Raw genomic sequence first — 63,323 nt, 5'->3', positions numbered from 1 at the left:
ATTACAAGAATACGATTGAAAAATTCTTCAATAGTTTCAGTTTCTTTCATTTTAATGCAATCAAATTCGGATCTGACAGCCTGTAACCTTATCATCTTTACCTTATCTTCTCCTTGATAGGTAGATCGTAGAATATCCCAAGCCGCCTTTGCAGAAGTAGCTGTTGAAATTCTCTCAAAAATAAATTCATCAACAACTTGATAAATGAAGAAGAAAGCCTTTTTGTCTTTCTTACGATTTTCTCTTAACTCAACAAGTTGTTGATTTGTGAGCTCACTCTGATTCTCAACTTTAGTGTATCCTCTTTCAACAATATCCCACAATTCTTGAGAGCCATATAACACTTTCATTTTAATACTCCATTGATTAAAATTCTTTCCGTTGAACCTTGGAAGTTGGGGTTGCAACATGTTACCATTTGAAGCCATATCTAACTTGAGCTCTGATACCACTTGTTGGAAACGTAATAGGCCCTTACAATACAAATCAAGAAACAAGAGAAGAAGATTGTTATTTTATTCACACAATTGAGAAGAAAGAACTTGAATAATATTTCTTAAACTTGAATTTCTTACTTTCTTTCTTATTTACAAATGAGAAACCTTACACATATTTATACTAGTAGAAAAGTATATTAAAAGTCATTAACAATAAATATCAATACATGTGACTATTCATATATCAATGTATTTAGTGATTAACTATTCCATGTATCTCACCTATTCAAGCATATTTAATAATGCAAATTCATGTATTAAGTTTAGATTAATTTAGCTTCAACAAATACTTCTATGTTAATTAACAAATGTTTGATGTGAAATCACCACTAGATTTTAAGCTGAAGTAGATAAATTATGGGTATATTTTGAATATTCCTCCTCTTCCTATTCTGATATTAATTGGATTTACAAAGCCCACTATGTGAATTGTTAATATTGATCGGTTGGGGGAGAAAATTACATAATCAGTAACTTCTGCTTTCGTACAATGTTAATTTGTTATTAGTACCAAATGCTTTAGCTAATTGGTTGTTAGCCATTGTATTTTCAACTGTTGAGGGTTTTGAGGAGTTGCAGATTATTATGATTTCTCTTACTTTGAGAAATGTATCTTGATTTCTTCATTGATTTATGCTAGAGGGTTTCTTTTATTTAGTTTGTGTGGATGTATTTCCTTTTTGTGAAGTTATGTTATTAAGTTTGCTACTGATCCTTCTCCGATCCAAATGGCCTTCTTCCAACATGAAGAGAGCATTCCACGAGCATACTGATACAATTACAATGCCCATAGTCACCTTTAAATTAATTAATTGTATGAATTTTCTATCTATTGTACTTTTCTCGATGGTTTGAGAGATTAGAGTTGCATTACGATATGTCAAAATATATTTGCCAGACTGTTATTTGGCTTTGATCTTATAATTGTTGTTTCAAATATTCAATTTCAGTGACTTTTGTGCTTTATTCCCATAGTCGTAAAGTCGTGTTATATATCTGAATTTTATTTCTCACATTTGCATTAGATATGGAGTTGCATGGTAGTCAAATGTGTTGAAAGGGGTCATAATTTTCTTTCTCAAACTATTTGCAGTTGGAGCTAAAATTGATGAGGAAAGAATTGTGAGCTTCTGCTATCTAATGTTAAGGGTAAGGACGTTGTACAGCTCATTGCATCCGGAAGAGAAAAGCTAGCATCTGTTTCTTCAAGTGGAGGTGTTGCTATGGCAGTTGCTGTTGGAGGAGGTGGTGGTGGTGCAGCTCCTTCTGCTCCAGCTAAAGTAAAGAAAGAGGAGAAGGTTAAAGAGAAGGAAGAATCAGACGATGTAAGCTTCCTTCGTTTCTTGGAATTAAATTTTAAACAGTTGAAGTTCTCGCACTTAAATATATTAAAGAAAATACAAATGACTATCCACCTTATAAAACACTGAATGTTTGCTTGAAAAACTGAAACATCTTACAGAATGAACAACCGTTTATTTATTTTGTGATGTTTTTAGCCTATAAACATTACTTCCCTTTGTTTTTTTTTAAATGAACTGCTCATGATTGATAATCACGAAAGAAAATTACTTCCCTATGACATCGGAGATATATTTTTCTCTGATATAATCTTATTCACAATTCATATATAGTCGTTGAATGATTCAGGATGCTACACTTTTACCTAAATAGAAGGCATTCCAGACACTTACCTTAGGTTTGGTTTTGTTTCTTTGCTCGGTGGCATTGCAAGTAGTTGAGATTTTCTATTTGATTGCTGGTTTTTTGTTTCCTTATTTCTTGTTGGTTTTGGTTCCTTATACTAGTGCAGAATTGGTGGCATTTCCCTGCTTGGTTTCTTCTCTTGTTTGGAATGAGTATGTTCAATTATTTCAATTATATGATTTATACTTTGGTATGTAAGGTATAATTGTTTTCTCCCTTTAGCTCAATTGATTTAAGTTCCTTATGAAGCTGAGATACCGATACTAGTTATGATAATGTTTGTTGCTCTACTAATGTTATGATATTGTTTTCAAAGGGAATCTGAAATGCAACGAATGTACGCAAGACATTCGCAGACAAGGGAAGAGGTAGAGACGTTGTATGAAGAAGATGAATACAAGCATGATGACACATTATGTGGGGCATGCAAGATGAATTTTGGATTTGATGTGAGATCTATGAGAAATAGTTTCATGTGAAATTTGTTGTATGAAGAAATGCTTCAATTTATTAGTTTTCTTATGATGTATTGAGTTTTCTAAAACAGGGTAGTTTTTTGTTTAGGTTTGTTCTCAAATGATTTTTTTTCCTTTATAAACAAAATTATAATACATAGAACATAACATATATTATTCAATGAGATATTATATGTATAGTTCTATGGCAATTCTTCTATTAATAATGTGATTATGAAATGTTAATGAGGCCAAATGGTTTTAAAATAGCTAGTAAAACGTTTTGATAACGCTTTTCAAACGCAAAAGAAAAAAAAACGCTATAAAATGTATTTTATAGCGTTTTTCCAATGTTATTGAAAACGCTATTGAAACATTTTATAGTGCTTTTCCAATGCAATAAAAAATGCTATCAAAATGTTTCGATAGCATTTTCTCTCACGTTATAAAAAGCATTTATAGCATCATATTTGTGCTATCAATGGAGACATACTATAGTGTTTTGCATAACGGCAAAAAAAACGCTATGAAAAGTCATGGACTTTCAATAACACCGGCAACGACAACATTTTGAAAATGCTATTGAAAATCAACGATAGCGTTTGTTTGATGCTATCGTAACTGATATTTCTTGTAGTAGTGCATGTGTTCCCGAAAAATATTGTATTCCATGATCGTAGCAAGCATATTGGTACAAGATTTAACTACATCAAAAATTGCATTTTAAGGAAAGAGCTTCAAGTTGAATATGTGAAGACTGAAGATTAAATAGCAGATATTTTCGTAAAGTCACTCAAAGTTGATGTGCTTAACAGGTTAAGAACTTTGTTTGGTTGTTTTCTTAAAAACAAAATATGTTTAAGGAGGAATATTGAAAACTAATTAAACATGCTTTAAGTAGATTAAAATTATTCTAGATGAATTAATGAGAATGTTGAGAAAGTTAATGTGAGTGTTAATTAAGTATATTAAATTGATAGGACTTGGTAAAGTGTCAAATTTGTTAAGAGTTCAATACCTTAATAAAATATTAAAGGGGTCTTTTCAAAAATATAACAAACCGGTAAAATATTTACACTGTATAGAACAATTCTAAACACGGAAAAAACCCTATGTTAACATAATTATCCCACCTATTTTATTTTAGTTTATTCATTTATTTAAGAATTTCTTAAGGGATTGGTTAAGATCCTCCCTTAAAAGATGGGCCCACAAGTGGTTAAGATTTTGTCTTATATATTGATAACTTTCTAAGGAAGATGGCGTGCTAGTAAGAACCAAGAATATATACCAGTTACGATAAGTTCTTCTTTGAGGTTTCTTGGTAGAAAAAAGAAGAAAATTTCCAATCAATTAGAGTTAAAGTTGAATACATCACAGATTAGTGCAACAATTAAGGGGGAGATTTTTTCTACCCTCGAACTAGTTATGATTATTATGTTATTTCATTATTAAGTTCTGTTGAAATAGTCCTAGGACAGTACGGTAACAATAGTGTAGAAGTGTTGGTCCTCCAGTCATAACGATGTATTCAACATTTATTATATTCGTGATTAATACAATCTTCTATCTCGCCCCAGATGTAGATGCATATTCATCGAACTGAGCTATCAAATGTTGATGTGCTGTCTGTTTCTTTTCATGTTACTATAGTGTTGCACTCTCGACACAACTATGGTTACAACTGTTATATATCACTAAAACTGTTCATATTTCAATTGGTATCAGAGCGAGTTTACACTCGATCATCATGGACGGAATTCGTGAAGGAAACTCAACGACTAGGCCACCTCTTCTGGATGGAGGAAACTATGGATACTGAAAATCACGCATGATTGCATTTCTCATGTCGCTGGACATGAGAAGTTGAAAAGCTATCATTTCAGGATGGGAGCACGCTACTGAGAAGGATGAATTCGGGAAGGTTACGCGAAAGTCTGAATTAAAGTGGATGAGTGAAGAAGATGATGCAGCTGTTGGTAACTCTCGTGCGTTAAATACGCTATTCAATGTGGTTGATCAAAACATATTCAAATTAATCAACACCTACAAGTTTGCCAAAGCAGCATGGGAGATACTGGAGGTAGCCTATGAAGGGACATCGAAAGTAAAAATGTCGAGAATGCAAATTCTGACTTCACATTTTAAGGCACTTAAGATGGAAGAAGATGAGACGATTGCTGAATTCATTGTTCGAGTACTGAACATTGCCAATGAATTGTATACGCTAGGAGAAAAGATTTCTGACTCAAAACTTGTTCGAAAAGTCCTAAGATCGCTACCTTCCAGATTTAATATAAAGATCACTACAATAGAAGAAGCTAATGACTTGTCAAAGATGAAACTGGATGAATTGTTCGGGTCATTACGAACCTTTGAATTACACTTGGGAGACGGCGAAAGTAGAAGGAAAATTGGTCTGGCTCTAACCTTAGTAAAAGAAAAACTGGCAAAAGAGTGCAAAGTGTCTCAAAATGAAGACTCTCTAGCTAAATCCATGGTGTTACTGACAAAGCAAGTCGCAAAACTCAAGAGTCAGTTTCACAAACATATTGGTAGTCAACGCAACAATCGTGAAGCCAACTCAGCAATTCGGCCTAGAATATCTAGCTCTTTCTTATCGGGACTGTATAGACAGAAAGATGATGAGTGAGGAGAGAAGGATTATGGAACGTCAAAATTTGAGAAGAATGGTAAAGGAATCAGATGCCATGAGTGTGAAGGGTTTGGACACATCCAAATCGAATGCGCAACCTATCTCAAACATAAAAAGAAGAGCCTTGTAGTTACGCTTTCAGATGAAGAAGACTATTCAGAAAGCAATGATGAAGAAGTTGAAATGACATTAATCAGTATCACAACAATAAACGAAGAAGGAGTGGAAAATTTGATCTCCCAAGCACCTGACCAGCAAGCAACAATGTCAAATGAATCTCTCAACGAAGCACATTGAAAAGAAAGTGGGAGGAAGATCAAGCTATAATCGTGCATCAACAAGAAAGGATATTGTTAAAGATTTTGTTTAAAAAATATTATAAGATTATTCTTTTAAAAGATAAGATAATTAAAGGATAAAAAGATTTTGTCTAAAAGATATTATGAGATTATTCTTTTAAAAGATAAGATAATTAAAGGATAAAAAGATTCTCCTTTATTTTAGGAATCTTGCTAATTATCTTTAAGAAATAAGATTTATACATATAGATCTTATATGTATAAATAGGGCTTTCAAAGATAGGATATGTATGCGGAAAAATATTAAAAAGATTATTCACGGCTGAAGGTTAACGAAGAACTAATTACAAAAGCTGCAAGAACGAAAAGGCAGTATGATCTTATGTCTATAAGATCAGCATGTTGATCTAAGTTGATATTGTTGATGAGTAATGAAAAGAACGAGACAGTGGTTTGCATGATCACAATAATCTTTAGAAGTATATAAAGATATCGTCGAAGACATTCACTCATGCATTCAGGGGGAGCCTAAAGTCTGAAGCTAATATGCATGTTATATAGCCATATAGTTGAACAGAGTACATATATTGTATCGATGTATATTGACTAAAGTGAATCTTAATAAAATTACTCATCAGGGTTGTGCGCAGCTCCCTAGACGTAGGCAACATTGGCCCAACTGGGTTACAGAACCTAAAACTTAGGCTCTGATACCAACTGTAACGACCCAACCTTCCGGACTAAGCTGAGGTCACTACCAAATACCAAAACTCGACCATTCAACATAAAATTTAAAACGGACCAGTTACGATTCATTAAAGCATTAGAAACCTTACGAAAAGACAGTTTCGGGCCCTATTTTAAATCAAATAAAAAAAAAGTCTCAAATAAAAACTCAAGTCGTCAGTTCAAAATCACAAGTCAAATATTCTGACAAAATACATAGCGGAAGCGATAAGAAAACCAGACGCGTCCATATGGCCTTCACGCGTCCTTCCTGCCTCTCGTCGGTCTGCCCCTCGCTGTGCCCTTATCTGAAAAGTTAAAGAAGAGAAAAGGGTGAGTATAAACATACCCAGTAAGGGACCCACTACTGGGCCTGTTAGGGGACAACAGTTAACTTCCTATTCGGGGGTACCCTACATAACAATCTAGTGGTCCCGTAGAACGCACATATCAGTCTAGTGCTCCCGAAGGATGCACATAACAGTCTAGTGCTCCCGAAGGATGCACACATCAGTCTAGTGCTTCCGAAGGATGCACACATCAGTCTAGTGCTCCTGAAGGATGCACGTATCAGTCTAGTGCTCCCGAAGGATGCACACATCAGTCTAGTGCTCCCGAAGGATGCACCTATCAGTAAGGCACACTACCCCATAGATGAAGCTAACCGTTACCCCTCAGTCCATACTGAACCGTCTACATCAGTCACACCCCAACGACATTCATATTACAGTTCCGCCATAGGCTTTGTCAATCAGAAGTATAGGTTCAAACAACTACACCCTCAGTTGCTATACACATCACCAATTCGCACACCATTAGGGAAAACCCTAGACCCAATCAACTAACCAACCAAAACCGGACTCACTGTCCTTCCCCGTCCAAACTCCATGATCAACATCCAGACCAATGATTACTACGTACTGAACTGTAACTTCAAGGTCCATCAACATAAAATCCCAATCTACAATTAGCAGTCACAGTACCTTTACAACAGACAAAATATAATAACAGTGCTTAACAGTCAACACACATACAATTATTCAGTACAGTCACTAACGTGTAATCCCCTGTGGATTACTACGTTTTCAGCCTCGATCCGAGGTCCAGTAGTAGGAAAACCCTTACCTGATACTCGGTTATGCCCCTCGATCGAGTCCACACTCAACGGATCAACCTAAATGAAAACACAAAGGTTTTAGTTGATGACTCTAGTAGAAGTCGTTTTGAAAGGTCCGAAACGACACCCGTTGACTTACCCAAGGAAAGGAAAGTTATCTCCAAACAAGCCTGCCGCGAGATCCGAGAACTTAAGCGTCAACTCCTTACTACCTTCAAGGGAGAAAAGTAGGGCCATATCTTATTCCAACATTCAAACTCGAATCGGATGTGGTAACATTAGGGAATTCATCAAAACAAACCTTACCGAAGACTCACCGTGACCCGAAGTGGAGGGAGGAAGGCTTAGGTGGCTCGGCTCGGCTCGGCTCACTCTCGGCTCGGCTCGGCTTGGCCTCGGCTCACAACTCGGCTCAGTTCGGCTCGGCTCGGCTCAACTCGGCTCGGCTCGGTCTTCGGCTTGTCTCGGCTCGCGGCTCGGCTCGCGGCTTGACTCGGCTTGGTCTTCGGCTTGCCCCGGCTCGCGGCTCGCGGCTTGGCTCGGATCGCTACTCGGCTCGGCTGGATTTGCTTGCGGCTCGCGGCTCGGCTGGAAATGGTCTCGGGTCGGGTCAGCTTGGAAATGGGTTCTCGGGTCGGCTTCACTTCACGGCTCGTGTATCCCTTCCCCCTTCCGGCGACGACGGCGCTCCCCTCTGTGTTCTGTCGGCGTCGGAAACACGAGATGATGACAGAGAGGATGCCGGCGGTGGCAGAAACGAAGAGAGAGAGGGGGAGAAACGTCGGCTGTGGGTGGACGGCAGGCGGCGCGACTTGCGGATGGTGGCTGCGGCGAACGTCCGGCGAAGCTAAGAACACCGACGGAGATGGAGAGGATGGGTGATGGAGACGCGTGCGGAAGAGAAGACGGAGAGACGCGGCGGCTTGTGAAACGTTGAAGACGGTGAAGGAGAGGAAGAAGATGAGGCGGTGGATGGCGGCGTCGGGAGAAAACGGAAATGGATGGGCGCGCGCGAGGGTTTCCTTCTTCTCTTCTTTTTTTTTTTAAAATATATATATATATATATATATATATATATATATATATATATATATATATATATATATATATATATATATTAGGTTAAGGAATTTTAATAACATTTTTAAAATAATAATAATAATAAATAAAATATTATTAAATGTGTATATATATATATTAATTTTTAATAATTCTAATTAATAATAATAATATACCAAATATTATTATATATATATATATATATATATATATATATATATATGTATTAACCTTTATCTAGTTAATTAATAATAATAATAAGATTAATAAAAATCAATAAGAGAAAATATTAATATTAATTTATATATATAAAGATTATAATAACAATAAGAATAATAATATAGTTTCTATCATATTATTATCATACAAAATTACAACCATAAATTCCCGAATTTCAAAATAAATCCTAAATTTAAAATTCCCAAAAAATTAAATAAGGTGGTAAAAGTTTAAAGTTTGGGGCGTTACAATTATTTTCTTTTCCTTTTCCTTTTAGAATATATATATAAAATACCAAAAAATATACATATATCTTTATTCCCATTATCTTTCCTAAATAAATGCCTTAATCTTAGGCATTTATAACCATTAATAATAATAATAATACTTCTTTATTATTATTATTTTTCTCTCACCAAAATCTACAATAAATATATATTTATTTAAACCATTATTCTCTCTTATAAATATATATCTTTTTCGTCCAATCAAAATCAATCATCTCTCTCTTCATGGATTATTTTCTTTTCCAAATAAATATAATTATATTCCATAATATAATTAACTATACTTTTCCAAATTATTAATTAAATATATATATATATATATATATATATATATCCATATATATATACTCAATTAATTACAATTCCACCAAAACTAACTTTTCCCTCCAAAATCTCAAATTAACTTAAGTCCTCAATTAATTTAATCAATCAAATCTTTTCCAATAAATCACTTATAACTTCCAACATGAATTATCTTAACTCAACCATAACAACTTCACTCCATAAACAATATTTATCTTTCTACATAATAATTAATTATCTTCCACAATAACTAATTATTATTTATCTTTTTTCAAAATAATTAATTATCTTCCACAATAATTAATTATCATTTACCTTTCTTCCAAAATAATTAATTATCTTCCACAATAATTAATTATTATTTATCTTTCTCCAAAAATAATTATTAATTATCTTCCACAATAATTAATTATTATTTATCTTTCTCCAAAATAATTATTAATTATCTTCCACAATAATTAATTATTATTTATCTTTCTCCAAAATAATTATCCTTTTACAAATAATTATATTTTCCCAAAATATAATTATTTTACTTTTTCTCCCTTACCAAATATCTTTTCTCCAAAATACAATTACCTTTTCCTTAAATAATTATATTTTAACAAATATAATTATCTTTTCCTTTAACATAATAATTATATATATATAACTTTCAACATGAATTATCTTAACACAACCATAACAACTTCACTCCAGAATCAATATTTATCTTTCTACAGAATAATTAATTATTTTGCACAATAATTAATTATTATTTATCTTTCTCCAAAGTAATTAATTACCTTCCACAATAATTAATTATTGTTTATCTTTCTCCAAAGTAATTAATTATTCTTTTACAAATAATTATATTTTCCCAAAATATAATTATTTTACTTTTTCTCCTTTAATAAATATCCTTTCCCCAAAATACAACTATCTTTTCCTTAAATAATTATATTTCAACAAATATAATTATCTTTTCCTTTAACATAATAATTATATATATATTTCCACATATACATATAATTATTGAATCTCTAACAAACTTTCCACCCGACAATTTAATTAAATAACATCCATAATTATTTAATTAAATTCAACTCCAACAACACTAAAAATCCACAACTTTACTTAATCCTCTTAACCTACCATTTAAACAAAAACTTAACAAACACCACATGCCAAAACCTCTAATTAATTAAATATTCATCCAAGAAATATTTAATTAATTTCAATTCCCACCTAAATCAAATAATTCTCATTAAATGGATTCAAAATAACGCCCAATAAATTATCTTAATTTTTGGGGCGTTACACGGACTGTCCCGCTGGAAAGAAAATCAAGTCTTCACATAAGTCCACAAATAGGCCCTCTACTACACGCACTCTGGAACTTCTTCACATAGATCTCATGGGATCAATGCAAACAGAAAGCCTGGGGGGAAAAAGGTATGCAATGGTATGTGTAGATGACTTCTCTCGATATACTTGGGTAAAATTTATTCATGATAAAACTGAAACTTTCAAAGTATGTCTAACCTTGTGCTAACAACTTTAAAGATGAAAGAATACATGTATCATTCACATCAGAAGTATAGAAAGGGAGGAAGTCAAATGTAAAGTACCTCCACTTCATATGAACTATAGAAAGGGAGGAAGCCATGTAATGTACTTTCACATTTTTGGCAGCACTTAGTTTATCTTAAGTGATAGGGACCATCACCGAAAGTGGGACTTAAAGTCAGATAGAGGAATATTCCTTAGCTACTTGACCAATAGCCGCACCCATAGAGTCTACAATCAACGCACTAGGACAGTTATGGAATCTATCAATGTTATTGAAGATGATCACGGTAAAACACCTAAAAGAAGTGTTGATAATGAAGATGGACTTCTTTGGGTTCCCAATTCTCAGAAAATAAGTACTGCAGGATCTAAACATTCTTCCCTAACAAAAGATAACTCGCCCTCTCACTCAAATGCAGATAGTGTGACCATTCTTGTAGAGATCACATCAGTTGATAATCCTGAAGCTTGTGAATCCTCAGTTTTTGACTGTCAGCAGACGAACGAGCCCTCTACTAAACTACCTGATACTACTAACACAACTGGATCTTCAGTACAGAAGTTGGTGCCTCCCACACATATAGCCAAAAACCATCCCCAAGCTCTATAATTGGAGATGTCCGCAGTGGTGTTACCACTTGAAAGAAGGAATGAAAAGATTACGTCAAAATGGTTGCCAATGTGTGCTACACATCCTCCATGGAACCCACAACAGTTACTACTGCTCTTATTGATGAACATTGGATCTTAGCTATACAGGAGGAACTATTACAATTTGAGAGAAATCATGTATGGGATTTTGTGCCTAAACCATCACACGCGAATATAATTGGGACTAAATGGATCTTCAAGACCAAAACTGATGAACAAGGGAGAGTTATTTGAAACAAAGCTAGGCTGGTTGCTAAGGGATATTCACAAATTGAAGGTCTAGATTTTGGTGAGACATTTGCACCTGTAGCTAGATTTGAAGCCATTTAGTTACTTTTGAGTTTTGCATGCTTTCAAAGGTTCAAACTCTTTCAGATGGACGTGAAGAGTTCTTTTTTGAATGGATATTTGTCTGAAGAAGTGTACGTTGCTCAGCCAAAAGGATTCATTGATCCAATACATGGTGATCATGTGTACAAGCTACGTAAGGCGTTGTATGGTCTTAAACAAGCCCCCAGAGCCTGGTATGAGAGACTCTCCACATATCTATCACAACAAAGATACCTGCGAGGAGGTGTAGATCAAACGATGTTCATTTATTGATAAGACACTGAGTTTCTGATTGTTCAGATTTACGTGGATGACATTATATTTAGAAGAACATCTTTAGATTATGTTGAGAAGTTTGTACGTCAGATGAAGGGAGAATTTGAAATGACCATGGTTGGTGAGCTGACATTCTTTTTGGGATTTCAAATTCGTCAAGAAGAAACAGGCATTTTCTTTTCTCAGGAGAAATATGCAAAAAATCTCATCTCAAAGTTTGGAATGGATAAAGCCAAACCCAAACGGACACCAACGACTACTCATCTGAAAATGACAAAGGATACCACTGGAGAAAAGGTTGATTCAAGCCTACATCGAAGTATCATTAGGAGTCTATTGTACCTCACAACCAGTAGGCCAGACATTGCCTTTGCAGTAGGCGTATGTGCTCGCTACCAGGCTGATCCTCGAACGTCTCATCTTCACAGCACTAAACGCATACTAAAATACATAACAAGTACGTTTAAGTATGGTCTCTGGTATACGTTTGATACAACCGGAGTTCTTGTAGGGTACTGTTATGAAGACTGGGCTGGATACTCGGATGATCGAAAGAGCACATCTACAGGATGTTTTTTTTTTCTAAAGAATAACATAGCTACTTAGTTTAGCAAGAAATAGAACAGTGTGTCATTATCAACTACTAAAGTAGAATACATTGCTGCTGGGAGTGGCTGCTTGCAACTTCTCTGGATGAAACAAATGTTAGAAAAATATGGTGTAACACAAATCATCCATGGTTCTCTACTGTCATAACATGAGTGTAATAAGTATCTCAAAAAATCCAGTTCAACATAGTTGCACCAAGCACATCGACATCCATCATCACTTTATCCGAAAATTAGTTGAAGATAAGATTATATGTTTAGAACATGATTGGAGTTCTCTGTAACTAGCTGATATCTTTACCAAGCTGTTGGATGTGTCTACATTTGAAGGGTTACAGGCCGCTGTTGGAGTTTGTCAACGTCCAGCATAGCAATCCATAAGGCACGGACTCGTCGGGTCTCAAGGCCCAAGGTGTATGGTTTAGGCCATCACCTTTAATCCAGGCTCATTTAAGTTAACTGTCACTCACGTTTTAAATTTAAATTTGACTTTTCATATTTTGGGATCTTCTCTGGTTCATTGGGATTTATCTCTACAGAATTCATTCCTGCTCAGCTATATTTATGTTAGATTTTGCATCATGGTCGACACGCGGTTTAAATCATATCAGTCAAGTGCTTTGTCTTCTACTCATTCTCCCTCTGCAACCAATGTTTTCAATTCCATGGCTCCTTCACCATCGAAAACTACGACCACCACGAAGGGTAAACGCTACAAGTGTATTCCAACAAGACATCTATTCAAGAAAATTCATTGGTCAATGGCAGCGATTGATAATGATCAGCACAGTCTGTTGACAAGTCCTGTTCGTAGTACACATGCAGGATGATCTCCTGACCTAGTGTCCCATGTTACTAGAAAAAAAGTGGTCTCTAAGGTCTCTCCACCGCGTACCTCCCATCCGTCTGCATCCTCTTCTGTGTCGGGATCTAGTGTGTCAGTTGAGACAGTGGTGTTAGATTCAGATTCTTCAGATGGTAATGACAATGTTGTTCTGTCGACACTTTTTGTCATAAGGCTGGGCATTGAACTGATCTATCTCTCGTTTCTCCTAAACCAACTCAGATTTCGTGCTCTCCATCTCGGGTTGCTTCACCATCTAAGGATGTTCTCTCTCGGACTACGGACCATGGTAAGTCTCCAACTACTCAATCGTTTCCTGTTTCCCCACAAGCCTCTTTTTCAACTAATGATGAAGAAGCAAGTGATGATACTAACGAAGATTACGTTCCTATACCTGAGGAAACTCCTACACCAGAGGAAACCACAACCTCTGCTGAAGATCATGTTTCATCCCCTAAAAATCGAATGCTAGAACCTCAGTCGACTGAAGGACTTGGTGAATCCTCCATTTCGATGTTGCCTCCTGAGCATGTAGGTTCCTCCCCTTAACCACATCGTCCCTCTGCCAGAGGATAATGCATAGTATTAACCAAGGCTGGTCGTCGAAAGATACCTCCCAACGTACCCTCTGTACCGATAGATGGTTTGTTCTTTCATTCTAAGGAATGAGCACACAAGTAAAAGTATGTTGTTAAAAGACACATTGCTGATGAGGCAAATATTTCTGATCAGTATTATCCTTACCCTGCCATTCTTGACTTAATCTGCAATGTTGGTCTACTTCATACTGTATCTGAGGTGGGTCCCTTCTATCCTCGACTTATCTGCGAACTGGTTGTTAATCTACCTTCTGATTTTAATGATCTGAGTACTGAGGAATTTTACAAGGTGCATATCCGAGGCGTCTGTTATAATGTCTCTCCTGAATTACTTAATCAATTCCTGGACATTACACTACCGACTAACTATGCTATTTTGTACTCCACCCCCGAGTGTCTAGCTGAAGAACTTACTGAAGGAACAGTACCTGTCTGGCCAGTTGATGGACAACTTCCTATTGCATCTTTGACTGTCAAATATGCAATTCTCTATCAGATTGGTATCTCCAACCGGATTCCCTCTACTCATGCATCTATTATCTCTACTACTCTGGGTCACTTTGTTTATCTTGTGGGCACCAGAGTCAAGGTGAATGTTGGCAAATTTATCTTTAATCACTTACTACGCCATGTTGATACGTTTGCGATCCATATTCCCATCTGCTTTCCAAGGCTTCTGAGTGGCTTTATTTTGTCTCAACAACCGACTATTCTGACCCCGCTTGACACTGTTGGCACTACTCCACGCATTATTCCAGTAAGTATGCGATTGTTTCAAGGCTTCCATATTCCAGATGTTGCTGCTAAATTTGAAAGTGCGCCTGGAGGGACCAGGGCTGCTATTGCTACGTATCCTACTGTTGGTCAGCCTCTGGTCCTCTATGTCCCATTAGCCAATTGGCTGTTGCAAGCATTGATGGCAGAATCTCGCTCCCTCACTCGCCAAATCAGTGAACTTTCTGATAGGCAAACTGTGTTGGATATTGTTCTACGTGACTTTCGACATGTGGCTTCAGGGTCTCCTACTTCTCTATCAGATCATCAAGGATGACTTTATTTTTGCATCCAAGCAAGGAGGAGTTAGGATATGATTTTAGAGATTTTTTTTATATAAGTTTGTTCTACTAGGTTCTGGTTTCTTTTCATCGTTTTTGGGTTTAGCGGTGATAAGTAGTTTTTTTTTTCTCCCCCCTACTTAATAAAATGAAGTTTCATTTTTCTACATAATCTGTGTTCAATGTGTTGCTTCTACCTCTATTTAGAAATTATGTCGCTTGGTAATATGGTTATGTTAGAATATGTGTTTGTCTGTAGAAATAAAGGTAGGTGGTCTCAAGGGAGAGTTTGTTAATAGAATGGTCCCACCTATTTTATTTCAACTTATTCATTTATTTAACAGTTTGTTAAGGGATTGGTTAAGATCCTCCCTTAACAGATGTGCCCACAAGTGGTGAAGATTTTGTCTTATATATTGATAACTTCCTAAGGAAGATGGCGTGCTGGTAAGAACCAAGGATATATGTAAACCCGATATTTTCTTGGTTTATTTTCTTTAAATGTTAAAAGAATAAAAGAAAAAAGGAAATTATATATATATATATATATATATATATATATATATATATTATATGTATTTAATGTTTTCTTATTAAATAAGATAAAGGGAAGAAAGGAAAAGAGAAAGTAATAAGAAAAGAAGAGAAAAAGGAAGGAGGTGGGTTTTGTTTTGGGTGCTTTAAAACCCACCACCGCTAAAGTATCATTCACCATTTTCTTCATCATTTTCTTCAATTTCTGCACCATAATTTCAGAGGGCTTCCAGAGAAGAAGTCTGAGAAAGAAGAAGAAGAATTTCAAGAAGTTTTTTTTTTTGAAGAAAGACAAGGGAATTGCAAGTAGAGCTTCATCCTTGGCAGAAATTGATTCACACAGCACACCTCTAATGTTCTGTTGTTTTCGAGCTACAAAACAATAATTAAGAGGTGAGGTTTACATTTACTGAAAGCTAATTCATTTTCAAAAAACTTTTAAGAAGAAATCTTGAGCAAATTCTGATGTTCATTAGGTGATTTTTGATGAAGAAAATAGGGCAACTGATTTTCACGCTAATTCAGAAGGTCTCTAGTTTTTCTTGTATTGCCGAGAGTCACGGTGGAGTTAGGATCTCTATTTAGTATGGTTGGAAAGCTTATTAAATTTACTACAACTTTCATGAAGAAATAGTGAACCAAAAATGACTAAAAATTAGTTAAATTGTCAGGACAAGTTAAAGGGGTCGTGTGCATGCAATTATTGAAGTTGTTCTGTTTCAAGGGCTATCTGATATTATTCACAAGGAATCAGATTTACATTTCATGAGGTAAGTTTTAGAGGACCTCAAAATGAAGATTTGTATATAAAGAAAACTCATTTTGGTTAAGTATTGGAAGAGTTATGATCATTTGAATTTCATGCTGCGAATGTAGAAAATTCTGAGAAGTGTGTTGAATATGGTTTATTGTCTTAAAGATGGACTTCTTATAAAGACCCAACCTCTTATACTAAGTTGAGGACTTTACTTTAGAAGAAAAGAATTAAAATTTATTTAAGGTAAATAGAAAATAAAACAAAACTGCAAATTTTCGTTAAAATCATAAATAGAATGTACAAAAATAAATTAAAAGACATCCTATGTCGGACCCTACTAATTTTAAAGGGAAAGAAAAACAAAGAAATAAAATGAAAGGAAATATCAACTCTGAAATCTGACACATGACGTAAGCAGAAGCAAACGTATTCCTATGGCTCGCCACGGTCACTTCTGGTCATTCGCCAGCTTACCTTTGCTCTTACCTCTGCCTCTGCCTGAAAAATAGAAATGGAAAGAGAGTATAAAAATACTCAGTAAGGGACCCACTACTAGTCCCGCTAGGCGTGCCTGTTAACTTCCTATTAGAGTCCTGAAGATTGGTACCCCTAAACTGACATGTTCTCGATCACGTGCAATCTGTGATCCCGTAGGAACAAGCAGGTCTTTGGTGAACCCAAGGGAACACCTAAGACAATCGGACTATGAGTGATCCCGTCGAATCACTCAAATCATGTCTATGTCAATGTCAATGTTAGATTGGTGGTCCCGTCGGACTGCGCAGTCATATGTGAGCAATCCCGATGGATCTCTCAAATCATGTCTGTGTCAATGTCAATGTCAGACTGGTGATCCCGTCGGACTACACAGTCGTCAAAAAGAGTGGGGATCCCGAAGGACACTCATGTAGGTACGACTCTAATAGGTAAAGCTAACATACATCCTATCCATAGCATGCATATAACACATCATAACATATCATTCCATAACATGTCATACCATACATATCCTATCATATCATGTCATATTATTCTCAATCACAATACTGTATCATTAAAACGTAGGTGATAACATCAATGCATTATCATCTCTAACACATAGTCATCCCACAGTCAAAATTACAATATCAGTTTCTATCTGTAACCTCAAGTTCTGTAGCTAGCCATCATCAGTACATACCATTCATACATGCGGTCTCTTTAAATCAAACTCGAGGGTCTAGTAGTAGAAGAATCTCTTACCTGGAGATTAGCTTAGTCGAAATCTAACAGCAAAATATCATGCTTTCCAAGCAACAAAGTCCTAATAATTAGAAAAACACCAAATTTGAATAACTTAACCATCAAACGACCAAGGACCCAAGAATTCAGTCGAAATAGCTTACCCAAGGTGGAGGTCCCAACAAATTTGCCTTAACTGGAGAAATATCACACTCCAAACTCCAATTGGTCCAACCGGTCCTTTAAGAAAAATAATTTAATTTAATTCAAATTAAATTATTTAATATCCAAAAATTTTAATCTTAGTTGGGTATGCCAAGACCCAATCAAAACTTTCCAACAAGTGAAACAGGACCAAAACAGGCTAGCGGCTCAAAGATGGTTAGCGGCTCGGTTGGGAGCAGGTAAAACGGCTCGAGCAGGCGGGAGGGAGCGGCTCGGTTGATGGAGGTGGGCACGGCTCAGCTCGGAGCTTGCGGGTCAGGTACGACTCACGTGGAGGCTTGCACATGTAGGCGGCTCGGGGCTAAAGGGATGGTGCGAGTCGACAGATCAGGTTGGGTACGCGTGCGGCTCGGGTTGCGGAAATCTCCTATGGTCGACGATAGATGAGGCAGCGGTGCTTTGGGACAGTAGAGCACGAGCAGCGGAGGCGAACGAACGCTGACGACTTGATGGAACGACGGACAGAGACACTGACGGCTTGGGCAGACGTGACCGATCGGCTTCGAATCAAGGATGGCGGCGGACGGCAATTGTTGGAGAAGGTGGCGGCGGCGGCAATGTAATAGGGTTTTTAGGGTTTTCCTTCTTTTCTTTTCCTTTGTAAAGAAGATGATGGCTCACTTCCCAAAAACCTATTTAACCCAAAAATAATAATAATACATTTATTATTATTTTTCCCTTTTTTCCTATTCCTTATTAAATTCCAAAACAACCAAATCTTCTCTCTCTTCATTTAAAACCCACCAAATCTCCTTTTTCTCTCCTTTTTATCTTTCCCCAAATAAAATCAAATATTCTCTCTCCTCAACTAATTCAATCACCTTTATCTCCTCCAAACATCTTTTCATAAATAATTATATTATTTTCATAATGCAATTATTAAATCCTTAAATCCAATAATACACTAAAACATAATTAATTCAACCCATTTTAATTAACCAATTAGATATTTTTCCAAATATCTAAAATTTCTACTTCACCCAAACCAAGTATTTCAAGAAAAAATTTAAATAACACCTAAAATTTCAAAATTCAACTTAAGATAATAATAATAAAAATTACCTTAAATTTTGGGGCGTTACACTTCTTTAGCATTATCCTTAGTGAGCCATGTTAAGCATAAAATTTGAAGATCATAATATTTAAGTTTCTAATACTCTGTTCTAGTTGTTCGACAGGCCAATAGGAAATAGGTCGGATTTACACATCGAAAAACTAGTTCAAAGACTGCGAGTGACCAAAATCAGTTTTTAAAAAATATTTTCTTTCTCCTAAATATTTATTATGATTGACAGATCTACACGTTTATTTACAAAGCATTGAAAATCATTTGAAGTTAATGATTATTTTCAAGTATGAGTTTCGAGACTAGAATTCTTACTGAATGTTTATGCTAGCACGTGATTATTGAATGTCTGGAAATTATTTGAACCGTCGTGTTTCAAACAAAGTATGAGTTACCAAGTTTTGTTTTAAGAGCTACAGCTTTTCACAAATAATCTAAGTAAGTTTAAGCTTTACGAAAGAAAAAGGATAGCATACATGTTTTAATGTTTTCATACGATTTTTCTGATATTTCTATTAACTACATGACTGAGGTGTTGAGCCCGAGGCTATATGGTATCGTGTGCACACAGGTTAGATTCCGTTGTTGACGTTGAGTGTACTCTGTAACAACGATGCTGTCGTGAGTGCTGGACGGACCCTACTACGACAAAGACGATGGGAGTGTTGGGTGGACCCCACTACATCGTAAAGCTTGTAAACGTTGTTGTACTGGGTGTATCCTACACAACGTAGATTTGTCATGTTAGTTAAAATATTTTGATATACTTGATAGGCCTTACTAGATTTCAATGATGTATATACTGAGTATTAAGCTTTATAGCTTACCCTTCCAAAATGTTTTATACACTTTCCAGGTAGAGATCGAGTTTCCGGTGCCTGATAGGCTGCCTTAGTCTGCTGAAGCTTCGTTATCAATTGCCAGTACGTGTTAGAGTTAGACATAAAGTCTGTTGTGTTATGATGTATATATTCTTGTATGTTATGAATACTCCACAGTTTGTATAAGTTTTAAGAGATGCGGGTGTGTAAACCTTTGTTGGTTATGTTTTGGTTAAGGTGTCTCTAGGTTTACTTGTAAAATTAGTTATTTCCGAGATACATTTCATGCATGTATATGATTAGTCTAGGATTCGCTGCGTTGTGTGCATGTATAATAGTTTACATACTAGATTGGCAAGTTCATCACATTAAAGTTTTAAGTAGAGCCGACAGATATAGGTAAAGAAAAGCATTGTTCGTCGGCTTCACGCCATTTTTCGGGCTAAGCTAACAGGTAGTCCTGGATGGGGTGTGACAATATATACCGTTTATGGTAAGTTCTTCTTCGAGGCTTCTTGGGTAGAAAAGAAGAAGAAAAATTGATAGAAGAAAATTTCTAATCAATTGGAGTTAAAGTTGAATACATCACTGATTAGTGCTACAATTAAGGGGGAGATTCGTTCTACCCTAGAACTAGTTATGATTATTATATTATTTCATGATTAAGTTCTGTTGAAACAGTCCTAGGACAGTACGGTAACAATAGTGTTGAAGTGCTGATCCTCCAGTCATAACTATGTATTCAACATTTATTGTATTCGTGATTAATACAATCTTCTATCTCAGGCAGACAGTCCCCCCAGATGTAGATGCATATTCATCGAACTGGGTTATCAAATGTTGATGTGTTGTCTGTTTCTTTTCATATTTGTAACGACCCGACTCTTTATGCTGAATCGAAGTGGTTACTGAATCTAGGATCAGTGTTTAAGTCATAAAATCTGGTGTAAATAAATGCAAAGAAATCTAGCAAATGTATTTATGAAAGATAGTTAAGGTAACATGTAGAAATACGAGTTAAGTTTAAAATCCCTAAGCGGGCCCTATCTACAAAAATAACCAAAGTAAATATGCAGAAAGCCGAAACATGAATTTAACTGTAAAGTAAAACATGTGCGGAAGCAGGAAAACCCCTATGGCTCGCCACGGTCACTTCACGTCGCTCGCCAGCTTGCCTTTGCCCTTACCTCGTCCTCTACCTGAAAACATAAAATGAAGAGAATGAGTATAAAAATACTCAGTAAGGGACCCACTACTAGTCCCACTAGGTGCCTGTTGGCTTCCCTATCGAGTCCTGAAAACTGGTACCCAATCTCTGGCACGTTCCCGAACACGTGCAACATGCGCTCCCGTAGGAACGAAACTCTGGTCTTCGGTGCCCGGGGACACCTAGGACAGTCGGGATGCGAGGACCCCGTCGAGTCACTCGAGTCATGTCTATATCATGCTAGACTGGCGTCCCGTCGGACCACACAGTCCTCAATAGGTGGTGATCCCGAAGGACACCCATGCAGGTACGACTCTACTGGGTTGCTAACAGGGACCCTAGTCTTAACATACATATACATCTCATCATCATACAACTATGACGAAATAGTGAACACTAGCTCCCTTCCCTTCCTCAACAGTCTCTACATCGTCAGAACAATTCCAAACATTTCGGTCATATGCTACCGAGCATTCGTACCACAACGTCCTCCTACAGTCAGCAGTTCAACACAACATACGGCCACATACTACTGAGCATTAATATCATAACATCGTCATACAGTCAACAGTTCAATACACCATACGGTCAATCATCAGTATGCATATCTCACAGTATGCGAAATCTTACAATTTGTTCATGGGTCTAGTAGTAGAAATCTCTTACCTCGAGATGTTGCTAGATGAGTTCCTACTGAGGAAGTCCTAAGCTGCAGCAGCTATTTGGTCCAAGTTGCTTCTTGAGGAAAGTAATTAAGTTAATTAAATTTCCAAATTAACTCATTTAATTACTGGGCAGGCTAGGGAATTTGGAAATTTACCAAAAACTAGGTGGAAGGAGCCAAAATTGTCTTGGCGGCTCGGCTGGAAGAAGGACAGAATCGGCTCGGCTCAGTCCTGGCGAAAGGGGCTTGCGCGAGCGGCTCGGCTCACGTCAGCAGGGAGGCGCGGCTCGGCTTGGAGTAGGCGCGCGCGCGGAGTTCGGGTTCGGCGGGCGGCGCGGGTCGGTTTTGGACTCGGGCCGACGGGCGGGCGCAGATCAGCCGAAACGCGGGTTCTGCTTCACGGCTGGAGGCGCGCGGCTGACGCCGTCGACTGCTGCGGGTCGGTGACTTGGCAGTGCGCGGCTTCACGCAGTGGTTGGCGGTTGCGCACGATGGGACTGGGCGGCTCGGCGACGCGGCTTCAGCTGCTCTCCCTCGGATCGATGCGGCGCGGCGCAGGCACGGGTGTAACGCGGCTTCGGGCGACGGCTGGCGTGCGACGGCTCGACTTGACCTGATCTCCGACGCGGCTGGGACGATGTGCGTCGACTCGGCGGCGGCGGCGTGGCTAGGGTTTCTCGGCTTCTTCTTCTTCTTTCTCTTTTTCTTTTTCCTTTTTCTTTTCCTTTTCTTTTCCTTTTCTTTTCCTTTCCTTTTCCTTTTATAAAATAAATTCCCCTCTTTTTCTCTTCTTTAATAAATTCCAAATTTCACTCTTCTCTCTCTAATTTACCAATATTTCCCCCAAATTCCTCCTTTCCCTCAACTTCCAAATACCAATTAAATCTTTAATTACCAAGTATAATTAAAGTTGAAATTTGCTTAATATTTTAAAAGGGGAAAAATTCACATCTTGATGACATAAGTTTCATTATTTAATTATAAACAAATAGATGAATAAAATAAAAATAAATAATTGAATTTAAAAAATGAACGACATGAGATCATTGGGGTGTTACATACTTCCCCCCTTAGAAAGCTTTCGTCCTCGAAAGCTCTACTCCTCGAACAGCTCTGGGTACTGGGTCTTCATGTCCTCTTCTCTCTCCCACGTGGCCTCTTCAACTCCATGGTTCTGCCAAAGGACTTTGACTAGTGGAATATCTCGACTACGAAGCTTCTTGATCTCTCTTGCCAAGATCTCGACAGGCTGCTCCTCATAGCTCAAGTTCTCACTGACCTGTAGGGGCTCGAAGTCCACGATGTGCGTCGGGTCTGCGACATACCTCCTCAACATGGAGACATGGAATACGTCATGCACTGCTGAGAGGGATGGGGGCAAGGCCAAACGATAAGCCACAGGGCCAACCCGTTCCAGTATCTCAAATGGCCCCACGAAACGTGGACTCAACTTCCCCTTCTTCTCGAACCTCAGAACGCCCTTCATCGGTGCTACCTTCAAAAAGACCATATCTCCCACTTCAAACTCGAGGTCCTTACGTCGTACATCAGCGTAACTCTTCTGTCTGCTCTGTGCGGTCAGCATACGAGCTCGGATCTTCTGTATGGCTGCATTGGTAGTCTGCACTAACTCGGGGCCTAGCATCCTCTGCTCTCCAACCTCGCCCCAGCAGACAGGGGATCTACAGCACTTGCCATACAGACCCTCAAACGGAGCCATACCAATGGTAGCCTGGTAACTGTTATTATAGGCGAACTCCATTAGATGCAGGTGGGAGTCCCAACTTCCTGAAAACTCTAGCACACAGGCCCGCAGCATATCCTCCAAAATCTGGTTCAGTCTCTCTGTCTGACCATCAGTCTGAGGGTGGAATGCCGTGCTGAAGTCCAGCCTCGTACCTAATGCAAGTTGGAGCCCTTGCCAAAATTTCGAAGTGAAACGGGCATCCCTGTCTGAAACGATGGATACTGGTACTCCGTGCAGTCTTACTATTTCCGTCATGTATAACTGCCCCCACTTGCTGGCAGTGTACGTGGATTTCCCTGGCACGAAGTGGGCTGTCTTCGTGAGTCTGTCGACCACAACCCAGATCACCGTGTAGCCCTCCAAGGTCTTGGGCAGTCCCGTGATAAAGTCCATCGACACACTCTCCCACTTCCACCCTGGCACACTCAAGGGTTGCAACAACCCTGCTGGATGCTGCCTAGGTGCCTTCACCTGCTGGCACACCAAGCACCTACTGACGAACTCTGCTACATCCCTCTTCATGCCCCTCCACCAATAGACACTCCTTAAGTCCTGGTACATCTTCGTACTCCCAGGGTGCATGGTAAACGGGGAACTGTGAGCCTCAGTCAAAAGCTCTGTCTTAACTGCGCTGTCTTCCGGCACACACAGGCGCCCCTCAAACATAAGGCCATCATCAGAGGATATAGAGAACTCTTCACCTTGCTCCGTCTCTACCATACGACGTTTCTCTGCCAAGTAAGGATCACTCAGCTGAGCAGCAATGATCCTTTGCCTCAAGGTTGGCTGAACTGTCAACTGAGCCAACTGTGCGGCAACCTCACCTACTGAGACTGCAATCTCGGCTCTCTCCAAATCCCTGAGTAAGGGGGTCTGCTTCGTGATTAGCGCTGCTGAATGTGCAACCTTCCTACTCAGCGCGTCAGCCACTACATTTGCTTTACCTGGATGGTACAGGATCTCGCAGTCGTAGTCTTTCACCAACTCGAGCCACCTCCTCTGCCTCATGTTCAACTCCTTCTGAGTGAAGAAATACTTCAGGCTCTTGTGGTCGGTGTAAATCTGAATCTTCTCACCGTACAGATAGTGCCTCCATATCTTCAGTGCAAAGACTACAGCTGCCAACTCCAAGTCGTGGGTAGGGTAGTTCTGCTCATGATTCTTCAACTGGCGTGAGGCATACGCAACTACCTTACCTTGCTGCATCAGGACACATCCCAGTCCTTTCTTAGAGGCATCACTATAGATCACAAAACTTCCCGACCCATCAGGCACTGTCAGGACTGGTGCCGTTACTAGCTTCTGCTTAAGCTCTTGGAAACTACTCTCACATGCTGGGCTCCAGACAAAAGGGGTTCCCTTCCTGGTCAACTGGGTCAATGGGCTGGCTATGCGTGAGAAGTCTTCTACAAACCTCCTGTAGTATCCTGCCAGACCCAGAAAACTGCGAATCTCACTGACTGTAGACGGTCGAGGCCAGTTGGTCACCGCTTCGACCTTAGCTGGGTCCACCGAGACTCCCTCACTGGAAACCACGTGCCCTAAAAATGTCACCTTCTTTAACCAGAACTCACACTTGGAGAACTTGGCGTATAGCTTATGAGCTCGAAGGGTCTCCAAGACTTGGTGCAAGTGCTCTTCGTGTTCGGCCTCAGTCTTGGAATAGATCAAGATATCGTCAATGAAGACTATGACGAATTGGTCTAGAAAGTCCTTAAACACCCTGTTCATCAGGTCCATGAACACTGCAGGGGCATTAGTTAAACCAAAGGACATCACTATGAATTCGTAGTGTCCGTACCTCGAACGAAAGGCCGTCTTGGGAATATCACCGTCCCTAATCCTCAACTGGTGATAGCCTGATCGCAGGTCGATCTTGGAAAAGACGGTGGCCCCCTGTAACTGGTCAAACAAGTCCTCAATCCTGGGTAAGGGGTAGCGGTTTTTAACTGTCACCTTGTTCAACTCTCGGTAGTCAATGCAAAGGCGCATCGACCCATCCTTCTTCTTCACGAACAACACTGGGGCTCCCCACGGTGATACACTGGGCCGGATAAAGCCCTTGTCCAACAGCTCCTGTAACTGGACTTTCAACTCCTTTAATTCGGCTGGGGCCATTCTGTAAGGAGCTCTAGAGATAGGGGCGGTGCCGGGCTCTAACTCGATGGCGAAGTCTACCTCCCTAGGAGGCGGAAGTCCTGGGAGTTCGTCGGGGAAAACGTCAGGGTACTCCCTTACTACTGGTTCGGAAGATAGGAAAACTTCTGGTTCTGCCACATCTACTACGCTTGCCAAGATACCCCAAGTACCCTGGCTAAGTAGCTTACTCGCCTTCATTGCTGAGATGACCTTGGGTATACCTACCATGCCTGCTCCTCTAAATTTAAACTTATCCCCTGAAGGAGGGTTAAAGACTACTTCCTTATTGAAACAGTCTATGGTTGCATGGTTAGTGGACAACCAATCCATGCCTAAAATTACATCGAAATCTTGCATATCTAGCACCAGTAAGGTTACATCCAAGGTATGGTTTGCTATTTCTACCCAACATGCCCTTATTTTTTCCTTAGACAAAAGGGCCTCTCCAGAAGGAGTAGAGACAGACAAGGCACTACCCAACGGTTCTACTTCTAAACCCGCATGCTTGACAAAAATAGAGGATATAAATGAATGCGATGACCCCGAGTCAAATAGTACCAAAGCATAATGCCCCAAGATTGGGAGCGTACCTGTCACCACCGTACTAGCTCGCTCGGCCTCCTGCCGGTTCGTGGCAAAGACTCTCCCCTGCTGGGGAGCAGAAGGCTGACGTGGCGTCGTCTCTAAGGGTTTCCGAGGACACGCATCAGCAGTGTGCCCCGGCTGCCTGCACCTGAAGCAGACTCCACTCCCAGCTAAACATTGTCCTCCATGGACCTTCCCACAGGTAGTACAAGTGGGTAGCTCTCTCAAAGTTCTCCCAGCTGCTGCCAGCTCCCGACGGTGTCTCTGGAAGACACCTCCTGACCTCGGAGTCCGCTGTGGTATTACGTCGGGCTGCGCCTCCGCCTTCCTCTTCTGTCCCGAGGCTGACCCTGTGCCGACAACCTTAGATTGACCAGCTCTCTCATGCAGGCTCAGATCCAGTGCTATGCGTAGAGCATCCGCATGAGTGGTTGGTCGAAGAGCTCGTACAAAACCCTGGAGGTCTAACCTGAGGCCATTAACAAATCTCTCAGTCCTGGCGGCCTCATCCCTTACCACATCAGGGGCAAAACGGGACAACAGGTCGAACTCGGCATCATACTGTTCCACGCTCAGTTTGCCTTGCTCCAAGTTTAGGAATTCTTGGAGCTTGGCGTGCTTCACGTTGGCAGAGAAGAACTTAGCATAAAAGCTCTCCCTGAATTGCTCCCATGTGATCTTGCTGGCATCTCCTCCCAGCGCCCTCTCAGCAGTCTCCCACCAGGCAGTCCCCCTATCCTCCAAACAGAAAGCTGCACACTGCACCTTCTGGTCTTCTGGGCACTTCATGTACCTGAAGATCGTCTCTATGGATGTCAACCACAGCTGGGCTCTAAAGGGGTTGTCCAAGGATCCGTCGAAAGTCTTCGGGTTGTACTTCCTAAAATCCCTCAAGTGCTTGGCCTCAGCTGACAGTTGTACTGGCACCGGCTGAGCTTCCACCGGGGCTGGAGGGATGACGGGCTGGTCCTGAACAGGGGCTGGAGGGACTACAGGCTGGTCCTGAACAGGGGCGGCCTGGTTCTGCTGAGCAGCGAGGAACGGCGCTAGAGCAGCTTGCAGCATGGCCTGGTAACGCTGCTCCATTGCGGCGAGATCCGCCTGAGTGACCGGTGCATTAGGGTTGACTGGTACGTCGGGGTTGACTGGCGGCGCGGCAGGTTGCTCCGCCGGTTGGCCACGACCGGCTCCTCTGCCTCCCCTGCCACCTCCTCGGCGTGCACCTCTACGTGGCGGCATTCTTCCTAAAATTCACCAACAAATTTTTCACCACTAGAGCTCAATATTCTCACTCTAAGTCTAATCTAATCAGGCAACATTATAATCTTAATATTTGTAAAGCTTTAGGCATACCTGGCGAGTGACGAAGGACCGTATAGCCATAGGGTGAGGTAAAAATCAAAACAAAATGACTTACATCATAAGTCAGTCTACAGGACCTAAAACACTGCGCTCTGATACCAACTGTAACGACCCGACTCTTTATGCTGAATCGAAGTGGTTACTGAATCTAGGATCAGTGTTTAAGTCATAAAATCTGGTGTAAATAAATGCAAAGAAATCTAGCAAATGTATTTATGAAAGATAGTTAAGGTAACATGTAGAAATACGAGTTAAGTTTAAAATCCCTAAGCGGGCCCTATCTACAAAAATAACCAAAGTAAATATGCAGAAAGCCGAAACATGAATTTAACTGTAAAGTAAAACATGTGCGGAAGCAGGAAAACCCCTATGGCTCGCCACGGTCACTTCACGTCGCTCGCCAGCTTGCCTTTGCCCTTACCTCGTCCTCTACCTGAAAACATAAAATGAAGAGAATGAGTATAAAAATACTCAGTAAGGGACCCACTACTAGTCCCACTAGGTGCCTGTTGGCTTCCCTATCGAGTCCTGAAAACTGGTACCCAATCTCTGGCACGTTCCCGAACACGTGCAACATGCGCTCCCGTAGGAACGAAACTCTGGTCTTCGGTGCCCGGGGACACCTAGGACAGTCGGGATGCGAGGACCCCGTCGAGTCACTCGAGTCATGTCTATATCATGCTAGACTGGCGTCCCGTCGGACCACACAGTCCTCAATAGGTGGTGATCCCGAAGGACACCCATGCAGGTACGACTCTACTGGGTTGCTAACAGGGACCCTAGTCTTAACATACATATACATCTCATCATCATACAACTATGACGAAATAGTGAACACTAGCTCCCTTCCCTTCCTCAACAGTCTCTACATCGTCAGAACAATTCCAAACATTTCGGTCATATGCTACCGAGCATTCGTACCACAACGTCCTCCTACAGTCAGCAGTTCAACACAACATACGGCCACATACTACTGAGCATTAATATCATAACATCGTCATACAGTCAACAGTTCAATACACCATACGGTCAATCATCAGTATGCATATCTCACAGTATGCGAAATCTTACAATTTGTTCATGGGTCTAGTAGTAGAAATCTCTTACCTCGAGATGTTGCTAGATGAGTTCCTACTGAGGAAGTCCTAAGCTGCAGCAGCTATTTGGTCCAAGTTGCTTCTTGAGGAAAGTAATTAAGTTAATTAAATTTCCAAATTAACTCATTTAATTACTGGGCAGGCTAGGGAATTTGGAAATTTACCAAAAACTAGGTGGAAGGAGCCAAAATTGTCTTGGCGGCTCGGCTGGAAGAAGGACAGAATCGGCTCGGCTCAGTCCTGGCGAAAGGGGCTTGCGCGAGCGGCTCGGCTCACGTCAGCAGGGAGGCGCGGCTCGGCTTGGAGTAGGCGCGCGCGCGGAGTTCGGGTTCGGCGGGCGGCGCGGGTCGGTTTTGGACTCGGGCCGACGGGCGGGCGCAGATCAGCCGAAACGCGGGTTCTGCTTCACGGCTGGAGGCGCGCGGCTGACGCCGTCGACTGCTGCGGGTCGGTGACTTGGCAGTGCGCGGCTTCACGCAGTGGTTGGCGGTTGCGCACGATGGGACTGGGCGGCTCGGCGACGCGGCTTCAGCTGCTCTCCCTCGGATCGATGCGGCGCGGCGCAGGCACGGGTGTAACGCGGCTTCGGGCGACGGCTGGCGTGCGACGGCTCGACTTGACCTGATCTTCGACGCGGCTGGGACGATGTGCGTCGACTCGGCGGCGGCGGCGTGGCTAGGGTTTCTCGGCTTCTTCTTCTTCTTTCTCTTTTTCTTTTTCCTTTTTCTTTTCCTTTTCTTTTCCTTTTCTTTTCCTTTCCTTTTCCTTTTATAAAATAAATTCCCCTCTTTTTCTCTTCTTTAATAAATTCCAAATTTCACTCTTCTCTCTCTAATTTACCAATATTTCCCCCAAATTCCTCCTTTCCCTCAACTTCCAAATACCAATTAAATCTTTAATTACCAAGTATAATTAAAGTTGAAATTTGCTTAATATTTTAAAAGGGGAAAAATTCACATCTTGATGACATAAGTTTCATTATTTAATTATAAACAAATAGATGAATAAAATAAAAATAAATAATTGAATTTAAAAAATGAACGACATGAGATCATTGGGGTGTTACAATATTATTATAGTGTTGCACTCTCTACACAACTGTGGTTACAACGGTTATATATCACTAAAACCATTCATATTTCACCATAAATCTAGAAATTATGAAAATATTTACCGGCTTCATAGGCTTTTTGCATTATGTTAGATGGACCATAAATATTTTATCGGTTTGTTACATTTATAAAAATTCGCGTAAATTAAATATAAAATTTATTAAATTTGAGAATTATAGATTTAAATTACTATGGCAATCAATTCTATAAATAGGATTGATACGATGTAATTGAGACTTGTAGTGTGAAGGAGAAGAATAGACACAAGGAGAGTTAATTTAAAGAGTCTTCCAAATAAGGAATCTTTATTTGTTGTCTGAAATGTAGAATATTTTGGTTATTATTGATTTGAGAAAAACAGAAGGAGGGTGGAGGAATAATTAATTAATTGGATTAAGAGGAAAGATAAATAAATGGAAGGATGAGGTGTGATGAAAAGAAGTTACAACCAAAGTTAGAGCAGCGACAGTTTGTCCATTTGAGAACCACCCAATAAATTATAAATTAAGCAATAACTACAAATAATACAAAATGTATGTTTGAAGTTTACATTTTCGTCGCTTTGCTTATGGATTTGGTGAAAGCAAATAAGAATATTATGCGATATGTGGTGTTGTATAGGAGGGAGAAGATGAGTTAAAGAAGCTGGGTGTGAATTTGGATCCATGGCGGTGTTGATAACAGGAGTTAGCAAAGGGTTAGGAAGAGCCTTAGCCTTGGAATTAGCAAATCGTGGCCATACAATTATCGGTTGCTCAAGGGATCAGATCAAACTTGATTCTCTTCAACAACAACTTTCCAACACTTCTCCAAATCGACATTTCTTCTTCAAACTCGATGTGGTATTGTATCTAAAACCAACCTAACTTCTTCTACTCACTCATTTCCTACACACACACATATATATATATATAACAAAACCCTCTCTTTCAAATCTCTTACCACCTTCTTCGCCAGACATCAGACACCCATGTTCAAGAATTCGCACAATTTGTCGCCAAAAACAATCTTGTTCCTCGTATTCTTGGTAATTTTATTCTCTCTCTCCTTTTCTCTTTTGGAGACCTTTCTAAAAATAATAAAACAATTTATCACAATATGCCTTGTGTCACTACATTTTCTAAATTGCACCAAAACTTGATAACTCTTTAATATCTTTCTGATAGCCCTCTAATCACCTCATGATATATTTAATTGCCCCTCCATAAAGTTTGTATTTTCTCTCTTTCTTGTTTAGTAAGACCAATATATTTGATAACTATTTTTGTTTCCGATTTCTTTGAGAAGCTAAACTAGAAACTTAGAAACTTGTTTGATAATTATGTTTTCTTTTTCTTTTGTTCGTGGCAATGTTTCCTTATCATTTTTTATTTCTATAGTTTAAATACAATTTAATTATATAATATAATATATAAATACACAGGAATTTTCAAATATAGCAAATATAAGAAATCAACATATTTACAAAATATAACAAAATTTATTTTAGATTTGATCGATGTTAGATAGGATAGAAGCCTATCAACTTTTATTAACGTGTATCATTAATAAAATATGAAATTTTGGGATTACAGTAATAATAATAGATAGTTATTGTAAAATTAAGAAACAATAGTGGTTTTAAGAAAAAGAAAGTAAAAGGAAAGGTTATTTTGATGTCACCCCGGGGGAAGAGGGCCGGCCATTCCATTCCATTCCAATACGGCCAAAGTATTTTGCTGAACAAATTCCAAAATGACACTCCATAAACTACAAACAAAACCTTTACTCAAAATCTACAAAGAAAAACAATTTCTTTTAGATCGTACTGTTTAGTATAACCATCTGGTTTCTTTTTCTTTTACGTGAAAAGGATTGAACTCACAGTGAATTTTGATAATAAAAACCAAGTTTCTGAACACTCACTTTTCTTTTTGTTTTCTAAATTTCGATTGATTTCAATAAAATATTGATACCAAGTATATAACCAAACAAAGAAATTTAATTTAATGTAGCTGTAAAAGAGATGTTAATATACTTACTTTTTGAAAACAAAAAAATAAAAAGCGAAATGGTTATCAAAAGAGGATTTTTATATTCAAACCATGGTTCGATTTTTGAAACATTAAACGAAAATAATATATATATAACATGGATATAGAAATTTTGAGGTGAAAAGTAAAAGCTAATTTAATTTTCAAAACCCAAAATAGTACAAACGAAAGGGATTCTAAATTAATAGTTTTAGAAATACAAAAGATAAAACATGTTCATCCATGGTACTACTAATTCTGACATTGTAAATTACGAAGTTAAGTTGACAAAGTTGTAATATTTTGGAGGTATTTCACAGTGAATAATGCAGGTTTGGCACATAGAAGTGCAAAGATATGGGAACTTGAAGCAGAAGAATTTGATAATGTGATTGATACAAACGTGAAAGGAATTGCTAATATTTTGAGACATTTCGTTCCCCTTATGATTCAAAACAACAATGGAATTATTGTCAATATGTCTTCTGGTGCTGGAAGATCTGCTCATGAAGATGTAAGCTAGGCTGAGACGACAATATTATATTCAATATACTATATGATCCATTTATTTATTATTGATAATTATGACAAAGTTTATATTATGAGTATTTGGTATTACTAATTTTGCAGTTTGCACCATATTGTTCTTCCAAATGGGCAGTTGAGGGACTAACTAAATGTGTTGCTAAAGGGCTACCAGATGGTATGGCAATTGTTGCCTTAAATCCTGGCTCTATACACACCGACATGCTTGTTTTATGCTGTGGTGATTCAGCTGCCCAATTTCAATCTCCTCACAAATGGTATATCCACGACTCATATCTTATATTCTTTTTAATACAATATCCTTTTTTTCTTTTCGTATTAACCTCATTTTTAAATATAACAAAATATTTACTAAATATAACAAAGTTTCATACTACTAGATATTTACTGTCAACGTCTTTTAAGTCCCATTTTAATGTGAATGTTCAAATTAAACAAGATGCATGGCCTAAGTGTAACTTTCAAATCCAAAACCAACCTAAAAAGTTTTCAAAAAAGCGTCTAAGGGACACTTTAACTCTCAAAACAATACTTACATGCCCCGAGTGTGACTAAAGACATGAAATTTGGGAAAACATTCATATTTTAATCAATATAACAAATAGAAAGAATTGAAAACGATATGACCATCGGGTAAAAGACATACAAACAACAAAGAACCAATATATAATAAAGATACTTGTTAACTTGATAGGCCTTACCAAGTAAACAATAGGCTTGGGCGGTGAGCAATTGAAAAGTATTGAGAATCTCGACATTAGCAGGTTTCCCATCACCTAAACGAATATCTTTACCTTCCTCAAGCGATGCCTTGACCTGAAAAAGAACAAAATTACAAATAGAAAGCAAAGCAAGTTCAATTCGGCAGAAGAAACTGGGGGAACTACACAAACAAAAATAATTCAATGGCAATAAATACCAAGGAAGAAATCCTAAATGCAGAATAATATAATAGACCTCTTCTAATCTTCCTTTACGTTAGAATAGGATTATGAAAATCTTATGGAGAATTTTCCACAATCTCAAACAAGAAGTTCAACCAACTTATGGTAGCCACATCCCAACATATAGATCAGCTCAAAGCAAAGAAATGTTACCCTTGAGGCCATCTTCAATCAACTTCGGATGCAAACTTTCATGATCTCTGATGCTCAAAGTACAAAGAAACAAACAATGAAAAAAGCTTTATATTTCATTATACATATAAAAATGATATCACTTAACAGTTACTCATCATTGGTGTTTCGAGTAATTTAATAATTTGAACAAAAAAAAAAAAAACCAGAAACATTTTGACATATAACAACATTGATGAAATATATTATATCACCCTCAAGGTTAGGTTCTAAAATTTAAAAGCTTTACTTAAAAGACAAGTTCAACAACATAGTAAAACTTTCTTAGCTATAACACAATGGAAAAACTTATCAAAACATATTGTAATTAATAAAACTCTGTTTTAAATAAACTGGCTGTCCAACTCTTACTCCATGTAAACACATAGTACATAGGCCCATCAAGGACAACAACAACTTGAACCCGCTTCGGCAAACTAAACGACTGGCAGCAATAAGCTTAGCTCTAGGATCACGATCATTAACTAGGAAATGAAAATATTATGAAAACGATAGTTGAAAGGCTAAGTGAGTGACCAACTGTAACATTATACTTAACTTAAACTTTATTTCTCAGTTTTTATAAAACATTCTTAAAATCAACTATTATACTACTTTACTCTGCAACTCATCTAACCCATTGTGGTAGACATAAATCGATACAGACAATGGTGGTCTAAATGAATTTGCTATTTTACAACTTATTAGTTTAACTCGCGAGTTCGGTAAGCCCACTTCTCATAATCATTCTCGTGATTTTGCTAGTGTAGTCCTCATTCTCTTTCATGTGATTTGGGCAAACCATATCTCACTGTTAATTTTGTAATTTGGGGAAGCCAGACCTCACTATTTGCACTCATACACATCTTTAATAGATTTAAGCATAAAGCATTTGTAAAGATGATCACTTCTAACATTTTCTTTCAAGTAAAACAGTTATATTGATAGAAAAATACTTTTAAACTTAAATTACTTCAAAATCATGCTTATTGATCTTAAACTTTGCTAAGTTATTTACTTAGACTTATACTTGTTCTACTATAAGCTTTGCTTAACTTTTTGCTTAGATTTTAACTTGGAAACTTTAAGAAATCTCTTACCTTTAAACAAATGACATGCTTTACTATTCTTTACTTAAAACATACAGATAACATATCTTGCTTAGTCTTTCATTTAGACTCTCTTCTTAGCTTATACTTGCACACAATAAGTTAGTCTTCCTTAGCCATCTTGCCTATTACTTAATTTAAATACTTCCTCTTAAACTCTTATACTTGAAATTATGTTTATTTATAAAACAGGTCGAGTTTCGTACTTGATCAAACATCTTTCTTAAACTTATACTCTTATACTAAAACATACATTGCTTAAAACATGCTTTGCTTATTGCATAAACTTATACTTACAACATACTTTTGCAAAATCATAACTCGTGTTTAAATACTTGAAAACTTAGTTTTAAATTCATGATTTTCTCTTGCTTTTAAACTCAAGCTTGATTAAATCTTATACATTGCAAATAACTTAGTAAAACCATATTCAGAAACCATATTCAGAAACCATATTCAGAAACCATATTCAGAAACCATATTCAGATAACTCAGAGCATGCTCAAATCACTTAACTAGAATTTCATGTTTTAAAACATAATTCAAACTCGTTTTGTCACTAACAGTTTTAAGTCATATCCCTCCAGACTTGAGGACTTGCTCTTACTCTTCTTGACTTGTAATTATAGAAATAAATTCCTAATTAATCAACTTGATCCTTAAAAATTTTAAGTTTTGCTCAAAATTTCAAAAAACCCAAAAAAATTGCCTATCAATAGCACAATGGCACACCTGGTGCGTGGCTGAGCAGAGACAAGTTGAACGCTGCTGCACAATCCCCATCAAGGTGCTAAGTCGCATGCTAACCTCATGTGACACTTGTTGTGCACCCACCATGGGCGCTCCAAGTTTGGTCACAAGCCACTTCACGTGCACATGCCTTGTCTCACGATAGCATCCCTAGTCATATAGTTGCACGCTAGACTTGTCCAATGCCACACAATGCCTCATTACTTACCCTTTGCACACCTCTGCTCATGCATAACCTCCAAATGCTCGACTAACACTAAACGTTGTTGCCCAGATGCCTAGATTTCTGTTAGTTCCAGATTCCACTTTCAACCTTCAAAAATCATAACTAAGAATTTATTTATCAAATCAAAAACTTCCTTCAAAAAAGTTTCTTAGAATCTTCCTAACTTTCTTACCTCATAATATTAGCTTAAAATACCAAGTATTGGATCCTTTAGCCTCAGATCTTTCAAAGGTTGTTTTGAAATATCTAGAAAACTAACATTTCTTACTTTTCTTCAATTGATGAGTTCTTTTTTAGAAACCTTCTTCTTTTGTAACCCTTACAAGAAAACTACACCCAATTTATATTATTTTGAGATTTAAATCATAGAAAACGTACGAGCAAAAAGGAAGAACTAATAATATGAAGTTCACTAATAAGCAATCGTGCATGTCAAACTTGTGCCACCTCTTGCTTACCGAAATTTAAATTAATTCATGCAAGGCCAGTTGTAAACTACTCAACCAACACTGTCCCAATGCCTCACAGCTCAGCAACAAGCCCTTATACGAATAGTTCTTGCTTTGACTCACATAGCCTCTTTGATCTAGTCACAAAGCCAAAAACTTATGCCTTACTTGGCCATCTAACACATACACTAAGTAAGTTTCATCCTTCTAAAAACAACCAGACAGAAAGCCTAGGGTTTACATGATTTATGCTTGTGTTGGCATCATTTTACTTTTACTTTTCATTTAAGATAGGTATTTGATGGTGTAATTTGAAAATGTGTTTATCGTTAAATTTGTTTTCTTTCTTTGTCATCCCAACTATGGTTTTCATGCCATTTGATGGAAAATTTTGACCAAGCAAGCATACTTGATCTCTACAAGGCAACAACTTTAAATTTATATTTTAGGAAAAATGAGCTTCCTTGCAAACAAAGAGAAATCTAGAAATCAATGTGGTGTAAGCTACGACCACTTCAATGCTTACGTAAGTAGTATTTAATAATGGCTAGAGATCTTACTTGTCGTTCATGTGTTCTTATCGATCTTATTTATAGGTTTTGACCCTCCTTTTATTCTTTATCCAGTTAGGGTTTGCAATTAGTCTGCCTATTTAAGGATGGTCGACCAGTCCAACATTATTTTCTAGCGCTTTTAGAGCTTCATCCATTTATTGGCTAAGCTTGTGTTGGGCTTATCAACTGTGGCCCACTTTGACCAGACTCATCTTCCTTCTAGTCTTGTTCTTCCCCTCTTCGTTTGTTATTTGTTGATGATTTTGCCCCTTGACCGAATCCACCCACAACAAATGACATCCTATCTTCAACCTTCTCTTTTCTTTGTATTTCTCTTCATTTAGACTTCATTGGGTGCTTAGACTTTTGGTGCTCTCACCTTTTCATTGTCAAACGAGCTTAGGATAGAGCTCCAAGTTAGGGCACTTGTGCTCTTTAGGGCTATTTATGCAATGTTTCTCAATTTGTTTGGTTAATGCATACATCATTTGAAATCATTTTAATCTCAAATAACAATCCACCTCCTTAATGCTCAAGGCTAACAAAACCATCAAACAAATATATAAAATCGTGGAACGAGCACGAATTGGGCCAAAAGAAATAGCTCTCTGAAAGAGCTATTAACGTGTTGTTGGTTTCTTTTGGTCTCGTCCTCCCAGGGATATGTAACAAAAGTTATTGTTAATTCTTTGAATTATTCAATGGACTTTCTTTTTAGTTGTCTGAACCACTCCTTGGTTGGTCTTGTTAAGGTAAGGAGAATACCCCACACTTGACCGTATCTCGTATTCCATGAAGTTCCATCAAAGATTTGTATGAATCTATGTGTTCTAATAGGTCTTTTTACCTGTCAATGGATTTAATTGATGGGACCTTGATTTTTTTTTTTTTTTTGGGCCTCTTTCTTCATGATTTCATTGGTGGATGGAGGATCCACTTGCACGCTTTGTAGTGTAATCCCCTTGTAGGCTTTTGATTTCTATTTGAATCTTTTGTAACTCCATTTTTAAAGAAACTTCTTGAGCCTCAATCACAACCTCACTTCGAGTTTCAATCATTTTTATTGCGATGTTGTGTTTTTCCTTTGATTTAATTTTTTAAGTTTTTTATAAAATACATTTTTTGTGAAACATTTTTCTAATTCAATGTCATATGTGAGGGTTGGACTTGACCTCGACTACTTTCACTGTCATACCCTCTTCCAAACCACCTACTTTTTTCCCAAGAAGGGGCATGAAGCCAACAGATACAGTTCTTCTACTAAAGATAAATGCTAACCCCTACTAGAACTAAAATTAAACATGAAATATATCACAAAGTGGAAATATGAACACATAGTGAAACCCAACTTACAATAACTAACACAAGTTTGAAATATACATAAGCACATCAACCACAAACCAAAGTCGATACATCCCAAAGACAACCATGTACAACCCACATCTAATACTACAAAAACAATCTCCTGTAAAGACTAAAGAAATACAACTATACAACACATACTAGTTATGAAACTCAAGGAAACACTAGCAGATATGCCGATGAAGTCAAATGTCGGGTCCACGATCTCTACCTGAAAAGTAAGAAAACATTTTTGGAAAGCATGGACTAAAGCTCAACGAGTGATTGGTTTTAAAACTAAATATGCTTAATAAATCATTGAGTAGTAAACAACTTATACATATACTCTTAAACAACTTTCACCAAGCCAGGATTTCAACATTCTCAAGGAAGAAATGCGAGCGAAGTTCTTTCATTAAGGTGTCTCAAGTGTCTATTATACAACGCCCTTCTTGGATTTCAACATAGCGGGATCTCCATCATAACTTGGCATCCTCAGACAGATCCATAGTCGCTAAGGTCATTTTGGCTTCTTTAGTTACTATGCTTGTGGCCTTGAAGTATTGATCAAGGTTAAAGATGAAGTTCTATAAGCCCTTTGTATCCCTTGCCCCACATAAGGGCTTCGGTTCAGGAATCTTTATTCTGCTCACCGGGATTGCTACTCCAATTGTAGCACGATTTGCCATGGCTCGCACTGTGAGTTTCACCTTTGTGCTCACATCTGCGATTTCATTCCTAACGACATTGAGGGCAGCTCGAAAATCCTTCGACATGTTGTTTATCATTTTTAAAAGCGTCTTTTGAAAGCTATCTAGCTCAATAACGCATTCCTCTATACGGCCAACTGAGTCCCTCGAACTATCCCCACACTCGTAGTTACCGGTTCTTCCAAATTTTTCCTTTAGAGTGTCGATTCTTGTCAACAACTCTTGTATGGGTAATTAGTCGAGACGGTCGGTCATTGCATCAATTGTATCATCTTTCTCAAAAATTTCTTCGAGACGGGACTCTAAGAAGTAGTTGGAGTCGAAAACTTAGACTAGGTAGAGCATCTACTCTTCAAGCTCTACTAGTCAGTCTATATGGACCTTGTCAAACTGATTCGTCGCAAACATGTTTGTGTCTTAACTATCAATAAGCCAACTTAGGCTCTCATATCACTTGTCACAATCGTAACCTTTCAAACACATGACAGACGATTGTGCGGCACTTGAGAAAATTGAGCCTCCTTTCACATTCTTGTGAAAATCGCGATTGTGCAGCACTTGAGAAAATAGCAGAAAAAGTCGCGATATGATGTAGCCTACCTTCACGTTCTTGAGAAAATTGTTCTATAAGACATGAGAGAGAAAGAAAATCATTGAAAACATCATTAAAGCAAGCATTGAAGACTGTCAATTGCAAAGAAAGCTTTGGTTGCAAAGAGTGAGACAAGGCTTGGTCGAGGATTCAACTACTGGGTGTCCCCTATAGTACATTTTGAACATTTTTAGTTTTGACAGGCTTGCCTATGAATATGTTGAAACGTCACACCCTAGGTCGACAACATAAAAAGAAAAGTAATAGACTAAATTATGTACAAGAGATAATGAGAAGGTGATTTTGGGGTATCTGAGTATGCGGCCAAGCAAACAACATTTTGGACAAACATGCTTGTAACACTGGCCATGGCGATAGGTAGCACATGCACTTGCACAGGCCCTCAGGACACCTGGCTGCATGCTTGCCTTGCACTCAGCATGTTGCACGCCTTGATCACACAATGTTGTGTCACACCTCTCCATGGATGCATCCACACACCCAATGTCACCTAGCTACGTGTTGGTCATGTTGTTTGCCCACAACAAAGCTAGAAAACCTCTTACCTTTTAGACACGCGCACACCTACCACCTCATGACCTGATGTTCCAACCACCTTAAAACTTGCCTAGAATCTGCGAAATTTCCAGAAAATCTCTTTCAACTTCAAGCACTAATTATTTTTAATCTAGCCATCAAAATGAAAAATAAGTTACTTCTTCAAATTTGTTTAGAAATTTTTTTAACTATCTTACTTAAATAATTCAGCTCAAATTCAAAGGGATGCAATCTGCGCCTTCAAACACTTTACACTACTCAAAACCCTTCGATTTCTAGCCTTCCCTTCTTCCTTGAACTCAAACACTACATTCCTCGCGTTTCTTTTCTTTGGCAACCTCATCTTGACGAATAGACTCTTTTAGCAAGCTTTTGCAATTAGTTTGAGAGCAAATACACGAGTGAATTCTAAGCACTCTTCAAATGAACTTATCTTAAAATATTGCACTCTACATGGCAATTTTGTCACCTCCTTATCACAAAACCAAGCTTTGCATGCTATGGGCACTTGTCATCCACTCAACTAATTGCCTTGAACACCTAAGAACCTTCTTAAAACACCTAGCATCAAAGCTTCTTGCCTAAAACTTTCCAACCAAACCAAGTCGCCTTGCTAACCTCGCAAGCCTTGCCCATAAAGAACACCATGTGTCCATCTCCTCGACTTGCCTCCATGCTTAGCTTGCTTGCCCTCAATCCCTAGTCTCCTTGCTTAGGTGTGCTTTGGCTGCCTAAAACATGCCTTGTGAGGTTCTCACGCCACAAGCATCACACCTTCCCTTGGCACTTAGCCAAAAATCCTCAAGTTTTCTATTTTCTCATTCACTTGGCCGCCAACCTCTCATCTTTTTAACACTTAAGACTTTCCTTCAACCCTTCCTTTAACAAGGTAACCTAAGCAACACAAACAACATTAAACATTAAACATTATGCTTTCTTAAACACTTAGAAATTCTTAATAAAAATGAGGTTAGGGTTTACCCTCAATCTTCACAAAGCTCTTATGTATCTAGGATCTCACATTCTTAGCTCTTGCTTATGTTTTTCTTTAAAATGCTAACCTTATTCTCTCTCTCTTATTTTCATTTTTAGGATCAATCTCTCCCTTTACCTTTTGTTTTTTTGAGCATTTTGAGATTTTCTTTATATCCAGATCTTCACCCATTGAACTTTACCTTTATTTTTTTCTTTTGAAGGATTGACCTTGACCTCTATTTTTCCTTCCTTCCCCTTTCTTAGGGATTAGTCATTCTTCTTTCTTTGAAGCAATTAAGAATCTCTTTTAATTCGAGTTTGCCCTTCTTAAAAATCCTAAGGCTAGCCTTAGCCTCGGATTTTCCAAACAAACACGTTTTGGCACAACTTTGTTCCATTCGCTATCTTTCTTATTTGTTGCTTTAGCAAGTGACTTCAAAATCTTCAATTTCTCTAGTTTGGAGTCATAGAGATCTAATTTCTTTCAAGGTCTTACTTGTCTGCTATTTCAGCAAGCCTTCCTTCTAGAATTGTTGATGATGACATTTTTATTCTGATTCGTCTCCATCCAAATTCAAGTTTATGAACCTTTGACTAATTCTAAAAAAGAACTTCTAAGTTTGCTTTTGAATATCCTTTTGACTTGTGTTGTTTTGAGGCTCGGCTTGCATGCGAGACGCTCATTATTTATCTAATATTCATATAAGCATTAAATCCTCGTTGAGTACAAATTTTTCTATCGCTTATCCAAGTGTAAGCGAAACGATAGGTTTTCTAGGTAAGTCAGGGTCGAACACAGGAAATTGATATCAAATCTTAGTTACAATATAAGGTAACGGTGTATTTAAGCTAACCTAATATTTACACTAGAGATTCTGTAAAATATGGTAAAAGGGGCGATAAGGTGGAGAATGAACTAACTTGTAATGGGAAAAAGTGAAGGAATGTCATCGTGTTAATAGGTAATTAAGGCATGTGGAGGCCCTAAATGCAATAGAAATTAGTTAACTGTCTTTTAATTAAGTCGAACACCTTTCAGTGCTTTGAATACCACACTTGCTCACCTTTTAGGATGCAAATGATAAAGCTTTGTTAAGCAATCGCTATCTAGAAATGGTTGCTTATAAGACTCATATTGTCTCTCTTTTAAAGGTGGCAACCTCTCAATGCCATATCACCCACACTTCTCTTTTCGGGACACAAATGATGAAGGTTTAGTTGCCAAGGAGGAGTTTGTCTCCAAACGGGAGCTCTTGCTCATATTAGCTACGTCCTTGCTACTTGCTTTTTCGAGTAGTTGACGGTAAATGTTGGCCAAGCGATAAGTGAAGCTCAACTAACACGGTAACCGTTATAAATTAGACTCCTTATGAAGAACTTATCACAAGCCTAAGCTACTTATAATACTTTGAAAAATAAACAGAAATAGACTACTAAGATTGAAGATAAATAAATATGTAATGTATTAAAGAATGTACATCTTCGGCCATACAATATGAACATAATACATTACGATAAAGTACAAAAGTGGAAAGTGAAGAAAAATGGAGAACACTACAGGTTAGGGGAAAAGAAATGGTGGACTTCTCCTCTAATCTCTCTCGAAGCTCTCTTTTACAAGATTAACCAAAGAAGAAGGTAGAGGCTTTTACAAAAGGTGGAAAAGCTAATCTTTTCCACCGACTCCAATGGAGCTCTCTAGATTTTGGTCCATCTAGGCTAACGGTAGGTTAATCCATTGAGAATTAAAGCTCCCACACCTCTCATTTTCTTGATGTAGGAGGAGGGTTTATATAGGCTACTTGTGGCATGAAACGTCTATTCTTTCTATATATGTCAACGTTGTAGTAGTTTTCTCATCATTCTTCTAATTTAGTCGACGCCGGTTGTCAGCGCCTCCTCAACCTTGTCAAGTCACATCGACTCCAACTGCCATTCTGCCTGTTGGTGAATCTTTCTCACATGCTGATGTGGTTTCTCACCTAAAGATATTTAGTTACCATGTAAGCTTCTTATCGAGTCGATTCACTATCTTTATCTTTTCTTCCTAATCCTGCGATAAGATACTGTAAAATAAGGTAAAAACAGGCATGAAGACTTATGTAACTTGTATTCTCTTATCTCTAAGAATTTTTTATAGAAGCCATGCGTTTTGACATATTATTATGTGTTTTGGTTCTATTGTTCTACCTAAAAGACCGAATAACTTGTATTTCTACAAGTTATCACCTTCTCCACAGACGAGCCAACTGTTGATGCAAAATTTTGACCAACAAGTGTACCTATTCTCCACATAGGACAACAAAGGTTTGTATTTTAGAGGAAGAGAGCTCACATGCTAACAAAAAAAACCTAGACATCGATTTGGCGTAACTAGATTGATGATTAAGTCAGAAGGTTGGAATGAGTAAAGAGGATTTTGATAATTGTTGGAGAACTTGCTTATTATTCATGTTCTTCTCGATCTTATTTATAAGTTTTGATCCTCATCCTAATCCTTATTTGATTAGGGTTTGTGACTGCGCCACTTGTTCTGGGATTCCTTTTAGGTCAAGGCCGACCAATTGAACATTATTACCTAGTGTTTTTAGGGTTTCATCTTTTTTTTTCTCGGCTTATATTGGGCTTATCAACTATGGGTTAATTTTATGGCCTTGGCTCGGTCAAGCCGAGACTGACTAGGTCTATCTTCCTTTCCATCTTGTTATTCTCCTCTTTGTTGCCTGTTTATTGATTATTTTAGAGGAAAGTGGTTTTAACAATAAAAAAAAAAAGTGATTTTAGTCAAGTTGAATTCTAAAATCACTACCAAACACACTCTAAATCAAGGAAGAGCGCACATGGATTAGTTATCCCATTAAGCGATAAATCACCTACATAAAGTAATTTCGTTTTATTGAAGAAATTGGAACAAAAGAAAGAGGGACACCCGCTTGGAAGAAAGAAAACTTTTATTTTGACAGAGTAAAGATGGACATTTTGGAGAGAATACTCTCAAGGCATTCACTCACTTTTCACTCAAAATTTCTCTCTAGCTTTCTTGCTTTCTTTTTCACTCTCTTTGCTGCTTGTTTCCTGATCACACCTTCTACTTGAAAATCACACCTTTTATTTATAAATGAGAGATCATTGGAGCCAATGTAGGATCTCTCTAGAATTCTAACTATTAGATATTTCCTAATTTATTCTTATCTAAAGGAATTTTAATTCCTTGTAGCCTAAAGAAAATCTATAATATTTCTAGATTTTTATTTTGAGTAATCTAATTTACGTATTTATATTATATTGAAGATATTTAAACAACCTTCTAGAATAGTTAGTGTTATCTTCGACTTCAACACTCCCCTTCAACGCTTATTATTCTTCACTTTCTAGCATTTCTCATGCTTAGATGCGCTTAGCCTTCTAGCACTTTCTCCCAACATCTATTTCTTTTTAATGTGTCCACTACTTCCAAGACCTTTCTTCATTGGATATTCTGTGACGCTTATTTGCATGTTGTTGGTTCTTCAAATATTATTAGCATTTGCATACCTGAAATTTGGTATTCTCTATCTGGTTTATCTCCATAATTATGGTTTTTAACCACGTATTCCACTATGTCAAGAACTTTTTGTCTTTAGTTGCTCTTCTGTGTCTTCATTGTTTTCATCTTCTTCTATTGGATTATATTGCACTGGATTTATCACTTATTTAGATCGTTCTTTAAAAAGCCTCCCGTCCTTAGATGTCTTTCTAATTTAGATGCCTTTCATAATGATGTTTTATCAACTGTAACATCTCTTGATAGATAACATTGTTCACTACTATAATCAATGAACTCTGTCTTTGGGTGTCTTTCCTTATCCACGTAGGCATCTTCTGCTAACATGACATAGATGGACTTCGCCCTTATTCTTCCAATCTTGGTACACCTTGGTACCATTAGATCCAAACACGATGAAGTTGTTTGTTGATGTCAATTGAGATATTGACATCAAGTTCTACTGCATATCGACACATAAAATACATTATTTAGTTCGTGATTGGAATTGCAATGAGATATTACCACAGTTTTTCCAACATAGGGTATTGGCAACTTGAAGTTGTTTACTGTCACAACAACTCAGCTTCTTTGTACTTTGATATGTTTTGCAACTTCTTCTTATCTTCTGGCATGAGATTAGAGCAAACTAAATCCATAATCCAATAATCTCATGATTTACCTCTTTTGCATGAAGAGCAACATTTTATTCTCCATTGCTTTGGATGTCGAATGAGGTTTTGGATATGTTGTTGCAAATCATGCATTTGCATCCTATTTGTCTTCGCTAATACTCTTAACTTGGAAGGTAACTCCATTGCTTTCTGCTGTCTTTTATTCTTTGACAACATTCTCTGACATAATGACCTATCTTTCCAAAGCTATAAAATTCACCCTTTTTATGCTCGTGTTATCAATCATATTTACTAGCTTTCCCTACTAGAGATCGTTGTGGAGTTTCTTCATCTCTTTTTTATTCTACTTTCTTTCAAATTTTTGAATGACCTTTTCTTTGATCATCGAAGAGTGCTAAATAATTGTTGTACTTTATTGTGACCCCCAACATTTGCATATATTTTCTGAGTCAACCAAAGAAGGTTGGATTGTCCGAACTTGAATAGCAATAATAAAACTTCTATATTCAGGTTTAAGACCATGGATAATAATTTTCCTCATTTCTGATTTTGAAATAGCAGAAGTAGAATCTAACCTAGAGATTTCATGACATAGAGCTTTCATCATGACATAGAGCTTTCACCCTAGTAAAGTATTGGTTAATACCCATCTCCCTTTTTGAGCAATGGATAAGAGCTTGTTCTCTAGAAACTTCAATCTCAAATTACTTTTTTTTTTAGAAAAGTGAGGCAAACATGTCCTATGCTTTCTTTGGCGTCTCAACAATACTGATGTGCTTGAACATTTTTCTATCAATTATAGTTTCAATTGCAAACTTGGCTTTACTTGCCTTAATATTCCATTTCTTCAAAGCAACAACATCCTCAAGCGGAATAGCTTTAATGTCTTATGCAAGTCCTAGCTTTTGAGATATGACGTCATGCATGTGGACGATGTTTTGTAATTCTGTGTGTTGAGTTTCTTGATTCCTTCAACAACTTGATTGAATGCACTTTACCAGTAACTTTGTCCTAGACAACAAGCTTCACACTCTTAGACTGCACTCAATCTTCAAAAGCCCCAACACCGCAAACTAAGCTAACTTGGCTCTAATACCATTTCTTGAAGAAATTAGCACAAAAAGAAAGAGAGACATTCACTTAAAAGAGAGAACTTTTATAAGAATAAATATGGACACTTTAAGGAGAATACACTTTCTCTCAAGGCACTCACTCACTTTTCACTCAAAATTCACCTCTAGCTCTCTTGCTCTCTTTCTCTTTTTTTTTTTTTTTCTTTGCTTTTCTTGCTTGCTTACCCATGATACGAATAAATTAAACCAATCATGGGATTAATATTTGCATTATTTAAACTTATAAAATTGTGAAACTTATGCTTCTTTTATTCATACCAAGAACATAAAACTAATATTGCTACTTTATATACCTTAATGTGAGTAGATTTACCTTTAAATTATTCTACTATTGTTGTAACAGGGCTATAAAAGCAGCAACTATGATTCTTGATCTTACTCCAAAAGATAATGGAGAGTCTCTAACAGTCAATAATCCACGTGAACTTTCAACGGCATAATTGATTTTTATTTGATGTATTTGCATTCTCTTGCCCACTAAATAGACAATGATACTTAATTTTGGATGCATGGTAGATTGTGTTTAACTTGTTAAACCCAATAAGGATCATAAATGCTTAATGTGCCTATTTGTATGATGAAATAAATAAATATGGAATACACTAAAATATATCTCAAACTATCCCACTTCACAAATCGATCTTTATGTAATAATAAAAAATAAAGAAAAAGAGAATGACACAAGAAATCAATGGATGTATAACTATGATTCTTGACCTTCAATGGTGGTAATCGGCATACCTTATGGTAAAGGATTGATTACCTGAAACAAGTACTCGTCGAAAAAATATTTTTCTCTCAAAAGCACGACATCTTCTTCTTGCACAATCCGACTCAATCCACAACTACATTCTTAGCTCCCTTTCTATCCTTTATTGTTAAATTGATCAACTCTTGAAGAAGAATGATTTATCTCCAACAAAAGTACCTAACATTGTATGATCAGTGTAGATAGGTGGTTTAGAGCCAAAAACATAACTAAAGAATCTATCCAAAGGCAAGCACAACTGCAAGAAATTCTTTCTTAGTGGTGGTGTAATTGATTTAAGTTGGATTGAGGGTCCTCGACTTCTTGTGCACCCTTTGTCTTAGAACGACTCCAACTACTAGATTGCTCTCATCACACATAATTTTGAATGACAAGTCCTATTCTTACGAGTGTCAAAGGCCTCTTGGTATTTCTCATATACAACAAAAGGAACATCTTTCTGCAACAAAGAGGTTAGTGGTAAAGAAATTTTTGAAAAATTCTTAAAAAACATCTATAGAAACCCTCACTCCCCATAAAAGAACGGACTTCCCAGATGAAAGTAGGGTAAGGAAGAATAGAAATCACTTCTATTTCAGCTTTATCTATCTCAATACCTTTTACAAAAACTAAATGTCCTAAAACAATGCAATGTATGGCTCACCATAAAATGAAACTTTTCATAGTTAGGAAATAAGTTTTTTAAATGCATCTTTCCATTATTAAGCCTAAATTATGTGCAGACAATCATCAAAGAATCGATATCATAAAATCATCCATGCATCTAATTTGAAAAATACCTAGAGCGTCACTCAATATTGAAGAAAAGAGGACATGCACATCAGAATTAGGGATTTAATAAAATTCTAATTGCATGCAAAACATAGGATTAAGCATTCATTTGTTCTAGCATAAAAAAAGCAATAAGAATTTTACCTTGTATTAATGTTGATTCTAATCTTGAACACTGCTTCAAACCATCTCATACTCTTTTCTACTTCTTTTAAACCTTAGAACTTTCATCGAATATAAGGAGTGATTAATTTTCTTAATAGGAGTGAATGATATCTAAGTGAAATTTTCAACATGATTTCAAAATGACATTAACAACTAAATCTGATTAAGTTACATGTATTTATAAACAATCACATGCAACTTTTGCATGGATTGTTTCATCATGGTGTTAGACACTTCATATTCACTATCAACGAAGTGGAAACTCACCAAATTCCATTTCATGTGGGAAAATTCCACCATGTGGATTCTCCCACTTCAAATAAAATAACATTTTTATATATTTTTTACAATAAATTTATTTTATAAATTAAACAACTAATCTTTATTCATTATTATTATAAAATATAATAATTAATTAAACTATTTATTTAGTCATAATTTAATATCTAGTATTAAATTATTGTTTTATTTGAACATCTGGATCAATCCTATTGTCCTTGTTCGAATAGGGAATCTCTCTCAACGTTGAATTGCTAATTATATCACATATTATTAATGGTTCAAACACAATAATAATTTGATCAATTCAAATTTCTTAATCACGATGTTAGCTTGGGTTGGGTTATTAGGTATGTTGTTTCCAAAGAAAATATGCAAACAATAGGGTTCAAGAATCCCTAAATTCAAATTAACAAAAAAATATTTAAAACTGAAACTTATACGTGCAAAATACTAAGGTACATTAAAGTTGAAGTTTGCGGTCGAATCCAAGAAAATCAATGCATAGGCATGCAAATCTTGTATCAAACACAAAAATTCTAACACATAATAAGGGAGGGGTTTTTAAATGATATTGCAAGAGAGTAAAGGGAGTAAATGTTTTTGAATTTTTAGAGTAATAGAGTATAAGAAAGATTCAGGATTCTCTCACCAAAATTAAACTGGGAATGTTCATCTTACCTAATTAACTTTCCGTCCTACAAAGATTCATTGCTATCTTATTCAATTCACAACTAATTAGTTCAAACAAACTAATCAACCTTGGTAAATGAATCAAGCATCAAATCTAATTCATACCAAATTCAAAAAATTTATTTTCATTCTAGCAGTTTCCCTCACATCTTTAGAATTTGTATTAAGTTTCTAGGTTTCAATGTTATTGTGACGTTGAAGAGCAAAGAAAATTTTTATCTCAAAAATGATTAATTAGTTGAAATAATTCTAATTGAAAACTAGAGAAAAAATCAAAAGAAAAACATGCTTCGATCAAATCAACAACATTCAATCAATCTTGTTTCAAAAATCATGCTTAGCGCTATCAAATATTAAAGTAAATTCATGCAATCATGAGTTATCAAGCCAATCAAACAAGAACTTTTTATAAAAGCAAGATTGAAATTTCAACTAAAGATTAGAGTTTAGAAAGTAATTAGGCAAGATTCTCGAGAAAGAAATGCTAGAACTACCGTTCCCAAAAAAAAGTACCTAAGTTCTTCATCATTCTCAAAATAGCTTCAAGAAGAAATTAAAGAAAATGAGACATTACTTGGAAGAATTCGACAGAGAATCTTATAGTTTTTTATATAGAGATTATAAGAGATTTGGCTCAAGTTTTTTGGTAAATTTCAAAAATAAAGTGTTCAATGTAAAAATACAAGAGAGAAAAATGGCTTAAATAAGCCAATTAGGTTGCCCACCTTAATGAACGAAAAAAGTGTGTAGTTTCAAGTGCTGCAGTTGGGCGTTTTGTGTTATTTCAACAACCAATGGTGTTGTGATTACATAATGGGTGTCGCACAACGCTACACAAAAATGATAACTACTGCCTTTCGATGTCGCAGTGCTAGGGACTGCGCCACTCTCTTCTTGTTTTCGTCCATTTTCGCTTGTTTTAGCTCGGAATTGAGTAATCCTTGTAGCATGGGACTGCTTGGCTCCTTTCTATTATTTTTTGCTATCTTGGAAGTCTTAACCTAGAAAACTTAGCTTGTTTATAAAGCTATCAAATGTTTTAGGTATAAGTTCATTATGAGCTAGTACCTAATAGACCTATAGATCATGAGCTCTAACGTTTCGAGACTAACTGGCTAAACTTTTTTAACTAAGTTAATTAACATTTGATAACTAATGAGGACTATCTGTTATAGCCCGTAATTACACTTTCCTCACTATAAATATATTTGTGTCCATATAATATATAGGAAAATTTTCATAAATATAACAAACTCGTAAAATATTTATGGCCCATGTAACAAAATGAAATAGCCCATGAAGTTGGCCATTTTTTAAAATATTTCATGCTTGTCCTTCCCTTTTATCATTTTTCTTCTCCTCTTCCTCTGCGATTTTTTTTCTTTCCATCCGCTTTCTTCTCTTCCTCTTCTTCTTTTAAAACTGTTATTTAGTTGAAGATCGTGTATCAAATATAAAAGATCTATTTTTTAATTTTTTTTCCAAACTGTTATTTGGTTGTTCAAGATCATGCACTAAATATAAAAGATCTTGAAAAAAGCATCGTTTAGATTTTGCTAGATTTTGGTAACCAAATCTAAACAATCGTGTGCCAAAGAATCTTAAAAGATCGTTTAGATTTGGGTGGCCAAATCCAAATCTAAACGTTCGTGTATAGAAAAAAATAAGTGATCATGTAGTCAAATCTAAATGGTCGTGTACCAAAAGAATCTTAAAAAAAATCGTCGAGCCAAATCTAAATGGTCGTGTACCAAATAATCTTGAAAAACAAAACAATCTTGTAACTAAATTAAACGATCATATACAGAGAATCTTGAAAAAAAATATTTAGATTTGGTTATGCAAATATAAACGATCGTGTACCAAATATATTACGCGCGTTGTTGACGGCGTGGTGGTGCATTTTTGGTATTTTTCATTGTGGGCTTTGTTGGAATTTATGTCCTAAAACTCGTACTTTGTTATTTGATTCAATAAGTTTGTTATTGAATGCTATAATCTTAAAACCAATAAATTAAGGTCCCGAGGCTATTTTACTAAGTTTCTCAATACACTTGAACTTTATATAGAGACATAAACATGGATTAAGTTCGAGTTAATAGCCCAAATAGTCTATAGTATATGAATAAGGTTGGGCACCTTATTCTGGAAAAACACTATGGATGCGACCCGCTCCATAGTTAGTACAAATGATGTAATCTTGAATCATTCATGTGGAGACATGGGAGTGGGGGCGCATCCTATGTAAATGGTTTGCATAAGACTGGAACCACGAAATGGTCACTTTTAGTTATAACGCCGTAAGCTATATGAACTAACTATTTCAATTATAATGACCTAGGTAACTTGATCTTAATCCTGAGCTAACTATGAACTTCTGTTCATTTGGTAATATCCTTAAATCTGCATAGGTGAGAGCACCTCATCATCGCTGGCCCAATAAGCCTCCCATTTCAGGGATAAGACCGAATGGATAGCTAAAGACATAAGGTGCAAGACGGAATTCACTCATACCCACTTCTGGGATAGTAGATAGGTTGTTCCCTTAAGGACTGAATCCAAGTCAAACAAGGGGCCCCACCTTCTTAATGGTCCGAGAAGGATTCAGGTTTATAGGTTGGACGATCAGTGGATCTTAAGGAGCAAGATGTAATCTCGGGGGTAAAACGGTATTTTGACCCAGCCAAGATTACGAACAACCTGTGAAGGATCAACTTACCCATCATGGTTATATCAGGTGGACAGAAATATATCTATAGTGAGGGGAGTGCAACTATGAGTCTTTAATGGAATGACTCATTAGTTAACGAATTTTGATTAAGCTTGGTCTAAAAGAGTTTAGCCAGTTAATCTCGAATCGTTGGAGCCCATGATCTATAGGTCTATTAGGTTCCCCTACTAGCTCATATAGATTCAACTTAGAACAATATGTTGGAATAACTCGAATTGTTCGAATTAGGTAAAGAGAGAGAAACCGACAAGTATATATGATATAAGTCGGTAAATATAAACTTTAAAGTTTTATGTTTAAATATGATTTAAATAATAAAAATATGAATATGGATTCATATTTAGAAGCTTGGAAAGTTTTGAAACGATCAAAATTGTAAAAGTCAAAATGTTAACTTTTGACTTTGAAAATCAAAACTTTGACCGGATTTATATTCAAATATGATTTGAATTTTAGAAAAATGAATGCGGATTCATACTCGGGAGGTTGGAATTAGTCAAGATGGATAAACTAGCAAAAATTCAAAAAAGTTGACTTTTGAATAAGAAAAGTCAAAGTTTGACTTTGACTTAATTGGTCAAATGACCAAATTGCCCTTTGACTAATATATTTATTACTAAATGTTAGTGGGAAATGTGGCAGCTTGTAATGAATTTATAAGCCACTAATTACATTAATAGTTAATAGATTAATTAGGTGTTGAGATTTCATGAAGTAAATTGCATGCATTTTGCATGTAATTTTCTTTATAAACTTCCATTTACAGAATGAGAAGATGATGATAGAAATTTCATAAAAAATCTCTAAACGATATACCTTCCTCCATCTATCTCTCTAAGTTTTCCTTCATAAAAACGAGTCCCACAACTCAGTTTTTAGTCCTGAGATTAGTAGGTCAACATAGTGCGTGTCCTTTGCTCGTGATCTTCAAGCAAGAAGAATTTTTGGAACAAAGAAGAAGTTAAGAACTACAAAGGTAAGCTCATCGTTTACCTTCTCTTTCCTTCGTTTAGGTCTGTCATTTAGTTACAGCATGTTAATTTCTAAATCGTTTAGATGCATATAGAGTAAAGCATGATCCTTATCTTCCATTATTGCATGTTTCTCTAATGTTTTAGTTCCATCAGGCCTGTGGGTTTTTTCTGTTTTTAGAATTGTTCTATAGAGTGTAAATATTTTGTCGCTTTGTTACATTTTTTAAAAGACCCCTATAATATAACCATAATTAGTATGTCGACCCTTCACAGGTTGTTCATAATTTCGGCTGGGTCAATTTATCATTTTACTTTTGAGTGAGATTTCATCTTATTCTTTAAACCTTAATCGATCCTCTAATGAACAAAATTGGTTGAAGGTTCAACTTACAAACCAAATCCCTCTCAAGTCGATAAGCGGATGAGGCCCCTTTGTTCAAGATCTGAAGTCAGCACTTAAGGAAACAAACCTATCTACTAATCTAGTGTCTTGCACTCTATGTCCCAAATTATCAACCTGTCTTACCCTTGAAATAAGAAGTCCATTTGACCAGTGTTGATGAACATTCATCACCTATGAAATATAAGGATAATTTCATATGAAAAGAAGTTCATAATTAGTGCAGGATTAAGGTTAATTTACCTAGATCATATATAATCAAAATGATCAGTTTTAATCAGTTAATAGTGCTATAATGTAAAAATGATTATTTCAAGGTCTGGTCTTATACAGTCTCATTAAACAGTATGTCTCCACTCACATTTCTTTACATTAGCATCTTAAGATCACTCTGCTTGTACTAACAACAAAGTGGGTCGCATCTATAGTGTCCCCAAAATAAGACGACCAACCATTTTTCTATACTATAGACCATTTAGACTATTCCTCGAACTTGATCCTCGTTTATGTCTCTATATAAAGTTCAAATACCCATACCATAGACAAGAAACCTTGTTTCTTAGATTTTGAGTTTTATCATAAGAAAATCTCTTATTCATTACCAATTTATTGAACAATACTTCAACAACCATTTTATTCAATAATAAAATATTTTAACATTCACAAATCACGAGTTTTAAGACATAAAACCTAACATAGGCCCACTTGAACTAAAATTACTAGTGTTATAATATACAAATGTCAACTTTTAAATGGAAAAAGTAGAATACAATAAACTAGGACATCCATCATATACATATCCAATATTTATCCCACTTGTCCTAGTTTAACAAACTCATAATCCTTGATTAACTAGGTGACCCACAACATTTTAGCAGTAAGGGTCTTAGTATATGGATCAGCTAGGTTTTCTATTGAGGTAATTTGTGTGACTATCACATCTCCTCAATGTACAATCTCCATGATGAGATGGTGATATGAAAAAATCCTAGTATTTGAAAATTAGAAACCCAATTGGTGAACTCCTACTATCAAATTCCAAATTAATTTGACCAACAAACCAAGGGAATGGATTAGATTTGGATTATCCTTTTATCGAAGACTAAGAGATAAGACTCAAGGTTTGAACACTCCACAAGCAAGTTTATCAGGCACTACAAGAAATCGGAGTTCTCCCGATGTAGAGAAAGACATCGGGAGAAAAATCGTCGAGAATGAAAGGATCTTCCGATGCCCAGTGTAAAACGTTGGGAGAAAACGCTATTCCCGACACCGTAAAATATCGTCAGGAACAACATCGGGAATTATATGTTTTCTCGATGCCATGCATCATGCATCGGGATAGGCGTCGGGAATTACATGTTATCCCGACGCGGCGTGTATGAGTTGAAAAAGAATCATCGAAAATTAGGCCACATTAATTATGGCAAACATGTATTCCCGACGCCATGCATCATGCGTCAGGAACGGCGTCGAGCATAAGGAGCATTCCTAACATTTTTGTTGTGCATCGAGAACGGTATTGAGAATAAGGAGCATTCCCGACGACGTTAGTGGGATCTTTCGACGTTTTCAGACTGCATTAAGAGATCCCCTATAAATTTCATTTCAGTTATGTGAAACACAGAACCGAAACGGAAAAAAAAAAAAAGAGAAGCGAAACAAAGAAGGATTCGCCGTCGTGTCCCTCGCCGTCATCTACTACCGTACATTGAGGTAAGTTTAAAATCGTTAATTTTTAGGTTTATTTAGAAAGTTTAGGGTTTTTTTAAAAAAAAAATTGTTTTAGGATTTTGCTTTGAAATAGATTTTTGTTTGTGAAATGTATTGTTGTATTGAATGCTCTTTGGGTGTTATTCTTAAACCACCACAAACTTTTTACTCAAATATCTCCACAATGGGTATGATATTGTCCACTTTGGGTATACACTCTCATGACTTTGCTTTTGGTATAATCCCAAAAGGCATCATACCAATAGAGATAGTTGTCCTCACTTATATACCCAAGATCATCCCCTTATCTAACCAATGTGGGACTATGGTTGGATTCACAAGTAACTATAAACTTCATAAAACATGTGTAGAAAAACTCAAAATCATATAAAATAGTAATATAATTGCTTGGGATTAGACATAACAAGTTTGGAATTTGCAAGATACAAAAACAGTAGCTAAAATGCATAGAAGCATCCGAAATCACATAAACATAAGTATATAATTGATTCGAAATTGAAGATTTAAACTTTAGAAGCTGCGAAATGACAAAAATAACAAAAAAAAAACCTTGCTAAGAATGTGAGAAAGTACCCTAGATCACTTGGAACAATTATATAATTGATTTAGGTTTATATATTTAAGATTTATAATAGTAAAAAAAAAAAAAAAAAGAACATAAACACTTCTGAGATAAAAAAGAGAAGTTGATCGAGAATGACAAAAGAAATTGTATGGAATAATAAGAGAGTTTGAGAGAAAAGGAATTTTTTAAAAAGTGAGAGGAGGAAGAGAGAATGACTATTAGGATCTTTTCTAAAATAATGTATTTTAAAAAAGTAATGTCAAAAATAGGGTGGAAGACAAACTATTGACAAAAATGGGGTAGTTTTGTGGAAGTCGTGACGGAGTACACGACTTTGCTTGGAAGTCGTAGACGAGGTCCACGACTTTAATGCGTGGCCCCACTTCCGTTATTTTAAAATTTAAAGATATTGAATATATATGTTTAATATTTAATATGTGGGCCCCACCCTACCTCATCATCTTTTCCTCGCCGTCCTCCACCCTACCCGTCCTCTTCTCCTCATTCCTCTCCATTTTTCCACAGCAGTCGACGTACGATAAATCCCTAGACACCACCGTCGCGGTTGGCACAATGGGTTACTAAGTGCCAAAATATCTCCTCAACAGACGAGCTACAGAAAAAACCGACGTGTTTAGCTTCGGCGGGTCGACGAGATTGAATCGAAGAACTGAGAAGATGTCACCGCGGTCGACGGGATTCATTTTTCATCGTCGCCTCCATTTTCCTACCCCGTCAATCGCTGTCATCCTCCACTCTACCCCGTCCTTCGATTCAATCGTCGTTGTCTGCATTTTCCTACCCTGTCGCTTGCCGCCGTCCTCCACCCTATCTTTTCGATTTCCTCCTCCCCTCAATCGCCGCACAATATATATATATATATATATATATATATATATATATATATATATATATATAATATCTTTAAATTTAAAAATTAAAAACATGTGGGACCCACGTATTAAATATTAAATAAATAAATAAATATATTCAATATGAAGTCGTGGACCCATCTACGACTTTTAGGCAAAGTCCGTGTAAGGGATACACGACTTCTAAAATGATATTATTTTTTTAAAATACATTATTTAAAAAAAAAGATAATGAGTATTAGGTTAAAAGGAGAAAGAAAATAGAATGGAAGGGGGAATTTGGAAATAAATCCCCAAAACCTATAACCTTCGAAATGGGACTATTCCGGTAATTGATTGTAGGGTTTTCATTTTAGCCATTCTCCAATCTCCACCGATTCTTTTGAGGAATAGAGAAGTGTGGAAGCTTTTGATAAAAGGGTTTGAGGATGCTGGGAGCCATGACGGGATTAGGGCAAGCCGGCGCTGCTCTCTCTCAAAGGACTGTTCTGATCACCGGAGTCAGCAAGGGACTTGGCCGAGCTCTTGCCCTCGAGCTCGCAAAGCGTGGCCACTCTGTAGTTGGCTGCTCTCGTTCTCAAGATAAACTCAATTCCCTCAATTCTGACTTCACTTCCTTGGACCTCTCTTCCTCTGCCAACCATTTACTCCTCCCTGTCGATGTGGTTAGCATTCTCGCCTCATCTCTACATTCCCATCTCTGTTTCTCTTCGCGGAATGTGTTCATCCTCCATCTCGCTTGCAGAGCTCTGATTCCAACGTTCAAGAGTTTGCGCGTGTTGTTGTTGAAAGGAAGGGCGTTCCTGATATTATTGGTATTTACTTGGTTCTCTCTCTTTTATTTATTTATTATTTTTTTCCTCATATTTCTCGTGATTGAACTGCCGTTTTTAGTTTTACGAATGGTAGGCTTGTGAAATTTGAATGAATTGTAAGGTTCTTAATTTTTGTATTTCTAGCATCTTGCTATTTACCCATGTTGACCTCCTACCTGTTGGATCCGGGTGGTGATTCAGAAAGCCTTTTGTTTGGATTCTACTTCTTAATCTGACCGAGCGGTTACCTTTTATGATGCTGAGCCATATATGATTCTTCTATTAAATGAAATAATGTAACTAAAATGTAGGAGGCATCCTTCTTTATGAGTAGAAGGCATAAAATAAGATAACTTTTTACTTCCTGCTATATTTTTCGTTGAATGATGAATAGCAAATGATAGATGTTCACGATTTAAGTAATGAATAGTCCAAGAAGATCCTAGATGATGATCAATAGATTCTAGATTGAGAAGAAGAAAAAGATGTATGTCATCACTCATAGGTGGGACCTTAGTCTTACTCCCGTTCACTACGAATTCTGTTTTCTCCTTCTGTAGCTTCTTTACAAACACTCTTCTGATATAGCTACTACTACTCAATCAAGATCTGATCTGCTTTTGGGAGGTGTTGTTCAGTTAAGAGATTTTTTTTTTTTTTTTTTATAACGAAATTGATTAAAAAAGGAACAAATATGTGTCTGCAGACGTACAGTTGAGAGGGGATCGTTTGAGTGTGAAATTTTGATTTTTATGACATATTTTCTTATTAGCATCCTTGGGAGAATAAAAATTTCTTGCTTTTATTTTAACTTTCAAGGCACAGCCACTTTAGTTTGCCTAACATGGTCCCGACCTCTGGAAATGGGTGGTGAAAGGGCTCAAAGGCACACCTCGAAATCTATGGAAAGACATTTCTCTTCAGCTTCTTTCATTTTCCCATTTTGTGTTTGTTTTGTAGGAGATGGTAGGGAAATGTATTTTGGGAAGATCCCTTGGTGGGGAATAGACCCCTCTCTTCTGTGTTACGTAGGTTATATCGTTTGTCCTCTTTGAACATTTATTTTGTGTTGAACTTTTTGATTTGGTCGGGGAATTCTGTTTCTTTCTTCTTTGGCTTCTGTTGGTCGTTGTCCAATATGGAAATGAAATCCAATCAATCATATTTTAGAATTTAGAAAGATGAGAATAAATGTCAATATGCACATGATATTGTTAGTAGAAGTAGGGAACTAGGATTCTCTTTCGAAGTTGCAAAATATAGATTGGAAGAAATAAAAAAAAATTTGACCATCTTGAGTTCGTCAACATTTAAAGGGAAAAACTAGCCACTTCTATATAACTTCCATTCAAGCAAGGTAAATGACTTGTTTACTTTATAAATTCTTGGTGCCAAGCTGTTACTTTTAAGATACAAAGTCTTCTGTTTTCCTTTGTAAGGAGATTTATTTATACGTAAAGCCGAACTGAAGTTTTGTTGGCTGTTGCCAGTAAATAATGCAGGTACTATTAATAAGAACTCCAAGATCTGGGAGGTTCCTCCAGAAGAGTTCGATGCTGTCTATGAGACAAATGTCAAGGGAACAGTAAACATATTGCGTCACTTTATCCCACTAATGATTCCAAGCAAGAAAGGAATCATTGTTAATATGTCATCCGGTTGGGGGAGATCTGGTGCTGCCCTGGTATGCTGAAATCTATAACCTAAAATTTATGTTTCCATTAAGGTTGTATGATTTGTTTCCTCTTTTTAACTTAAATTGTTTCCACAAGTTTTCTCTTGGATACATGTTGGGTTATACTTGACGGTTATAATATCCGTCGATATGTTGATGTATCCATAAATCATAGGATTCGACATCAACATTGAAGAATAATCAATATCTTTGATATCTTCTATAAATACTCATAAAACATTAAAAAAAAAAAATTCACCTATTAATCTCAATATGAAAATATACACTAATAACAGATATATGATGCAGCTTGGAAGTAAAAACAACCTAATTATTAATTTCAATAATTTTATAACATTTTTTTACTTAAAAAATATCCGTCAATATCAATATATTCTTAAAATTAAATTTTCAATATCAATACTGACATCGATACTCTAATCTTTAATAATTAATCATGGGTTAGACTGTGTTTGAGCATAGATTATTATATTTATATACTAATAAATTTTCTGGCAAGTTCTATTTACACGTGGCCTTTGGTTGTTTTCATTTTATTATAAAAGGATTTAACTGCATGATTGAAAAGGCAGTAAAAGAAATTATGAAAGGATAAGAAGAAAGAGACCGTTTAGAAGCTAATATCTAATATTTTGAAATTATGTCCAGGGGAGTTTGGAAGAAGGCAATAAGCTAATATCTTAAAATTATCTTGTAGGTTGCACCTTATTGTGCTTCAAAATGGGCCATTGAGGGTTTAACCAGATCAGTGGCCAAAGAATTGCCAGAGGGAATGGCAATTGTGGCCCTTAGTCCTGGAGTTGTAAACACTGACATGCTGGCCTCATGCTTTGGCGATTCAGCTTCTTTGTACCAGACTCCTGATTCATGGTATAGTTTAATGGTTTATTTCCTCCACCAATATGCTCTTATATCTGCTTCACTCTGAAAAATAGGAAACCAAATAGTTTCACTAGTCTTTCTTACTTTTTTTTCTTTTTGGTTGCTTGAGAACTGCAGAAGGAAAATAAAATTAGGGCAATGGGTGACAAAATAAGGCCTAACTTCCACTTATTTGGCGGATCACGATTATAGACATATCTATTTTTCCATCATACCATAATTCTTGGTATGTCTTAGTGATAAAGTTGATAAATTTTAATATACAATCAAAGTCGGCATATCTCTGCAGATGTCCAAAACTTTCAGTGGTCCCATCACTAATGTCGTCCCATGATGAAAGAGAAACTTACACTGTGCTTCAAATGTAATACACCAAATCTGATCTTTCTTTTTTCTTTTAAAATGGAAAGGAACCTCTTTATTGATGAAAATAAATGAGATTAATGCTCAAAGTACAAGAGAAATATACTAGGAGCAAAAAAAAGTTGTAAAGTGACTTATCAATAAAAACAACAGGACAAACAAGCCAAAATTCTCTAGAACTCAAGCCTAGAAGGAGAGAAAAAACTACAAAGCAAAATAGTGGATTTTTAATAAGAAATCCTGATTCAGCAGCAGACTTCCACACTAACAGCTTCAAAAAGAAAGGAGGGAGGACGGCAAGAAAAGGCAAAAAGCAATCTTGAGCCCAATAAGACTTGCTAACTACTTTCAACCCACCAACAACAAAATAACTTTAATTTCTCCTTCAAGAGGGAACCGTTCTTGTGCCCGACGAGACATGATGAAACAAATAGAAAAAAAAAAATTAATGCTCCGAACTGCCAAAAACAACTTTATATGCACGAAACAATATTTAGAGATAATTGAAAGGAAGCAGAGAACAAATGGATTGAGATCTTGTAACACCAGAGTTCATGTGGCCTATATAAATGAATCAAGATCATATTTGAATGAGAGATATCCTAAGGATATGAAAGTATGGATTAGAAAGACGTAAAAGAATTGAAAGTTTCTATTTATACGAACTAGTCACACTTTTCGGTGACTCGTTTATATGAACGCCAAAGTTAATTGTGTTTAGCTTAGGGAAAGTCTTTGTTGGAAATTTTTTGAAGAAGCAATTGAATGAGGATAAATCATACTAAAAGTATCGATGTCTATTTGTGGGGTTGGTGTTTACTCTTACATGTAGTTAAGACAAGTAGATAGTGTGGCCAGGTCGTGGGGTATGCTTCAGAATGTCGGGGGCCATCAAGTGCTAGATTTGAATTTCAAATCTTGATATGAATCTTATGCTTGGGGAGATACGCATTTAATAGGATTGTCGGTGGTTCATCAAAACTTGGGCAGATAAAAGCCACAAAAGTATCTCCACTAGGTTATCTTGTAGCAAATCATAACGAGATTTTAAGACAATTTCTTCAATAAAGTCTGTTCGAACTAATAAGGGTATGCGTGTGTCATTCTTAACCTTATATGAATTTATAAGCACATCTTACAAAATTGGTTGGACAAATAAAACTGATGCTAACTTTTTCATCGTTGTATCAGGTCTTTGAAGGCAGCCACAATGATTTTAAATCTTACAGCAGCTGATAATGGTGCATCCCTCACTGTTTGATTCCTGCTCGCTTGCTTGTCTCTAATTTACCCTTTTAACTTCCATGGCTAATGATGGTATTAGAATATGGACTGACAACACAATTCTAAACGAAGGACGACACAGAAAGGAAATTTGATTGAGCCAAAAACAAAGTAACTTGAGTTTTTACGTTCTCCAACTTGTATTAAATTTTCGTGACTATATTATTGCTTGAATTGATAGAAAGAAGTAAAATAAAGTACGGTGAGGATTTGGAGCAAAAAATAAGCAGATCAAGTTTTATGGGCTACTTCTATTGTGTGGAACTTCTGTAAATCTGGTGAGTACTTTTTGAGTACATGCAAGAACTGTGATAAACCAAAATCCAGAGTGAAGAAAAAATGAAGAAAATAAAGAAAGAGGAAATTACATGAGGTTGAGATGGAGGATGGAAAATAGGGAGAGGAGGAATAAGTGTTGACGATAAATAGTGAGGGTGTAAAGGACATTTTTCCGTCATAAAAGGGTTGGCTTCGTTAGAGATTTCAGTTGTTGGCTTTGTAGTAATCTGTTCTGTTGTCATGCGGAAAGTCTTGACAAAAGTTCTGTCGGTGAGTATTTTCCATTTATGGAAATATTCTATCTGCCGATATTGTAATATCTAATTATGTAATTTTAAATTTAATTATCTTAATTTTTGTTATTCAGTAGGAATTTTTTGGATGTTATTTCGAGATATTTAATTTAGAATGTATTATTTGGTGAAATTGGAATTAATTAAATACTTTTTAGAGGAATATTTAATTAATTAAAAATTTTGATTTGTGGTTGTTGAGAATTTAATTAAATTGAATGTTACGAGATCTTTTAAGTAAAATTGTGGATTTAAAGAAATTTTGGGTAATTATATATTTTTGTATATATAGAAAAAGTGAAAAGGGTGAAAATAATTATATCGTAGAAAAGATATAATTATCAGTGGAAAATAATTAATTAAGGAGAAAGTAGGTTGATTTGATGGGTTTTGACAAGGGAAGAGAAAAGTTGGATTTATTAAATGAATAAGGAAAATTATTTCTTTTAATAATAATAATAATAATATGGAACATTTTTAAAAAGTAGTAAAATAAATTAAAATATTTATAAGCTATGGGAAATTTTTGATTTTATCAATGATAGAAATCAATACTTCTATTACTATCAATCAGTAGCATTAATAGAAGCATATCAGTGTCTATTAATGTTTATTATTGATAGAATCTGAAACTTTGATATATGCTATAAATATTTTGTCAATTTTGCTATTTTTACAATTTTCTTAATAATAATAGTAATAATATTTGTATTATTATTATTTTTGTTATTATTATTATAAATATTAAAATACCTTGGTTCACGTGCCTTCATCTTCTCTATCTTCTCTTTATCCTTCATTCAACCCTAGCACTGCCCAACCTTCCTTGTGGTGGCCCATCGTCTAATCTCTATTCACCTCGTATGTCGTTCATCGTTCTAGTCCAATTGAAATGTCCCCCCAAGCCCAGTCGAACATCCATTTGAGTCTCCATTTACGTGTCGCCCAGCACCGTTCTTCGCGAGCTATTCGATCAGTTGTCAAACGTTTTGTCTCCATTTATGGACTTAAGTTACACGACAACACTAAGCAGCGTCGTTTCCCCTTCATTAAACCTTCATGCCCCAGTCAAACAATGGTACTCTTAGCCGTATGACTCTATTTGTGTGCCAATCTCCCGAGATCGGAGTCAAGCTTTCTTTTCTCCCCTAGTCGTGCGAGCCCTTACCAGCTAACCCAAGCCACGCGCAAGCCAAGCGATTGTAGCCTGGCTTTGATAATTGGTTTTAGTATGCCCATATAATATCAATTTTTGGTGCTCAATAAATTAATTGGATGATTGGTTGACAAAATTATTAATTCAATTTTGTTTATGTTTAAGATTGTTCCATTTGGCTTTTTATTGTCAACCATGGATTTGAGCTAATCTCGAGGCAAGGGATTTCTACTACCGGACTTTATATTGAAGTTGAATGTATTGTAAGAGATGATATGACTGTTTATGCAAAGCATTAAATGGGTAGAATTAAGAGGGTTTTGATTGAATTATGTGGTGAAATGTCTGTGTATGAACTTCCGTATCTGCTCTATTTACACATCAGTTTGGATGTATTGATAACTTGCTGCATTGATGACTAAATTGAGATATGTACTACCATGCTTATAATGGATATGTATTGAACTGGATTGTTGTTGATAGTTTTGATCGTATATTGATTTGACTGTCTTTGGACTGTTTAAACTGTAATGAACTTATCTGGACTGAGAGGAAACCGTTAGCTTTAGCTATGAGATAGTGTACCTTGCAAGCACGG

General features: G+C 36.7%; 2 protein-coding genes and 1 long non-coding RNA gene across 5 annotated transcripts; all 3 read left to right on the top strand.

The window, feature by feature from the left end:
- The first annotated feature begins 16,449 nt into the window (after positions 1–16,449).
- On the top strand, positions 16,450–20,074 carry LOC127151374 (uncharacterized). The gene is made up of 3 exons (XR_007824294.1): positions 16,450–16,543; positions 19,614–19,785; positions 19,899–20,074. It is a non-coding gene; the product is annotated as an uncharacterized LOC127151374 (long non-coding RNA).
- A 10,275-nt stretch (positions 20,075–30,349) lies between these two features.
- LOC103502552 (NADPH-dependent pterin aldehyde reductase-like) lies at positions 30,350–46,612 on the top strand. Of its 2 annotated transcripts, XM_008466520.3 has the most exons (5): positions 30,350–30,618; positions 30,734–30,803; positions 32,109–32,302; positions 32,419–32,591; positions 46,348–46,612. In XM_008466520.3, exons 1-5 carry the CDS (start codon positions 30,442–30,444, stop codon positions 46,442–46,444), a joined length of 711 nt encoding a protein of 236 aa, XP_008464742.1. In that variant the 5' UTR covers positions 30,350–30,441; the 3' UTR covers positions 46,445–46,612. The 2 variants fall into 2 exon arrangements, with proteins under 2 accessions (XP_008464742.1, XP_050946900.1); XM_051090943.1 differs by lacking the exon at positions 46,348–46,612 and having other exon boundaries at positions 30,379–30,618; positions 32,419–42,871.
- Positions 46,613–56,055: 9,443 nt separating this feature from the next.
- On the top strand, positions 56,056–61,649 carry LOC103502551 (NADPH-dependent pterin aldehyde reductase-like). 2 transcript variants are annotated; one of them, XM_008466516.3, is made up of 5 exons: positions 56,056–56,622; positions 56,703–56,772; positions 58,263–58,456; positions 59,166–59,338; positions 60,905–61,649. In XM_008466516.3, the coding sequence occupies exons 1-5, from the start codon at positions 56,386–56,388 to the stop codon at positions 60,972–60,974; spliced, it is 744 nt and encodes a 247-aa protein (XP_008464738.1). In that variant the 5' UTR covers positions 56,056–56,385; the 3' UTR covers positions 60,975–61,649. The 2 variants fall into 2 exon arrangements, with proteins under 2 accessions (XP_008464738.1, XP_050946775.1); XM_051090818.1 differs by lacking the exon at positions 60,905–61,649 and adding an exon at positions 59,468–59,576 and having other exon boundaries at positions 56,205–56,622.
- The last annotated feature ends 1,674 nt before the right edge of the window (positions 61,650–63,323 follow it).

This window comes from Cucumis melo, chromosome 10 (assembly GCF_025177605.1).
Source record: "Cucumis melo cultivar AY chromosome 10, USDA_Cmelo_AY_1.0, whole genome shotgun sequence".
NCBI lineage: Eukaryota > Viridiplantae > Streptophyta > Magnoliopsida > Cucurbitales > Cucurbitaceae > Cucumis > Cucumis melo.
This window is presented reverse-complemented; position numbering and strand designations above follow the sequence as displayed.

Excerpts from the sequence above, each read along its gene's own strand:
- LOC103502552 (XM_051090943.1), top strand. The coding sequence starts at position 30,442 with ATGGCGGTGTTGATAACAGGAGTTAGCAAAGGGTTAGGAAGAGCCTTA. Across the intron at positions 30,804-32,108 it reads TCTTGTTCCTCGTATTCTTG|TGAATAATGCAGGTTTGGCA; the intron begins GTAATTTTATTC and ends GGTATTTCACAG. Across the intron at positions 32,303-32,418 it reads GAAGATCTGCTCATGAAGAT|TTTGCACCATATTGTTCTTC; the intron begins GTAAGCTAGGCT and ends CTAATTTTGCAG.
- LOC103502551 (XM_008466516.3), top strand. The coding sequence starts at position 56,386 with ATGCTGGGAGCCATGACGGGATTAGGGCAAGCCGGCGCTGCTCTCTCT. Across the intron at positions 56,623-56,702 it reads TACTCCTCCCTGTCGATGTG|AGCTCTGATTCCAACGTTCA; the intron begins GTTAGCATTCTC and ends TCTCGCTTGCAG. Across the intron at positions 59,339-60,904 it reads TACCAGACTCCTGATTCATG|GTCTTTGAAGGCAGCCACAA; the intron begins GTATAGTTTAAT and ends TCGTTGTATCAG.